We start from the raw sequence: 59,558 nt of genomic DNA on the forward strand, positions 1-59,558 counted from the left end.
CTTCTCTAATAGATTTATTCCCAGTGGCATACCAAAATCCAGACATGTTATGTTTATCAAACAATCACACAATTCAAAAAGAGAAATAAGGCCCACACTTTTCAGTTATGGGTTTCAAAAATTTGGTTTTTAGGCTTTAAAGGTAAAGCCTATTTGGGATTTTTGGTTAAAAAGAGGGAGAAAAATTTTGGTTTTTAAATGGGAGAAAACTTTTGGTTTTAAAATTAGGAGCAAGCCCACATTGATGGAGCAAGAATTTGGTTTTGAGTTGGGAGAAAAATTTGGTTTTGTTGGGTTTTGAAAAGAAAATTTGGTTTGAATGTGGGAGAAATTTTTTGGTTATTGGGAGCAAATTTGGTTTTAGATCGGAAACATTTGGTTTTTATGGGTTTTGAAAACTCCTTTTGGTTTTAATGGGATGAGGCCCAGCTAACTGGTTCAAATTTTCTGTGGAACATGCCCAGCGAACGGCCTAGAGATTTGAGTACACGGCCCAACTAACGAGTTCAGTGAACCAAGCCCAGAAATGCACGAGGCCCAGCTGGGTATTTGATTTTTGGGCTCTCAGTTAGCCAAAATACGAGGCCCACTTGGGCTTAAAAACGTTTTACAAATTCTGAGTTGGGTTCAATCCCAGAGTTCAGAAACAAAGTGCACTTGGGTTCAAGAGTTTCAGAATCAATTTACAAGGCCCAGAATTTCAGTTTTTAAAGCAAGCCCACACAGTTATTGGGTTTAGGCTTACTCTTTTTAGCACAGCCCAGCTGCTCTGTTGTTCTAGTTGCACAGCCCAGTTGGGCCTTGTTCTTTTCCTTAGCTTGTGTAGCACAGCTGTGTTTTGGTCTAGCCACAACAGCAGCAGACAACAATGCCACAACAACTCAGCAACAGTAACAGGCTCCATCAGCAACACCAGCAGCAGCACCACCACATCACAACAACAGCAACAGCAAAAACACAGCACAGCTCCAGCAACAGAATCAGCACTAGCAGCAGTTCAGTTCAGCAGCAGAGCAACAAGAACAGCTTCAGCAACAGCAGCCCAGCAGCTCCAGCAAGGCAACAACAACAACAGCAGGGGCGACAACTTCAGCAACAGCAGCTGCACCACAGGGAAAATAGAAGGTAAGACAGTAGCTCAGTGAACAGCTATGACAAGCCCAAAAAATAGCAAATATGCCGCTACCGAGTCCCCGGCAGCGGCGCCAAAAACTTGGTAGGCTAGGAAAGATGGCAGAAAATAAAAGCAAGATAAAGCCTACATGTTAAACCGCAAGTGCACGGTGTCGTGTTGTAGAATGTGCAAATACGGGTCGATCCAACATGGACTAGTGTGTGTGTTTGAAGCTAGAGAAGTTCCTCAACAATTTTCTAAGCTTAACAGAGAACAAAGGCAGTAACCAAAGGCAAGGCAGTAAACAAGTGGTGAAGTAAAATGCAAGACAGTAAAACTAAGAGCAACAACAACAAAAAGAGGCAGTAACATAGGCAGTAAGCAAGTTAAACAGAGAGATGAGTGAACTGAGGTTATCAAATCCACCACTAATCTTGTACTATGCCTTCCACTGACTGCACCATTCTTGTCTCTATAGCAGATAAGGGGTAAGATCCTAGTCTGCCCTATATCTGAGGGGTTTCCCCACTAGAAAGACCAAGCACAACTAAGGCTTTTCTCCAAAGTACTAATTGTCTAAGTCAAGTACAACTAGTCTAAGGATCAAATATGACCTGTTTGAGAATGAGTTGTAGTTCAATCATCATGGTGTAAACCTAACTACAAGGTATGCATGACATACAATGTGAGAGCAAGATGATGATGCACTAAGTTGAATATTTCATAAGAATTGTAAACATCCAAGAGCAATACTATCAAAATGAACACACATCAATATTAGGGTTTCATTGAAACCTTAGCAAGCAAATTAAAACATGCTAAACATAGTTAACAATTGCAGTGGAAATGTACAATGAACTTAAGATTGAACAAAAGTTATTAGTGGAGGGCACTGGATACTCCATGCCTCTAGGGTTGAGCTCTGGCTAACCCAGGCATCCCCACACACACACAATACCATCTTCTATTTATACCCAAAATTAGGGTTCTTAACAGTTTCCCCCAAAATTCCCAAATTAGGGTTTACATTGAAATTAAAATTAAAGCTCACCCGTCTCTGCTTTTGTTGTCTCCCCCTTGACCCATGTCTTGTATTCCTTCTCTGCTACTCCTCCTGCTCCAATTTTCGCCTATGATGCTCTAATTGTTCCCTAACTCGAGTTGTTTTATTCACCCCAAACCTAGGGTTCAGTGGTTGTGAGATGAGTAAAAGAACTAGGCTAGGGAGATGGTGGAGATGTCGGAAGTTGCAGGTTCTGCAATTTTTGGGAAGAAAGGGAAGAAGAGCTCGAGAGAATAATGGGTTAGGGGCTGTTTGTTTTGCGAGTATAGGTGTTAGGTGTTGTAGCGTTGAGCGGTTGTAGCAAATTCGATGTCCAGCGAAGATGATACGTTGGATGATCACATCTGGATTGAATCGAACGTCTAAGATGGAACAAGCTTGCAGCGACCATTGTATGCGTGATACAACAATTCTGACGGCTTAGATTGGAGTTAGGTACTATGATGTTTGACAGGAGCTTCAAGATTTGATGCTCGGTGATGAGGCGAACGTGGGATGATGTGGTGGATCCAATCTGACGGCTCTCATGGAAATGGGTATGGATATTGGAAATGGATTTGGGTAAGGGTTTTGGGCCTTGGGTATGCCAAGCCCATATCTTCTTTAAGGACAATTATTCCTCTTCAAGCCCACTTCTAGTTGATCCGGCTCTTGCAAACATCATTCTTCGCTGCCTTTCTGCGGGAGTCTTTGCCGTTTCTTTGCTCTTTTCGCTCCGTGAGTTAACCAGGCTTTATTTAGTACCTAAAAATGAAAAATTAATTAAGAAAAATATTTATTCTTGAAAACAACGAAAACACAGAATATGGGATAAAATGGAGCGTTAGTGCACAAATGATGAGTTAAATGCCAATAAAAAGGTGCAAATATATACAATATTTGACACTCATCACATGACGACTGAGTGTTGCTCTCAGCAGAGCTACACGATCTCCAAACGTTAATAATGAAGCGTATACGAAATACCGTACAGGCTGCCGCCCTCAGTGTGTTATACTAGCCCAATTGAGCATACATCTCTCGGTGTGTTAGACTAGCCCGATTGAGCATCTGGACTGCCCATAACCCTCAAGCAGGTATTGGAATGTTCAACACCGGGCCAATGCGGACCCTGCATGGTCGGCCTCCCAAAAAGGGTAGCATGGCTTGCCAATTCTTCCAGCCAAAGCAGCGTGGACGAGAAACCCTAAATTAGGGTTTGCAGCACATTACATGTGTCGCAAATCAGTCTCAACCATCCATCTTCGCAGGCATAAATGGAGGGTGTAGATGTAGATTCAAAGGGCCCAGAGCATTTCAACACAATCACCATGGGCCCGCCTACATACATGACCAATCGGTCAGGACCAACCATAGTTGGTCGTCCCAATTCGTGCGCCCAAATAAGGCATGACGCACGGCCGACAAAACCTTAATTAGGGTTTGTATCGATCACGAGCGTCCATTTTCACCTGATCGAATGAAGGGTCTAGGAGTCAATTAAGCAGGTCCAGTAAGTGTCAACACGATCACTGTGGGACCACCTATCTCCACACCCGATCAGGCAAGGCATACCATGCCCAGTCGCCTCGATTCGCACGCCCAAACTAGGCGTGGCCACACTTCCCAATCACAAACTGATCTCGACCACTCAACTTCACCGGAAAAATTGAGTGGCTTAGATCACGTTTCTATGGGACAGTAAGGTATAGGCGTGTATACCAGCCCGCCGTCTGCACGCCAGACTAATCGGCCAAGACCGACCAAGCTTGGTCATCTTGAAACGCGCGTCCTAAGTAGGCTTGTCGCGCGGCCTTTGTGGCACAAATCTTCTATCGCAAATCGATCCTAGCCGCTCCTCTTTACCAGATAGATTGAGCGGTCCAGATCACACATTCATGGGGCAGCAAGGTATAGGCGCCTACACTGGCATGCCGTCTACACGCATGCACAATCGACCATGCCAAAAAGTGTTCCCAAGCTTGGTTTCAACCAAGCTGAAGAGTGATGCTTGCGCACCTCTTCACAAACCCTAATTCCACTAACGGTCGTAGATGAGTGTCTCAGAGATCATCTTGTCCGTTCAACTTCACCTGCTTGGTTATACAACCATGGTCAGGAGTTAACTGGTCAATGAGGTGTTTTGGTGATTACCATTCGCCACTCTACCACACTAAGTGATCGGTCAAGTCATGACTTACCTGTACAGCCCCAAACGATCACTTGAAGATGGCTAAACACACATATATTTTAAGACGCTTAATCGTGACTTACTCCATTAAGCCTTAAAACAGCGATGCTTCGTACATGCTGAATATCGAATTCATGTGATATTTTACAAGTATCAAATTCCAAATAACTGAGTTATTTAACCTAGCACTACATGATACCTTCGGTGGGTCCCACGATCCACACACTCGAGACATCAATCATGTCACAAACTGGGGGATACATACTGGGGTATTGGTCTGGCGGTTTACAGCGTGTAGCACACAACACGCCATCACAAGAAAGTGTCAGGAAGTCATGGACGGTTAGTGATGATGGGAGAAGTGGGCAAGACTGACCGTGTAACACTAACACTCGCAACTCCACTACTCCATCACTCCACTTTCTCCACTTCCCACGAGATACGTGAGTAAGGCTCAATAACTTGTATAAATAGGTTCTCCTCCCAATTTCGACAAGACAAGACAAGACAACAGAAGCAAGTGTTGACACAACCGTATTCAAACACCGGAACTGATAGCTTACATTCTGCAAGCCAGTTCAGCTTTCTGATACAAGTCATACATAGCCAACACCTTCACAATCTCAACACCTTCTTCGCTTCCCTCCCTAAGACCAACCCCATCTCCTTCACTTTGTGACCGAAGCAAGTCTGGAACGGTCATTTCTTGGTTTAGGCTAGAATTGTACAGATTGATTTCTCGAATCACAAAGCACTCCCGTGCAGTGCATTTGTTTAGGGTTTATATTCATTCCTCATCCACATACCCCAAATTACCAAATTCTGCAGGAATAGTTTTCACTCATAAACAATTGGCGACCACAGTGGGAGATTAATCTCTCGATTGCAAAATCAATTTTCAAATCCAATTCAATCTTATCAATTTCGAAATGGTGGATCTTAGGTCTGGATCAGCAACCAATCCTGACGGGACTAGCGTTGACAACACTCTCGGTGTTGATATCTCAGGTGTCACCGTGCAGCCAGTCAATACCATTAATGTATCTCGTGGAATTGCTTCCTCTACTACCAGCACCAGCGGAGCAGGAGATGTTCCAGTAAGTGTAACACCTCCCATCACCAGAGACAGAGCAGCCGCAAATTCCGGCATCTCCTCAAAGTGTAACGCCTCCGGCGGTCACCAAAGCAACAACTTCCACCCCTTCATCAGAACGAGGAGCTGGAGGAGAAAGAGGAGGACCATATCCCAATACCATCGCATGGATAGGCAGGAAGTCCTTGCTAAGACTCAAACGGATATGGCTGCAACTCAGAAAGAGGTACTCACTTTTCTTAAGACATTAACTGATCGATTGCCACAAGAGCCGCGACATCCCCTGAAGCCAACAAGGAACGCATTCAACGCACCCGGAGAAGGTACTTCAGCGGTGCGGACCTACATGGACCTGATCAAAGAAGCGACATCAGATATGAACGGTCCTGTCATGGAGATTCCTACACTGGGGACTGATCCTCACAACGATCCTCCTCAAGTCAATAGTCTCACTATGAGCCGGAGGCCGGTGGATCAGGAAGCGGTTTCTCTAGTGGAAAGTTGATGCGAACTTTTACACCTCTCGAAGAATCAACAGGCAGAGACGTTTTGCTTCAATCAACCAGAAGAAGGTCACAACCGGGACTTACACGTTACTGCACGCATCAAGGATTCAGAGTTCAAGAGGGCCCTCATCGACACGGGAGCGTCTTCGAATGTGATTACTCTTAAGACCCTCAGGATGACCAAGGTTCGCTCAGGCAAGATCGTATGGCATCCTACCACAATGACAAAATTTGAAGGAAACCAGACCAGAACATACGGGATCGTCCCTTCAACGTATCACCAATGCCTGAAGACTATGCTGGATAAAGAAGTCGTTCGTATTCCTGCATCATTGTCTCCTTATGCACCAATATGCGGAGTAGAACTGTTTGAACTGAGGGAAGCTCCGCAGGAAGGATCAGACAAAGTTCATTGCATCCCACTCTCCACGTGGGCGTAAATACAGGAGGAGGACCGACTTGCATCATTCAGGGCTAATCCCCACGACGCACCTTTGTTGACAAGGCATTCCTCTTCATCCGCTGAAGCCACAACCCATGTTTCGTGGCAAGCCGTGACCAGAAATGGAAAACAGTATACCGACGCCTCTGTTAGCAATCAGCAGGGGAGACTATTACCCAGTCTCTCCGCCCAACGGAATGCTACAACAACAACGATCCACAGGAAGAGGTGTTGGATGCTCCACGACAGCTGCAAGATGGTACCAACTCCACAACTGATGAGCTCGACGATGAGGAATCTCCTAGGCCTATCTCCATCAGCTCGACCTTGTGTAAGCATTCATAAATCTCCGATCCAAGCCGGTCAAACAATCTCCGAGGCAATTTAGGCGCGAGATCAGGTGTTACATGGATTCCAGAGACTTGAACGAATGTTTCCCCAATGACGATTTCCTCTATCTAACATCGACATGTTGGTAGATTCTACCAGCGAACACGACATGTTCTCCTCCATGGATGGATGTAGCGGCTACAACCAGATAAGGATGTATGAGCATGGTGCAATTACGATAGCACCTGCTCTGCTGGAAACAGCAAGCCTTCCAGTAATGAAGAGCCTCACAATGTTCGTGGAAACATATATTTCACCAACGGGAAATACAATCTTCAGCCTTTGTAAGAAGTTCCGCTGAAGCAGTATGAGGAAAACCACCAAGATACAACATCCTGCGCGTCCAAGATCGCCAACTCCAACTCCAATAACACATGCACGACCGCCACAATGATGAAACAACGTCCAAGATATTCCATGTCTGGATGACGGCAAGAACATCAATGAGAGACGCTTTCAGAATTTCGTCTCCCGTATATGAAGTAGCTGCGTTACCAAAAGAGATTGCACCCGGGTCTTAAGAGGTACATACATATTCTCCATGTCAAGAGCTTCATCATTAGTTAAGTCATTCACATGAAGGAACTTCCCTACTCCTCAAAGACACTATCTGAAGTTGATAATGACAAAGGAGTATGACACTTAGCACTGCCCATCTCAAAGATGGTGAATTTAGAGAGATGCAAACACGCTATCGTTCCAACTTCACCAGCATGATTGGATGGCTTAGATCGAATCCATAACCCTCAAGCAAGTATTGGAATGTTCAACACCGGGCCAATGCGGACCCTGCATGGTCGGCCTCCCCAAAAGGGTAGCATGGTTTGCCAATTCGTCCAGCCAAAGCAGCGTGCACGAGAAACCCTAAATTAGGGTTTGCAGCACATTACATGTGTCGCAAATCAGTCTCAACCATCCATCTTCGCAGGCATAGATGGAGGGTGTAGATGTAGATTCAAAGGGCCCAAAGCATGTCAACACAATCACCGTGGCTCGCCTACATACATGACCAATCGGTTAGGACCAACCATAGTTGGTCGGCCCAATTCGTGCGCCTAAACAAGGCATGACGCACGGCTGGCAAAACCCTAATTAGGGTTTGTATCGATCACGAGCGTCCATTTTCACCTGATAGAATGGAGGGTCTAGGAGTCAATTAAGCAGGTCCAGTAAGTGTCAACACGATCATTGTGGGCCCACCTATCTCCACACCCGATCGGCCAAGGCATACCATCCCCAGTCGTCTCGATTCGCACGCCCAAACTAAGCGTGGTCACACTTCCCAATCGCAAACTGATCTCGACCACTCAACTTCACCGGAAAAATTGAGTGGATTAGATCACATTTCTATGGAACAGTAAGGTATAGGCGTGTATACCAGCCCGCCGTCTGCACGCCAGACTAATCGGCCAAGACCGACCAAGCTTAATCATCTTGAAACGTGCGCCCTAAGTAGGCTTGTCGCGCGGCCTTTGTTGCACAAAGCTTCCGTCTCAAATCGATCCTAGCCGCTCCTCTTTACCGGATAGATTGAGCGGTCCAGATCGCACATTCATGAGGCATCAAGGTATAGGCGCCTACACCGGCATGCCGTCTACACGCATGCACAATCGTTCCTGCCAAAAAGTGTTCCCAAGCTTGGTTTCGACCAAGCTGAAGAGTGATGCTTGCACACCTCTTCACAAACTCTAATTCCACTAACGGTCACAGATGAGTGTCTCAGAGATCATCTCGTCCGTTCAACTTCACCTGCTTGGTTATACAACCCTGGTCAGGAGTTAACTGGTCAATGAGGTGTTGTGGTGATTACCATCCGCCACTCTACCACACCAAGTGATCGGTCAAGTCAGGACTTACCTGTATATCCCCAAACGATCACTTGAAGATGGCTATACACGCATCTATTTTAAGATGCTTAGACATGACTTACTCCATTAATCCTTAAAATAGCGATGCTTCGTACATGCTGAATATATTCGATGCATTACATGCATAGAATTCACGTGATATTTTACAAGTATCAAATTCCAAATAACTTAGTTATTTAACCTAGCATTACATGCTACCTTCGGTGGGTCCCACGATCCACACACTCGATACATCAATCATGTCACAAACTTGGGGATATATACTAGGGTATTGGTCTGGCGGTTTACAGCGTACAGCGCACAACGCGCCATCTCATGAACTTGTCAAGAAGTCATGGACGGGTAGTGATGATGGGAGAAGTGGGCAAGACTGATCGTGTAACACTAACACTCGCAACTCCACTACTCCATCACTCCACTTTCTCCACTTCCCACGAGATACATGAGTAAGGCTCAATGACTTGTATAAATAGGTTCTCCTTCCTATTTCGACAAGACAAGACAACAGAAGCAAGTGTTGATACAACCGTATTTAAACACCGGAACTGATAGCTTACATTCTGCAAGCCAGTTCAGCTTTCTGATACAAGTTATACATAGCCAACACCTTCACAATCTCAACACCTTCTTCGCTTCCCTCCCTAAGATCAACCCCATCTCCTTCACTTTGTGACCGAAGCAAGTATGGAACGACCATTTCTTGGTTTAGGCTAGAATTGTACAGATTGATTTCTCGAATCACAAAGCACTCCCGTGCAGTGCATTTCTTTAGGGTTTAGATTCATTCCTCATCCACACACCCCAAATTACCAAATTCGGCAGGAATAGTTTTCACCCATAAACAAGTGAATAATGAATGCTTTGTACCTAAGGCAAAACCCTGATTTGAAGGCTATATAAAGGAGAAATCTAGCATTTTGCAAAACTAATCCCCACATGTCTGTGTGATACTAGTGCGCTCGCTAGAGTCGATTCTCCCTTAACCTTTGGTTTTCTTCTCTAAAACCAGGTTAACGACTTAAAGACTTCATTGGGATTGTGAAGCCAGATACTTTTATCGTAGTTGTGTGATCTGATCTTGCATCTTCTATCGTACGAGTACAATCGATTGATTGGATTGAGATCGTGAGAGTTCTCCGATAGGAAAGATAAAGAAGTCACAAACATCTTAGTCTCACTGTTTATGATTCCTCGACAAACCGCCTGTGTAGTCAGGAAGGATTGTAGAGAGGTGATTGATTAATCTAGGCTTTTCTTCAGGAATATAAGACCGGATTATCAATTGGTTCCTGTTCACCTTGATTTTATATCTTAAGACGGAACAAAACCTAGGGCTTATCTGTGGGAGACAGATTTATCCTTTGATAGACTTTTCTGTGTGAGACAGATCTATTTATTATCAAGTCTGTGATTTTGGGTTGCAGCAACTCTTGGTTGTGGGTGATATCAACTAAGGGAATCAAGTGTGTAGTATCCTGCTGGGATCAGAGGTGTAGGAGCACAACTGTACCTTGGATCGGTGGGAGACTGATTGGGGTTCAACTATAGTCCAGTCTGAAGTTAGGTTGGAGTAGGCTAGTGTCTGTAGCGGCTTAAAACAGTGTGTATTCAATCTGGACTAGGTCCCAGGGTTTTTCTGCATTTGCGGTTTCCTCGTTAACAAAATTTCTGGTGTCTGTGTTATTTCTTTTCCGCATTATATTTTATAAAATTGAAATAATACAGGTTGTGCGTTCGTGATCATCAATTGGAAATCCAACCTTTGGTTGTTGATTGATATTGATTGATCCTTGGACATTGGTCTTTGGTACCGTCCAAGTTATTCCTTGTATTTGATAAAGACTCACTATTGTTTTTAGCTTGAGTAAAAATCAAATCAAGAGAGAGATATTAACTCCTTGAGATACTTTTATCTAGATTGAGTCTGACTGTCTAGTTGATTCTCTAGCAAAGTATTTCGGAGTTAGTCCATACAGATTGTTAATCGAAATATTGGGTGGTGTTGTTAGATCCCGCTTTTTCACTAAGAGATATGAGATCAACAATACTCCGAAGCCCGGTAACATAAGTCGACTGATCAATATGAGATTGGCTTTGGACGCGATGAGTACCAAATATGTTGTGTTCGACCCTTACAAGGAGGTTAGAGGAAACCACCAAGTTTTGAGGTTTGGTAACGTTGCATTCTACCATGGGCCGTTGTTCCACCCAAAAGGATACGTTATGGCCAATCCTACACGTGTGATGCGCCAACTTGGATATAAGCAATTATCACATTTCGAGACGAACTCTTTTCAATGTTTTGTTCTTGACCTTTCTCGGTGCTTTTCAACTCCTAATCGGTTGCATGTAGAGTATGATCCAAAACCGGATCCAACAGATTAAAGGGATAGGGAACCACGTCGTTTGGTAGATATTAGTCAGTGGGATAAGTGGAAGCTTGCGGAAAACGATGATGAGGTTGATGCCGACTACATGGAAGATTACTTGCAATGGTCACATCCTTTTGTCGTCCCCCCGGATGACATCCAAGTTCCACCCCAGAAACACCCTCCCGTTCCAACTCCCGCACAGGCACCACCTACGATCGCCCAACTTAATAAGACCGTTGGATTTCTAGTAAGTATTGTTAATTACTTAGTTGTTTAATGTACACATAATTTTATATTAGCATATATATACTAATTATGTGTTGTATGTATGAAACTAGCGGCGTCGGTTTGGCAAGTTGAAGAAGATGTTAGGTTGCAAGTACGATGAAGGAGAGGTGCTATCCCTTGAAGAAATGAAGGAAGTCGTGGAAAATCTTGATAAAATTGAAGAAACCGACCCTAGTACAAGAGATTTGTTCGGGAAATTAAGAAGAAACCGGCACAAAAGAAGCAAAAGACCAAGTGATTTACTATTTAGTTGTGTTTCTTTTTCTGGATGGTGGTTGTTACGTCTTGAACAATTCCGAACTTGTTTTCGTTTGTACCTCACGGTTAACTCTTTAGTTGTTTGGTTTTCTTTTAGTTTATGTTACTTGGATTAAGAACATTGAAGTAGAATCCAGTTGTTTGGTTTATGTTGAACATGTTTAGATTTCTAGTGATTGGTTTATGTTGAACATGTTTAGATTTCTAGTAAAATGTTATTTTTGCAAGATTTATTTACGAATGCTGCCGGTATGGAAAAGCTTAGGTTCGACAACGCCGGTACTATCTCCGGCATGCACGAAAATTACATTTCATTGCCGGTTCCTGGTACCGGCAATGAAATGTTTATAAAACCATACTGGAACTAGAAGATTAAAAATTTCATGTTCCTGTATAGAAATTGGAAGGTACAAGCATAGTCGTTTTTTCTAAAATCTATGCCGGTTGTATGATTATTTTCAAATTTTCATAGTTGACAGAAAACCGGCACTGTAAGCTTGGTTGCTTCTATGCCGGCACTCTGCTAGTTTTGAGTATAAATCCATTTCGAATGCTCTTTTATTTGATTCCTAAGTAGTCTATTACATTGGATTTGAAACTTTAAATTAAAACATGCTAAAAAAACATAAAATGGATTACATTTTGGTTAACGATTATCTATTTCCATTTTTTTTCAACAATTGCGGAACCTTTGAGCGTTTCCCGAATCTGTTCGAAGACATCGTCTGGGATGGGGGTGTCAAAGATCATCTTCATTGGTTCTTCTTCTCTTTCAACATATTCCTTTCCCTTCATATAACACCCATCACACCCATCGATAGGCTTGCATTGGCCCTTGTGGTTTTCTCTTGACTCTGCTAGTTCAACAGCTTTGTCAAACCATTGAAACTCATCGCACTTTGGGTGATTCAAACACCTTAGAAACATTCTTCCATTTTCAGCATCATCAGTTTTTGCAATCCAAAACCGGCGTGTCCCATCACAACTTATACACTTTGAATAAATAAAAGGACAGTCCATGGCTAGATAAGAAGGTGACTTGCAAATTTGGAGAGTATATGGAACCAGGTGTGTGTTGTTTTGTAGGGTGAACATGTGTATTTATAGGATGGTGCCCAAATATGGCCGTTATTGTACTTGCAAAAATTTGGATTTTGAATTTGACGGCATAGTAATAAGGATAAACGAACCGCCGGAAACCGGAGCCGGCATTGCGTCATCTATAACATCAATGCCAGTACATGGTTTATTATACACAGAAACCATATAATTTTTGACATTATATACCGGCATGTAATAAATATATAAGACCTACACCGGTACAGGATACAGGCATGGAATTATGTAAACATATTATGCCGGAATTTAAGTTATTTCAAATGTAATCCTTGTCGACGGAACAACGAATGCACTTAGCACGTGCATCAAGCCTTTAAACCCCTAGGCGACCCTAGTGGATGAGTTATAGTCTCGTGAGGGTTTACATACAGATCTACCCACAAAACCTTACGGAATACCTAACCAAATGCCCTAAAAACCTAAGCAAACACTACTAAACTATCAATCTTCTTAAGAAGAATCCGTCTCTGATTCACCCAGCTGGTGGTACTCCGTGACTTTGGTTACAATATGGTTGACGTTGGCTTGAAACATGAATGCTTCCCCCTTTTCTTGTAAGTATCGCGTTTTCACGGCTTGATGCTACAAAAACAACACACAAACTTTGTTTGTTACCTAAAATTTGCAAACGAGTAGATTATGTCGAATTAATCATAAAGATACTTACGAGTTGTTGAGGGTACAATGTATTGCGGGTAGCGTGATTGAACCGGTGTTTCATTTTTATATACTCAACCACCGCATTTAGGATGATGTCGTGTCGTTCCTCGATTTGTTTGGCAGTTCTTCCTTTCGGGTTACCGTAATCGTGAATAAATTTGTTAAAAATCTTCAATCACATGGAATCCCGCGTGCTGTTATCTATAGTTGAAGGACGAGTTTTGGCGTACCATGCTTGGGTGATTGCTAAATCTTCCTCCGAGTCGAACGATGCCATTTGTTGTATATGGGATTAGGTACTATACTAAGCTATTTATAAATAATTATTCTAGGGTTTAGGGTTTCTAAGTTAAGAGGCTCAAGAAGATGTATAAGAACACATGAGTTTTGGACTTTTGGGTCCAAGTATTAGCTCAATTTATATAGAGAAAAACCTCAACGACTATTTTTTTTTTGAAAATCACCAAAACCGGCATTGAAGTAATTGTGACATAAGCTTCCGGCACCAAGTTCCGGTACAGTTTTGCCATAAGCTAATCATGCCGGTACAAGGGAATTTCTTCACAGAGATTGGGCCAAATATGCAACAATTACCGGCATGGTTTTACAATAATATTCAATGCCGTTACAGGGAACCGACATTGGATCTATAATAGCGACTATGCCGGTGTTTGTGAAATTAAAGAAAAAAACGGCTAGTTTTTTGAAAAATAAGACCGTTGGTGATTCATTTCTATATAATACCCCCCATTCCTTGGGAAAAATCTACACAAACCACCCACCAAATAACAAAAATCCTTCTCTCAAGAAAGCAAGCACGGTTAAAGCTTCACAAGGGATGGGAGATTCATCATCTAGCTCTATTTGCAAAGTAAGTAGATTAAACATTACTAACAATATAATATTCACTACTATGACGCATAACTAATATAATCTTCTATTACAAAGTCATCATTGCAAGTGTCAAAGCTGTTATCATTATATAATATTTTTAACTCTCCCAATACCTCAACATACAAAGCAATGGCATCCTTTGATTCAAATGAAGATTTGGTGATTACCAAAGCTTGGTACGCGGAAACTCGAGATAGGAGGCAGTTCTCCGTAAGGGTGGATTCCGCAACCTTTTGGGGTAAGGTATACAACAAATATATGCAAGAGTTTGGGAATCCAAATAGAAGAAGTGTTCAACAGATTCATGATAGGCACCAAGTCATTGAAAGTGAGATACTATATTATTATAAAACACAACTATGCCGGTATTTACAATTCAAACTTCCAAAAAAACAAAAGGTTGCGTATTAGTGAACCACATATATCGAAATTACTCATCATTGCTTCCACACGTATTAACTTGAATCTCCTCCTCTTGAAGAGGCTTCTTTGATAAGGCCAACACATCCCAAAATTGGTGATTCTCCTCATACAATGCCATCCATCCCTTCCAGATATTGGGATCTAGATCCTTGTTTTTTACCATCCCACAAACAGGTGGAAATGGACAATTGTCCTTGAGTTTTGGAATAGCGAAATGATTATCGTTCACAAACGCCAAAACAACTCTTCTCTTCTTAAGGGATCCTTCGCATTTTTGCCACTTTGGGGTAAATGTTACTTCTATGGTGGGGGTAAAATAATGAACAACACATCTAAATATATCCGCCATTAGATGCCCACAAAGCGGCATTCTCATCCAATATTGAGAAGGAAGAAAGTTCATCTCTTGCTCGGGCCCTAATACTTGGGCATGCATATCATCAAACCCCTCGCCTACACCAACCAATTGCTCATAAAAGCTCCTCTTGTTCACAAGTTGTTCGGCCATCCTCGTTCTTGCATATCGGCATGGTGTCATACCTCTACTAACCGCCGTTTCAAAGATTCCTAATTGTTCTGTCACAGCATGATAGCCACAATTTCCATCTTCATCGACATCATCCGTATATACAATATACTCGCGAATAACCTCAGGAAGTTGGTCTATGTAAGACTGTATCTTGGTATGATAACTTCTAGTTGTCCTACCTGTTCTGGGATCCTTATACATCTTCATATTACCCTTTTCTAACTTTATTATATCCAAACCATCCTCTGCAATCTCTACACTTGCACTGTCTTCGATATGTGATGGGAGTCCGTACTTCCTTGGCCTACCCCTTCGCCTTGGAACTAAAACTACATCAACTTTGCTATCACTTGGGTTTGTCACCACCTTTTCCTCGTCATCTTGTTGTTCTATGTCACTTGATGTTGATACCTTTGGAGGCCTACCCCTTTTCCTTGGAACCTCCGCTAGATCGACTATGGGTATGGCTTCGAAATATTCACCTTGTTGTTCTACGTCACTTGATGTTGATACCTTTGGAGGCCTACCCCTTTTTCTTGGAACCTCCGCTATATCGACTATGGGTATGGCTTCGGAATGCTCACCTTGTTGTTATTTTTCACTTGATGTTGATACCTTTGGCGGCCTACCCCTTTTCCTTGGAACCTCCGCTAGATCGACTATGGGTATGGCTTCAGAATGCTCACCTTATTGTTCTTTGTAACTTGATGTTGATACCTTTGGCGGCCTACCCCTCTTCATTGGAACCTCCGTTGAGTTGGCTTTTGGTGTGGATACGGAATCCTTCGTTTGTTTTTGACTTGATAGCGGTTCCTTCCTCGGCCTACCTTTTTTGTTTGGAACCTGCGCTTCCACAAACCTTTGTTCCGAAATCTCACATGCGGTTAGATCTCATTTCTTACTTGCTGCGAGTTCTTCTTCACGTTGAGTCATTTCTTTCAATTCTACCCTTTGTTTTCTCCTTGACGTTTTAGTTTGTGGTCTACCTATTGGATCTCCCTTTATTGGATCTTCACTTTGTGTTATCCATGGGCGTGTAATTAGCCTTAGTTGGCTCAACAATACTTGTCGTATAGCCGAGTTGCCACGTGAGTAAGCTTCATAGAATTCATTGGCCTCCTTTGTATCCCCATGGTGATTGTCCAAGAGCTTCCGAAGGGGGGGCGGGGGATCGAAAGATAGTTGCTTCCAAAACGGATCAATAACCTCAATAGGTATAACTTCTTCATACTTCACAAGCATATGACGACACGGAAGCCCCAATGAGGACATGTCGGGACAAATACACACATCACCCGGTTTTTCGTAATTTTGCTCATATTCCATTTGTCTCATCATATGTTTTATTGCCTAATGAGAGACGTTGAATTCTATTCCTTGGAGAAACTTACCATAACGAAGAAATTGAGTCATCCTTTCCATTGATATTTTCTCAAAAGCCTCCTTCATCCTATTGATATCAGCCTTAAAGTATTGCTCCTTTGCCTCGGTGAGCGTAACCACATTGCCTTGACCGGACTGGATGAGATCTTTAAATCTCCCATGAGAGGACTCCGCTGCACTAATTGCTTCACTCTTGAAGTGTCTATACCGGTTTGTCCATGCACGCACAAATTTTTCCTTGAACTTATCCAACCATTGAGTCCGACAATACTAGACGACAGTCGGATAAACTTCATTCCAATCTCAATAAACTTCTCCAATCTCTTTTCGTACATAACCTCGGTAAGAGACCAATAAACTTTCTCCCAATCTCTTAGAAATTCCAACCACTTTTTATGATTTTCCGCATGTTCTTTGTCCACTCGCTCCTTTATCTTGCCTCTCTCATCTTCTTCTTCTTCGGGGGATAGTTTGTTCTTTCGAACATCTTCCTCTAGTTGAACAATCATTCTCTTCTTAATATCCGCCTTAGTGGGTTCAAACAAGGCATGGCAAGTTTTTTTGACATTTTCACGTATATGATACGTACATAGGAAATTTTGTGCGTCCGGGAAGACGTCGGATATTGCTTTCATTAATGCGTCATCTTGATCGGTTACTATGACCCTCGGAAGTTGATTTTCCCGGAAGAATAATTTCAATTGTCGTAATGCCCAATGAAAATTATTGTACCTCTCGTTTTCCATTAAACACCAAGCCAATGTGAATGTTACCTTGTCCGAGGTTTGCCCCACGATGTTGAACAACGACATATTGTATTTGTTTGTCTTGTAGGTACAATCCATCAAAAGAACACCACAACATGTATTTTCCAATTGTGAAAGCAAAGGATGCGAAATGAATATTTGAAGGGGCGTCTCGTCCGGCCCTCTTTTAATGATACGCGTGTAGTTGTAATCCCAAGCTATCTTCTCAAATTCTTTCATAACGGACCTCCCTTCCCATTCCACCCTTCTAATAGTTGCTTTTGCGCTATAAATTGTACGTAGAGAAGACATGTAAGACTCATCCTTTTCCTTGAAGCCTGTGAGAATTTGTCGCGGTTTGATAAGTGCTTTGGTCAATCTCTTTACATCCTCGAACTCATGAGGTATTAGCTTCGCACCTAGGGAGTGACCAACAAAATCTTTCGGATCCGGGTGGTTATGACAGCCACACAAAACCTCACAATCCCAATTGTTCATGTCATTTAAACGGAATACAGGCTTAAACGGGCAATTATTCTTCCTCGTACGAGTCTTGTATACCCTATTAGTCTTCTTTGGATATACATAATCCTTTCTCTTGTGGCTATTCTTCTCCTTGTGTTTCCCACTTCTCTCGCAAGCCATCTCAAAACGCCTCTTTGAACGTTCGGTATTCCTCACCAACACACACATATTCTTAAGAGCCGTCTCTTTAGCCCAAGCGATTTCTTCATTTCGATCTATTATTCCCTACATAAGATCAATTTCACGTTCATTAGAAGGTTCATTACTAGCAATCCATTAGTAAAGTTCAAGATACTAGGTGAAAAGTATTTTTTGGTCATATACCGGAGGTATTTTGTCGTATTCCGACGTATCCCGATGAAGCGGCTTTGCATTTGTTGGATCAATATATGTCACCACCTAAAGATCGAATGAAAATTAGTTCCAAACGAAATTACAACACTATGCTGGAAAACCGTACCGGCATGCTCGACCAATGTTCCGGCGTAGTCGAACTTAACCAAAACTGAAGAACAAATTTGAAACATATTCCGGCATAAAAGATTCATTAGACAGCAACGCCGGAAGCAAAGGTGCCGGCGTTCTCGTAATTTGTTGTCCCAAGCCGGTACACGCTTCCGGCATTAAAAAAAATTCATATGTAATGTCGGTATTTAGCTTTGGAAAACATTTATTCCTGTATGTTTTTTAGTAGGTACCGGCATTGTAAATTCGAAACTTAACAACGCCGGTTGCGCTGCCAACATTCTCGGTATTGATGGTACCACGCCGGTACAGAGTTCAGGCGTTGATGTTTATTAATTTCCCATGTCGGTATTTGGTTTTAGATGGAAATGTTTCCTGTATGTTTTTCATGCAGTTCCGGCATGGTAACCTATCAATGAAACCATGTCAGTTTATTATTCCGTAGTATATTCCTTGGTAAAAAAGTTAACTGCATACCGGCATAGTCTTTTGGTAGAATACTATGCCGGATCAATATTCAAAATGGGGGATATCGCTCTACCAGTATGGTCGTAGTATGAATACTATGCCGGTAATGAGTCTGCCGGCATGGTATTCATACCATTTCTATGCCGGCACCGAGGTTTTACAGTTGAAAAAATGGCGGGTTTAAAGAAAAAAATCGATTTTTCGACCTCCTAGCAGCTTTACCTGTGTATTGGGGATGCTTGCATGTTGTGCAACTTTACTTTCTTGTGTGGCTTCTTCGAAAAACTCTCCATACTCGTCAAAATCATCATTCAAGGTTGTTGGCTCAACAAAGAGTTGCAATTGAGAGTTTTTGTCGTTAGCTGAAGATTCAAGATATGCTCCTTGTTGTAGTTGAGCTAAAGTTCAGCAGCTGCAATTCTCTCCTCACAATCATTTTCCATTTTCACAAAAAAAAAATTCACTCAAAAATATTTTCCCCTCCTTCTACTCTCACCTCACTCACCCAAATTCAAATAAAACACACACTAATCATTTATCAAAAATCTTATGATTTTACTAATTATTATTAATCACTAATCCTGATTAGTGAGGGGTAGATTAGGTAATACGTAAAATATTTAGATAAGGGATGATCCCGAATTGATATATGGATCCAGTTTTTGTCATTTTCTTATATCCCCAATTGCTTTTTTTATCCCCAATTTCGCATTCATTATTTAGTGCCTAAAAAAAAACTCAGTACACCTCGAAACAGGTTTAAAAGAAATGCAGTCAAATTGGGCTGGGATCCATATAACTAACTTATTTAAGCCCATTATCAAATAACGTATTGGAAAGAGACCAAATAAAGAACCATAATATTGGGCATACCAAAATCTTCCAAGGCATACTGAATGAAGACAAAAAAGGTTGTGAAATAGCAAAATCAGATAACCCCTTAACCCAAATTTTTTTTAATGGAAAATCCGCCCTTTACGTATTAGTGTTAATAATCTTGATTAGTGATTAAAATAATTTTCAGAATTATAAGAGTTGTTTAGATGAAAAATTTGAGGAAAAAAAATCAAAATTTTGGTTTGGTTAAGAAGGAGAGAAAGAGAAAGAGAAAGTGAGAAAATTCTAATTCTTGATTCAATGGAGGATGAGGAGGGTCATATATTATCTAAAAAACCTAGGAAAATGCACATCAACTACACCAATGATTCCCAAACCATTGGAGGATGAAAAGGTTCGACTTACATTTATGAGCCGAACCGATCCCTTTATGAACAGTTCGGCTAACTGAAACTGTTTAGGTATGCGCCGAACATTTGCTAGACACTAGTTCGGCTTGTATAAAATTTTCCTAGAAAGCCGAACCTATTCCTGAGAGTTCTGGAATAAAAAATGTTAATGGTTCGGCTTATATAATGAAAATCGTATCAGCCGAACTGTTCATATACACTTTCAGGCTGAAAATTTGAAGAACCGTTCGGCTTAAAAAACAACAACATTATGCGCCGTACTTAGGTTCGGCTCACAACGCAACTAAATTGTGCGCCGAACCTAGGTTCGGCTCACAACTCACCTAAATTATGCGCCGAACCTTGATCTGAAACCTGGATATTGACAACTAATGAACAGTTCGGCAAGCTGAAAGTGTTATTGTTATGAGCCGAACCAACTAGTTCGACTTGTTTAAAAATATCATAATGAGCCGAACCTAGTCCTGTGTGATCTGGAAGAAAAATTATGTGAGGTTCGGCTCATAGATGTAAGCCGAACTGTTCATCAATGGGTTGGTTCGGCTCATAGATGTAAGCCGAACCTATTCCTGAGAGTTCAGGAATAAAAAATGTTAATGGTTCAGCTTATATAATGAAAATCATAGATTTTAACCCATTAAAATCAAGTAGATTTTATCTTCATCTTCAAGAGAATGAAAATACGAAGATAACGCAAAAAGAATGAGGTCATTCCGACATTGGACGAAGAAGTTATGATCAAAACAAGATCGAAAGAATTCAGTCTACAGCGGGAAGTTCGGCTGATAACTCATCAACACGAGTCAGCCGAACCTAAAGCCTATAAATCAATATTTTCGAAGTGTTTAAGGGTGTATAGGTTATTGCATACCCATTAGACACCCCTTATCAATACACCCTGATTAGGAAAATGACTTTGTATGACTATAAAGTTTTTGGTATGCCCAATATTATGGTTCCAAATAAAACCTCGTCTCCAGTCAGCCATCGTCTCGACTCTCTTCTGACTGAGGGCCGATTGATAATCAAGGTTTTGGAGATCAAGAAAAGATCAATACGGAATGGGTTTAGAGAGTCTAAGGGTTTACAGAAACCTATTAAAAGCTGTGAAGAAACATATTGGTACTCAAGGTACTAAAAAACATTTTACTGATTACATCACTCAAGAATTCAGAAACACATCATCATTAACAGATCCAAAATTAATCAAACACAAGATTAACCTAGCTTCAAATTATACTTATATGCTCAATAGCATTCACCATCACCAGGTACATACTTGCTGAATTCAGTCTCTCTTTTTGTTTCTTTTTTTTTTTTTTTAAATGAAAGTGTATTGAATTTCAGGATTCATTTTTAGTTTCTGCCTTCATTTTATTGATGATTCGCGAAGTGCTCAGCTGCTGCTAGTTAAAGTTATACTTTTGTACTCTATCTGTTTGTTGAATTACCTCAGAGGAAAATAATATTCAGTTTGCAATTTTTGCTATAAGAGTGGAAATGCCTGTGAACGAAGTATGTTTAGGTGCTCGAGTAGGATTTGCTATGAATTAGGTACTTTGGCATATATATGTCTGTTGATAAAAGTGAGTTGTTCCAGTTGAATAAAAATATTGAGTCTTAGGTGGTGTAGTTCCCATGCCAAGCATAAAGTAAAAGGGGGTTGATTTCCAATCAATTGGTCATATTAGGTATTAGCAACCTGTCATATTGGTTACATAGAATGAGTTACATGAAAATTTATTGTTTAATTCGATACTGAAATGAAATCGATTGATTCTCAGAAAAAGAGTAAATATATGTAATGTAATATAGTTAGGGTTTTCTGCGATTTTGGGTCAGTATGATTAGGCTATATGCATTTTCCACCTTAGCCCACTCTTTTTGTCATCATGCCATGCACTCGTGAAACTTTGACGCGCCCACACAAATGGTTAAGAAGATAAAAAAAATTTCACTCAATATGCCTATTTAATGAGAAGGAATCACACAATCATAACTCTTTAAGCGTTGGCACACTAATCAGTACGGGAAACTTTTATACATTACTATTACTGTGGCATCCAACCTTTCCCCGACTAGAAGAGGTAGTATAGGTGTGTGGGAGTTAGAGGAGGGAGCAGAAAGGATACACCTTGGAAAGAGAGAGCCTGAGTAGAAACTTGAGGTAGTAGAATAATTGGAAGAGACAGAAAGAGTGAGACATAGGGATATCCCAATAGTGATACAATTTCTGGTAGCACAAGTCATATTGTATTCTTTTTCCCTGTATGTTTCGATACTTATCCATTTATAGGGGTTGCAAGAGAGAATTAATCTCCCATCCCGGTAGTCAAACTAGTGGTGTATTTAAAGGAAAAGTCATTCTCGTAAGCTTCAGAGCACCACTTTCACGCCTTTGTTCATATTGAATTCAAGGATTTCTCCTTACCTGCATTCACTTAACTTTGCACGCTCGTTCGCTTTTGGATACGGTAGTTGGTGATTGACAAAGCAGATTGCTGATAGGCTAATCTAGCTTGATGTTGTGCGTTTGTATTTTATTTCTGATGCCTTCAATTTAAGCTTGTAACTGTAAACTTTTGACCTAATTTAAAGTATCTTGTACAGAACCTGCTCTTCTCTTACAACATTGCTGTAGATAGATCCGAAGAAATGACGAGGACACTAAGAAAATCTGCGGGAAGTGTTGGTCTCCAGCTTCCCGAAGTCTATCGAGCTTGACCTGTAATGGGCCTCCAGTTCGTTTGCAGCCTGCACTGTTGGTTAGCTTATGCTTCTCAAAGAATGGGTAAGTTAGTTGTTTTGGTTTTCACTTGGAATTAATTATGGGGAATTTATTAGCATTTTTTCCCAAGAGCAAAAAAAAACACATTTACAGATCAATCTAAGCTTTCTGTATGTGACTGTTCTTTTTCCTAATATTGTTGTTCATGATTCAACGAATAGTACATACTATTCTTTGCAGAGTTATTTCTGTTTTGATCAGTATGTATAAATGCAGTCTGAAAGCAAATAGTATAGTAGAACCGAATCGGTTTAAATTCAGAATGAATAAAGAATATATGTCTGTGTTTCATTGTTTTACATTAGGGTTTGACAATAATGATATACAAATGTCATTAGGAAGGATTAGTAAACATCCATGTATCTTGTATATTGTGATGGTTGTGCGTTATTATGGAATCCTACTGTGACATAGAGGTGAAGTAGTGAGTTGCCGACCGTTCGTGTACCTAATCCAAAACTTAGATCATTAATCTGTATAAACTAGATGATGACTTATATGAGTCCAGATTAAGCATGTAGAAAGACGAACTGCAAAACTCTCCAGCAGGTTTGTTCATGTTTAAACTTCTCAGGTGCTAATAGATACTATCTTTCACCTAGTCCTCGAGAGTTTTGAGATGCTCGTCTTATCCACGCAGGAGGAATGTAAAGCTTTGGGTTAGGTGGTTTGGTTGGTGTTGCATTGAGGAATACAAAATGTGTATTAACTGTACTTATTAGAGAAAGAATCTCACCCTGCAAGGATGACCTATTGGCCATGATCACAACTAGTGCTTATATAAAACGGGAACTAGGGTTATTATTACTTATTAGGTTCTCTGGATTAAGCAGCAAAAAAGACTACCCACTCTCTTCCATGATGTCTGATTGATTAATAGAAAGCTAAATAAAAACAGAAGACTTTGTTGTTGGTGTATGTCCATCCGTCGGTAGTATGAGTGTGAGTTGTATCAAATCATTCTTTTCTCCTTTTCTCGTTTTTGTTGTGGAATGTGAACGGATATATTCATATTTTTTATAAGATCCTTATACTATATTGCTTTTTATATAGTGTTATATAGTGTAGATAACAGAAAAAAACAGACATTATTGTGCAATAGTAGATTTTGTTTTTACTATTTTTGTTTGTTGTTATAGAGTCAAGAACAGCTGCAAATATTGTGCAACATGTGATTGATGTCAGTGGCGGATGTCCCACTGCCGACTGAGTAGAAAATGCTTGTGCTATATGAATCGGTGTACATGTTTGCACTGTTGTTTTACGTAGCTGGTAAACAATAGGTGGAATCGCAGTGACAAGCCATCTCATTCATGGTGAACATCTAATGCTGTATTAACCATTTGTGGTCTTCTTGTTCTTCCTGAAAATCTTATTCAAAATTGAAAAACAACACTAGTCGCGTTGTTGATGATTTAGTGAATAATTCGACTTTTTGACTAATTAATCTTGTACATTCTGTACATTAATTTAAATTCTCAGTGTTTCGGATGGTAGAGTCGGTGTTAAAATGAAAATTTTGTAGTAGAAAGGATACTAATATGATGATTAGTTAATTAAACCTAAAAGGAACCTCATAATGGAAGATGTTAAAATGGAGTAAGTAGTGGAACCCATGAAACAAGAAAACCACTGGAAAAGTAGAGACTAGAGAATGACCCCCTCACCTCTATAGAAGACAGCGAGAGGAAAAAAGTAAATGGTTTCTAGAAGAAAAACAGATTTTTATTGAAACTAGTCACATCTAACTTTCTGGACGTCAGGACTTTTTAGTCTTCTAGAAGAAATGATGCTAAGCAAAGGGGTTTGTTCAAGTCTTCTAGAAGTTGTTTGGCTTTCTAATTGTTTGTACCATCCATACCTTCTCCATGGGAAATATATTTATAATCATCCCCTGAAACATTAAATAGCTGTTAGTAATGTTCGTTTGTTTTTGTGATCAATTTTGCTGGTGATGTTATTATTCCTTCTAGAAAGCCTATCACGTGTAAATTAAAGTTTTCCTTTTGATTCTTATCTTAGAATTAGATAGAAAGGTACATGTTAGAACTCGGTGGGAAACAAGGAAAACGGTTGTTCTTTTGGAGTTAATGGTATGTTTCTTTTTTCATCACTATTTTTTGGCTCACCCTTGCCCTGGTTAACATATTACTAAGATATTTTCACCATTATGCTGTGTTCAGCCTCTGCAAAGTTGTGGTGACACTGCATAATTGAAATCTGGGGAGGTTTGCAGAATACGTAAGTTAACTAGCTCCGTTCGGGTTTAGGCAGACCTTTTGTATATGTTTTATGTGGTGGGACGTCTTTTAATTTTATAGACCACCAAAGGCAGTTGCATTTGTTTAAAGTTGGAAAGGTTATCTACAACTAGAATCTTCCAACCTGTAAAACTACATCTCTTCCGGCTTCAGCTAACTCTGATTTTATGTGATTAACCACGTACAGCTTAATGTAAAGTTTATCATCTAGGTGCTCCATATGATTGACAAGGTGCCTAACAAAGGGAAGATTGATAAATAAACCTGTTAATAACATGTATACTCGCCTGGATATCCTCTTGAATCCAGTCAGGCAGATTTTGGCAAACAACTCTACAAAATTTAGAGCATCACAGGTTTCCCATTTGACATTGCTAATGGGGTATCAATTTTCTGGAAAGGGTATCAATCTCATATAAGGCGAACCAGAAATGCTTTGTTTTATATGGATTTGGTACACGTAAACCAGTAACCCCATCAGCAGTCATGTCCAAGTTCCCACGTCTTACTCAAACTGTTTCAGTGTTTCACTTGACCTTTCATCTAACTCGTCGACCACACAACAAATGAACAAACCGTGTTGCCCGTTGACTCTCTCTTACTTTTTCCTCCTCCCTTATAAATACTCTTTCTCTCCATCTTATTTCCAATTCGTCTTCTGCACTCCCCAACATCCGTCTCTCTTCCATTTCTTCTTCGTCCATCTAAAAATGTCTGGAATCCAAATGAAAACCTCATTTCAATTTTCTCCAGAGTGTTACTTATCAAACAAATCCCCTAATCACAACAAGTCCCAGAATTCAATGTCTTTTCCAACTAGAAACTCTTCAAAGAAATTCACAATTAAATCTTCTGTTTCCTCAGAAACTCTTCCAAGAACCAACAGAAGGCCATCGCCGGCGCCGTCGAGTCTGTATGAGATTCTTAGAGTGAAAGAAAACGCATCAGCACTTGAAATTAAGACAGCTTACCGAAACTTAGCAAAGAGAGTTCATCCAGATGTAGCTACTTCTGAATCTGATAGCCGTGATTTCATGGAAATTCACAAAGCTTATACAACTCTATATGATCCTACAGCGAGAGCTAATTATGATCTCTCCATTGCCCGCACCTCCGCTCGATATGGATCGTCCGGTTACAGTACCGGATTGGGAAGTCGATCGGATTTTGCAGTTGTTGGTCAGATGAGAAGGTGGGAAACAGATCAATGCTGGTAATCGTCTCTCATTGACTCTGAGGCGCCACCTACTTGCCAAATTGAGCAAACCTCGATTTTCCTAAAACTGATCCATGGAATTCAATCCCATTTTACCTCATTGGGTTTCAGTTCAGATTGAATTGAACTAAGGGGATGCATCTAAGAACATTCTTGTGACTACTTCAATTGAATTAAATGTCCTATTCATGCATCTCCTCTAAGGATGACTTTAAGATCAATTGGCTCGTGCGTAGAAAGCTGATTCCACGTTTGGCCACAGCTTACATGTAATGGAAGATTTTCCGATCACCATATTAGAGGTTCGGTGCAACTCACAAAGTCCGATTTCTAGTGCTCTATCCTGAATTTTAAGGCAAGTTGAACTCAATCATCATTTACAGAGCAACTTCAGGAGCTTAATAGCTATGTTGTTAGATAAACTGACATGTTGCTCAAATATTGAGAGGCTTGTCTGTCGCGATCAATAAAATGCCCAAAGTACCGTTCTGGCAAACTGTAGACCAGAAGTTAATCAATCAATAACTTTCCGTTCTACCTTATTCTTATTAAGCAAGTAGGCCTCAAGAATCGATAGGAAGGTTGATTGGTGAAACTAGTGTAACTTCCATTTGCTTTGTGCAAGAATATATGTAACTGTAAAATTGTATCCTCATTCAAATACATATGCTTTATGGGATTTTCTTACTACAATATTGATGTGGGTCTTCAGCTTCCTAAACTGTGTTGTTGCCGTCGCGTCTGGTATATTCTTGAAATCAAGTGTGTATAGTAGAACTGCATCAATCTGAAGTTCAGACCGCAAAACTCTTCAACAGACTCGCTCAAGCTTGAGTTTATATTTGAAACCAAAACCTTCTCAGGCAACAGGTGTATGGTATTGTTAGATAACTTCTTTTCACCTGGTCTTGGAATTTTGTGATATGCTCGTCTTCCCCATGAAGAGAAGACGTTAGGTGGTTTGTCTTGGAACCTAACGTCCTCCCGTTGGAGATGCTCTTAAGGATTATAGTAGTACCATCTATACACAGTTACTGGCGGAAAAAGAATCTCAACCTGCAAAGATGATTGATTACAACTAGTGCTAGGTCTAGGACTCTAGGACCAGCTTGTCTCAAAAATAATAAGATTCGAAGAAAACCCCAACAGCAAACAAGAATACCCCACTCTCCTCCATGATTTCTGAATGATTACAAGAAAACAAACTAAAAACAGAAAACTTTGTTGTTGGTGAATATACATCAGTACTACTACGAGTGTGATGTATGAGTTGTGTCTAATCATTATTTTCTCTTTTTCTTTGTTGTTGTTGTTGTGGGAATGTAAACGGATATATTCATATTTTTTTATTAGGAATTATTGGACATTGTTTTCTTTTAGTTGGTCTATCCAGATATCACTGCAGCCACTGCCTACCGGACAGAAATGCTTATTTTACGAGTCTATCCAAACATTGCAACGGCTAAAATAAAAATATTTGCCCTACAACCACATGCTTAGGATTTAATGTACATGTTTGCTCTATGTTTTATGTTTGGAATGGCAGTGACCAGCCGTCGTGGTCTCTTTAAAAATTTGTTTTGGAATAGCCATTTCTACTCTCCTGTTCTTCCAGAAAATCTGATTCAAATCTGAAATACGACATAACTTGCATTATTGATGATTTAGAGAAAATTAAATCTCTTTTCTATTGTCATATGATGTCCTTTTCTTAGAATGCCCAGGGGATAAAAAAGTAATTGGGGATATTGATTACTTCCCCCAACCAATGGTGTGTGCTAAGGGGTGATTTTTGGGTATGAAAATACTAAAATACCCTTTGATTAATTAAAAAATATTATGAAAAGACCATTATATCCTTTCCACTAAAACTTAAAATCAAAAACCAAACCATTATCCCCCATTCTCAAATCAGTTCCGGCACTGAGGGTTAGGTTTTTGAAAAAAAAATTTCTTCATCGTTCTTCGTCGATTCAAAAATTTCTTCGTCGATTAACCTACCCAAATCATAAACAATGCCTCCACGAAAGAAAACAAATGTCCAATCGTCAAAATCGATAGGTCAACAAAAACACGAACAAAGAATTGCTAAGATTGCTCAAGAGCAAGAAGAAGAAGAAGCAGCGGATTCGGACAATCAACCTCTCGCAACCATGGCTTCTGTGAGAAGGTAAGTGATTTTAAACTACTTTATGAGTGTTTAAATCGATTTATAGTAATGGGTTTAGGTTAGAATCGCGAACCCTAACTGAAACAGTTGAGTTTCAGTGAGTACCGGCACTGAAATATGTATGAATACAGTGCCGGTTTTGTGTTCCCGCATTCAATCTTGGATGAATGCAATGCCGTTTCCAACCCCAGATTCACCTGAAACTGAATATTCCCTACCGGTATAGAATTTGGGTGGAAGTGTATGCCGGGTTTTAGTACCGGCAGTCTTTAATAATAATTCGTGTATGCTGGTAGTGGACTTAAAACATACAGGAGAGTTTATGAATTTGTCACCAGTACCGGCATAGATTTTGGGTTGCATCATATGCCGGTTTTGGGTACCGGCATTCTTTGTAATAATTCGAGCATGCCGGTAGTGGACTTAAAACATACAGGAAAAATTAAGAATTTGTCACCTATACCGGCATAGCTTTTAGGTTGATTTGTTTGCCGGTACAAAGTTACGGCATGGAATTGATTTATTTCGAGAGTGCCGGTAGTAGTCTTTTGATATCCAGGAGAATTACATATGACTACCGGCATTCTCGATAGTCAATGTTCACTGCCGAAACATTTAACCGGCGTGGTTAGTTTAAGTAAGTCAATGCCGGTACAAAAACTGAAAGTGAGTTGTCTCACATTCATTTCGTGTGCTTATGATATAGGTCAAAAGCCAAGGAAGCTAACAAAAGAAAAATTAAAGATGCGGTCACTAAGAGAAGAAGGAAGGACGGTCTTGATACTCCTCAATCTCTCCTTCCTCGAGGGAAAGATGAAGGTCGCAAAAAGCGTTTGGGGGCTGAGACAAGAGGGATAATTTGGGAGAGTGGTGGTGAACGTAGTCGAGTTGTAATCCGTGAGCACGATGATCAAGATGAGCAAGATGAAGAGGAAAGTGAGGATGAAGATAATGTGGTTCCTCCAAGTCAATTAGCAAGCCAAAGCGAAGTTGGTGGGCCAAGTCAACAACCAACACAAGGAAATGACAATAAGGGCAAAGGCAAAGTGAAAGTTAAAGGTTCCCACCTTCCTCATATTAATCACATGATACCTGACCTTGAACGTGGTAGAATTTGAGGTGATGCTCCGGAACCGAAAACACTATTTGGATACAAGCACTCGTGGGCTCGTACTATCTATCAAACTCATGTAAGCATTTTTTATCTGGATGGTGGTTGTTACGTCTTGAACAACTAAATAGTTAATTACTTGGCTTTGGACGCGATGAGTACCAAAGATGTTGTGTTCGACCCTTAGAAGGAGGTTAGAGAAAACCACCAAGTTTTGAGGTTTGGTAACATTGCATTCTACCATAGGCCGTTGTTCCACCCAAAAGGATACGTTATGGCCAATCCTACACGTGTGATGTGCCAACTTGGATATAAGCAATAATCACATTTCGAGACGGAGTCTTTTCAATGTTTTGTTCTTGACCTTTCTCGGTGCTTTTCAACTCCTAATCGATTGCATGTAGAGTATGATCCAAAACCGGATCCAACAGATTGGAGGGATAGGGAACCACGTAGTTTGGTAGATATTAGTCAGTGGGATAAGTGGGAGCTTGCGGAAAACAGTGATGAGGTTGATACCGACTACATGGAAGATTACCTGCAATGGTCACATCCTTTTGTCGTCCGCCCGAATGACGTCCAAGTTCCACCCCAGAAACACCCTGCCGTTCCAACTCCCGCACAGGCACCACATACGATCGCCCAACTTAATAAGACCGTTGGATTGCTAGTAAGTATTATTAATTACTTAGTCGTTTAATGTATAGATAATCTTATATTAGCATATATATACTAATTATGTGTTGTATGTATGAAACTAGCGGCGTCGGCTTCGCAAGTTGAGGAAGAAGTTATGTTGCAAGTACGATGAAGGAGAAGGGCTATCCAATGAAGAAGTGAAGGAAGTCGTGGAGAAACTTGATAAAATTGAAGAAACCAACCCTAGTGCAAGAGATTTTTTCGGGGAAATTAAGAAGAAACCGGCACAAAAGAAGCAAAAGACCAAGTGATTAACTATTTAGTTGTGTTTCTTTTTCTGGATGGTGGTTGTTACGTCTTGAACAATTCCGAACTTGTTTTCGTTTGTACCTCACGGTTAACTCTTTAGTTGTTTGGTTTGCTTTTAGTTTATGTTACCTGGATTAAGAACATTTAAGCAGAATCCAGTTGTTTGGTTTATGTTGAACATGTTTAGATTTTTAGTGATTGCTTTATGTTGAACATGTTTAGATTTCTAGTGACATGCTATTTTTGCAAGATTTATTTACAACTGCTGCCGGCATGGAAAATCTTAGGTTCAACAACGCCGGTACTGGTTCCGGCATGCACGGAAATTACAGTTCATTGCCGGTTCCTGGTAACGGCAATGAAATGTTTTATAAAACCATACCAGAATTAGAAGATTAAAAATTTCATGTTCCTGTATAGAAATTGGAAGATACCGGCATAGTGGTTTTTCTAAAATCTATGTCGGTTTTATGGTTTTTTCCAAATTTTCATAGTTGACAGAAAACCGGCACTGTAAACTTGGTTGCTTCTATGCCTGCACTCTGCTAGTTTTGAGTATAAATCCATTTCGAATGCTCTTTTATTTCATTCCTAAGTAGTCTATTACATTAGATTTGAAACTTTAAATTAAAACATGCTAAAAAAACATAGAATGGATTACATTTGGTTAAAGATTATCTATTTCCATCCCTTTTCAACAATTGCGGAACCTTTGAGTGTTTCCCGAATCTGTTCGAAGACATCGTCCGGGATGGGAGTGTAAAGGATCATCTTCATTGGTTCTTATTCACTTTCAACATATTTCTTTCCCTTCATATAACACCCATCAGACCCATCGATAGGATTGCATTGGCCCTTGTGGTTTTCTCTTGACTCTACAAGATCAACAACTTTGTCAAACCATTGAAACTCATCGCACTTTGGGTGATTCAAACACCTTAGAAACATTTTTCCATTTTCAGCATCATCAGTTTTTGCAATCCAAAACCGGCGTGTCCCATCACAGCTTCTACACTTTGAATAAATAAAAGGACAGCCCATGGCTAGATGACAAGGTGACTTGCAAATTTGACACTTGCAATGATGACTCTGTAAGAGAAGATTATATTATTTATGCATCATAGTAGTGAAGATTATATTGTTAGTAATTTTTAATCTACTTACTTTGCAAATAGATCTAGATGATGAATCTCCCATCCCTTGTGAAGCTTTAACCGTGCTTGCTTTCTTGAGAGAAGGATTTTTTTTATTTGGTGGGTGGTTTGTGCAGATTTTTCCCAAGGAATGGGGGGTATTATATAGAAATGAATCACCAACGGTCTTATTTTTCAAAAACTAGCTGTTTTTTTTTTGAATTTCACAAACTCTGGCATAGTCGCTATTATAGATCCAATGCCGGTTCCCTGTAACGACATTGAATATTGTTGTAAAACCATGCCGGTAATGGTTGCATATTTGGCCCAATCTCTGTGAAGAAATTCCCTTGTACCGGCATGATTAGTTTATGGCAAAACTGTATCGGTACTTGGTGCCGGCATCTTATGTCACAATTACTTCAATGCCGGTTTTGGTGATTTTCAAAAAAAATAGTCGTTGAGGTTTTTCTCTATATAAAGTGAGCTAATACTTGGACCCAAAAGTCCAAAACTCGTGTGTTCTTATATATCTCCTTGAGCCTCTTAACTTAGAAACCCTAAACCCTAGAATAATTATCTAAAAATAGCTTAGTATAGTATCTAATCCCATATACAACAAATGGCTTTTTTCGACTCGGGGGAAGATTTAGCAATCACCCAAGCATGTACGCCAAAACTTGTCCTTAAACTATAGGTAACAGCACGCGGGATTCCATGTGGTTGAAGATTTTTAACAAATTTATTCACGATTACGGTAACTCGAAAGGAAGAACTTCCAAACAAATCGAGGAACGACACGACATCATCCTAAATGCGGTGGTTGAGTATCTAAAAATGAAACACCGGATCAATCACGCTACCCGCAATACATTGTCCCCTCAACGACTCGTAAGTATCTTTATGATTAATTCAACATAATCTACTCGTTTGCAAATTTTATGTAACAAACAAAGTATGTGTGTTGTTTTGTAGCATCAAGCCGTGAAAACGCGTTACTTACAAGAAATGGGGGAAGCATTCATGTTTCAAGCCAACGTCAACCATATTGTAACCAAAATCACAGAGTACCACCATCTGGGTGAATCGGAGACGGATTCTTCTTAAGAAGATTGATAGTTTAGTGGTGTTTGCTTAGGTTTTTAGGGCACTTGGTTACGTATTCTGTAAGGTTTTGTGGGTAGATCTCTATGTAAACCCTCACGAGATTATAACTCGTCCACTAGGGTCGCCTAAGGGTTTAAAGGCTTGATGCACGTGCTAAGTGCATTCGTTGTTCCGTCGACAAGGATTACATTTGAAATAAATTAAATTTCCGGCATACTATGTTTACATAATTCCATGCCGGTATCCTGTACCGTCGTAGATCTTATATATTTATTACATGCCGGTATATAGTGTCAAAAATTATATGGTTTCTGTGTATAATAAACCATGTACCGACATTGATGTTATAAATGACACAATGTCGGCTCCGTTTTCCGGCGGTTCATTTATCCTTATTACTATGCCGGCAAATTCAAAATTCAAATTTTTGCAAGTACAACTTCATTGATTGAGTACAATAACGGCCATATTTGGGCACCATCCTATAAATACACTTGTTCTCCCTACAAAACAACACACACCTGGTTCCATATACTCTCCAAAGATGATATCATTATATAATATTTCTAACTCTCCCAATACCTCAACATACAAAGCAATGGCATCCTTTGATTCAAATGAAGATTTGGCGATCACCAAAGCTTGGAACGCGAAAACTCGAGCTATGAGGCAGTCCTCCGTAAGGGTGGATTCCGTAACCTTTTGGGGTAAGGTATACAACAAATATATGCAAGAGTTTGGGAATCCGAATAGAAGAAGTGTTACAGGTTCATGATAGGCACCAAGTCATTGAAAGTGCGATACTTGCTTATTTATAAATCCAAAAACCAATTTTCAACGATCCCCACTTTAACTTGTCCATTGACCAATTTGTAAGTATTGTTGTGGTTTATTTTACGTGATCCATGTTGTTTGATCTTCCTACTAAACACCACTAACCAAGTAAGTTTTTGTTATGTTTTTGTAGCATGAAGTCGTCAAAGCGCGCTACTTGGAGGAAAAGGGGGAAGCATTCGCATTCGATGCAAGCTACCAATTCATGGAATCCAAAATCCCGGAGTATGCCCGGAGATGATGGAGAGTGTATCGTCCTCGGACGAAGATTAATGGATTTAGAAATTTTAGTGTAGGTTTTGTGGGTAGATATCTATGTAAACCCTCACGAGACTATAACTCGTCTACTAGGATCGCCTAGGGGTTCAAAGGCTTGATGCACATGCTAAGTGCATTCGTTTTTCCGTCGACGAGGATTACATTTGAAATAAATTACATTTCCGGCATTCTATGTTTACATACTTCCATGTCGGTTTCTGGTACCGGCGTAGATCTTATATATACTCTATATTATTGTATGCCGGAATTCAGTGTAAAAATTCTGAGTGCAATAAACAATGTTCCGCCTTTTTAGTTATATACATTAGTGTGCCGGAAATTGGTTCTGGCATTGTCGAAAATCTAACATACACTACCGGAATAGAGCATTCAATGCATAACGGCTATTTTTTTTTGAACCATAAACCAATAAAGACCATTTCCGGCGTGGGATCTAAGATACTGGCAATGCCTAAATGATAAAGTGGAAAAGAGCCGTTGTGTCCTCATCTATTTAAAGGAATGGATACACCTATTGCAGTTAATACCTCAAAAAAAAGGTGAGCTCCAACACATTTCTCTCATGGCAAAGAAATCACGAACTACCGATTTCAGAGAATTTTTATATGAAAAAAAAATCCACTCCGATAGGGAATCAATCATCATCCACCAACAACTCAATTCTCATGATACTAGAAAAACTTAAAAGGAAGGAGAAAACCACCAAGTCACTTGCCGCAATGGAAGAAGAGATACTTAAAAGGAAAAGAGTAGAAGAAGAGGAAGCAATACAAGAAAAATATCGCAAAGAAGCTAAAGAGATAATCGAACGTGTAAAACAAGCGAAAATAGAAGCGGATATTGAGGAAGAAACCGAATGGATTAAGAATTACTTCATAGTTTCGGATTTGCCGGAAGATCACCGCCCTTCGAACCTTTTTTGGGGTCTTGTTGCGGATGGTCCTTATATGTCGAGGTTATATGACGGTAAGTGCAAGAAATGCAAAATGGATTACGGGGATGAGTTTGTAGCGAATCGGACAATTTCCCTCATAAAATTGTGTCGCAAATACAACGAGTTTCTTGCAAGATACCGAGATAATAGGTATCAAGCTCAGGCCGCATATGCCAAATGGAGAAAAGAGCCTTTTAGGCATTTCGAAGCTGCGTTGTTTGTTGAATCTCGTACCAAGAAATGATGTTAGTTGCAATTATCTTGAGATCTTTCATTTTATGTGTTTAATATTTATGTGTAACGTTGTTTATGTGTTTAATGTTTTTTAGTTTATTTCCTTAGTATTAATATGAAGCCCGATTTGGGTAAGTTTGCTTGCTTAAACCTTTTGGAGATGCGTTAATAATGAATCAAGAATCACTACTGGCGTTGAATTGTGATCAACATACTATGACGGTTTTATGGTTACAATTGAAACTTATTATCAGAATGTCGGCATTCAATTGTGCCATCTTTCCATGCCGGCATCCTGACGGTTACAAACACAAGTTATGTGGTAGTTACAAACTCCTTCATTCCACTAATTTGACGGTTACAAACTATTTTATCCCACTTATTTGACGGTTATAAAATCCTTAATACCAGTTTATGCGTCGGTTACAAACTCCTTCATTCTATTTAAGTGACGGTTATAGAAAGGAAATTATTCAATCTCCCTTTGTATTCACTCTCCCTTTTTGTTTCATCTTCTATACCAAAGACAATGGGTCGTCGCAAACCTCGTGAAAAACTCATAACCAATCCTGAAGAATCTGCTGATGATGGTGGTAAATCGAAATCAAAAGCGCAAGAAATGCATGATCCTGAAGAGTCTGTTGGTGAGGCGAGAATAACACAATTGCTCAGGTAAGTGATGTGTATGTTGAATTGAAGTATTTTTAGGGTTTATCCAAAGTGAAACTTGGTTGTTTAGTCTTTCTACTACATTAAAAGTAAATTTTGAAATCGAAATTTGAAGTTCAGTTACATGTTTGATTCCCCGTAGAATTCAATTTGAAAATCATGCTAGATTATGTGTCTTGAATCCCTATTTTATTGCATGAGCCTTCCAGCATGAATATTTAATTGAATACCATGCCGGTTGTAGTTGTCGGCGTTGTATATTTGATCAATACTATGCCGTTTTCATTAGCCTATTTTGTTAAAAAATTTGTACTAAAATTACATAGTTCCGGCATACACAGTATCTATCTTACAATGCCGGCACCTGTTCCGGCAGTGTCTATATGTGAACTTACTATGCCGGTTTTATTTACCAAAAATTGTTAATTTTATGTCTAAAATTCAAGACAACCGGCATGGATTTTTAATTATTTACAATACCGGCTCAGTTCCCGGCGCTGATGTTATGTTCAATATATATGCAGGCTGTGATTATTTAACTCAGTTTACATACTGGAACATAGGTCTACAGCAGAACAAAAGAACAAAGGAAAAGGAAAAGCTGTTGTAGAAGCAAAACTTAAGTCTTCTCGACGTAGTCGTCCTGATCCGGCTACTGCTAAGGTCAAAATTCGGGATCAACCTATAAGCGACTCAACCAGCAGTGATGATGATGATGAGTGGGAATAATTACCTGTACCGGAACGAGCAGGTGGCTCATCCTCACAAGCAGGTGGCTTAGGACAAACTGGTGTCGTAGTTGAAGCCCCTAAAGATAATGAAAAGGCACCCCCAGCCCACCTTCCTGATAAATATGACATGATTCCAGACCGCGATGATGGCAAATATTGGGGTGAACCGATAAACCCGCAGCTTTTATTTGCTTACAAACACTCTTAGGCTCGTTGGATCTATCAAACTTATGTAAGACGTTTGCATCTTCTTATTATATTATTTATCTGTGATCGAGTGAATTTAATTAAGTTTGGTGTGTTTTTATAGGACCACAAGAAAGCCTTCCATGTTAGCCTCCATCAACAATCAGATGTATGGCCTTTGAAGCTTGAGTGTGACGCTGTTAAAGCCGTAGTCAAAGCATCTGGGTTGTATCCCGCGATAAAAAATTATGTGGCCACTGATACCGTCACGGCGAACTGTTTTTTGGAGAGGTTTTTTGGTGAAACTGATACCATGCATTTTCCTTTTGGCGAGACGACCATTATCCCTGAAGATGTCCAAAGGATAATAAGTCTTGAGGTTCTTGGGGAAGTCGTTAAGGTAGGAGATGACTCTAAGGACCTAGGATGGGACAAGATCTATGAGCTGACTAAAAAGTTGTTTGGATGGGACAAGGAAACCACTTTGGAAAATATGTACAAGACAAACCGTTCCCAAACAAAGACTATCACATTCGTCAAATTTATTGAATTGCTTGGGAATACGAAGAACAGGGAATTGAATCCCGAACAAGTTCAGCAAACTGCCGTTGTTTATATGTTGTTCATCTTGGGAACCGCTATATTACCTGACGCTAATGGTAACATGGTGCATATGAACAACCTATAATACTTGGATTCGTTGGAAAAGGTTCATGAGCATTCATGGGGCACTTCTTTCTTGGCACATTTTTTGGCAGAAATGTGTCGAGCTTCTAAGGCGAACACCCGTCAATTTAATGGGAATTTCACTGTAATTCAGGTATACTGAACTACTTATTTTGTGATCGTTTTCATTAAATTTGTTAGTTTCCAATTATTTATTTTCTTATACATTTCATTGGCATAGGTGTGGGATTATGAACACTTCCAAAAATTGTTCATACGGTATAAAGGATTGAGTGCTTTCACTGAATATCAACAGAATAGGCCTCTAGGTCAGAAATACTTCTTCAACAATACCCCGAGGCCCAATAACAAGAAACGGTTATGTGCAATGAGATTGGCTTTGGACTCGGTGGCTGTCCAAGATGTTGTGTTTGACCCATATAGGAATGCCAGAGGAGTTTACTTCCAAAGGCGTGACAATGTTTCATTTTACAACGGACCGTTATTTCATCCAAAAGGATTTGTTATGCACAACCCTCGTCGTGTAATGCGTCAACTTGGATACAATCAGAAAGGTCTCACGGATACATCTTATCAGAAATTCTCTCATGACTTTCCTCAATGCCAATCAAATGAGAACTATACGCTCATAGTTTACGACCCTAAACCTATTCTTGCACATTGGAGTGAAAGGGAGGAACAATGACTTGTGTTGGATAGGGATGATTTGGAATTGGATGAGAACGGTTATGAGAGTGAACCAACCTTCCTAAGAGGCCATCAGAAGTTCTCGCATCCTTATGTTGTACGCCCGGATATCGTAGATGTTCCTCCACCACCAGCACGTCCCTCCACAACTCCGGAAACTGTACCCGCACTTCTACAGCTCGTTACGTTGTTGGTACATACGTCTTTTCATTACTATTCTTTTAATATATATCTATGAACTTATACAATTGTACATACTAAGTACATGTTTAAAATTTCCTTAACAGCGTCGGCGGATTGGAAATCTGTCAAAGTTCTTTAAGAAAAAGAACAAGAAAGGAGAGGTGCTGACACAGAAAGAAATGGAGAACGTCGAGCAAAAGATAGAAAAAATTGAAGATCCAGAGGCAAAATCCTTGTGGGGATAAAGGAAGAAGAGGGTACACAAGAAGCCAAGAACCGAGTGATCGTGTGTTTCTTCTATAGTATTAGTTTGGTTTGAACAATCTAGTGTTGGTTTATGTTTGTTTGTGAGTCTTGAACAATGTGTTTGTTTATGTGTTTTGCTAAACTCTTTGCTTGACTTGGTTTATGTTTGATTTGTTTTAGGTTTGGAACCACATAACTTTGGAGTTTGTTCTTATATACAATCTAGTATTATTATTATATTTATTATGTTGATAAACTTGTGTCAAATTACCTCTTTTACAGAGTTTGAATGTGGAAAGATCACATAAATTTCTAAGTTTTCTCCAGTACCGGCATGCTCGAAAAGAGTAAAATCAATGTCGGTTTCCTGAATGAAAGAGTTTCGGCATTCAACTGTGTTTGTATACTATGCCGGTGGTTTGCAATCTCCTTGGAAAATATGTTTTCACAGAAAAACAGCACTGTTATGATGTTAACTTCTATGCGGGCGAATTTACTGATTTCTCTGGATGTTTTTTATGTATTTCCGGCATGATTTCAAATAATATACGCCGGCACCAAAGTTCCGGCGTCATAATTATAAAACACAACTATGCCGGTATTTACAATTCAAACTTCCAAAAAAACAAAAGGGTGTGTAATAGTGAACCACATATATCGAAATTACTCATCATCGCTTCCACACGTATTAACTTGAATCTCCTCCTCTTGAAGAGGTTTCTTTGATAAGGCCAACACATCCCAAAATTGGTGATTCTCCTCATACAATGCAATCCATCCCTTCCAGATATTGGGATCTAGATCCTTGTTTTTTACCATCCCACAAACAGGTGGCAATGGACAATTGTCCTTGAGTTTTGGAATAACGAAATGATTACCGTTCACGAACGCCAAAACAACTCTTCTCTTCTTAAGGGATCCTTTGCATTTTTGCCACTTTGGGGTAAATGTTACTTCTACGATGGGGGTAAAATAATGAACAACACATCTAAATGTATCCGCCACTAGATGCCCATAAAGGGGCATTCTCATCCAATATTGAGAAGGAATAAAGTTCATCTCTTGCTCGGGCCCTAATACTTGAGCATGCATATCATTAAACCCCTCGCCTACACCAAGCAATTGCTCATAAAATCTCCTCTTGTTCACAAGTTGTTCGGCCATCCTCGTTCTAGCATATCGGCATGGTGTCATACCTCTACTAACCGCCGTGTCAAAGATCCTAATTGTTCTGTCACAGCATGAAAGCCACAATTTCCATCTCTATCGACATCATTCGTATATACAATATACTCTCGAATAACCTCAGGAAGTTGGTCTATGTAAGACTGTATCTTGGTATGATAATTTCTAATTGTCCTACATATTCTGGGATCCTTATACATCTTCATATTAGCCTTTTCTAACTTGATTTTATCCAAACCATCCTCTGCAATATATACACTTGCACTGTCTTCGATATGTGATGGGAGTCCGTACTTCCTTGGCCTACCCCTTCACCTTGGAACTAAAACTACATCAACTTTGCTATCACTTGGGGTTGTTACCACTTTTGCCTCGTCACCTTGTTGTTCTATGTTACTTGATGTTGATACCTTTGGAGGCCTACCCCTTTTCCTTGGAACCTCCACTAGATCGATTATGGGTATGACTTCGGAAAGCTCACCTTGTTGTTCTATGCCACTTGATGTTGATACCTTTGGAGGCCTACCCCTTTTCCTTAGAACCTCCGCTAGATCGACTATGGGTATGGCTTCAGAATGTTCACCTTGTTGTTCTTTGTCACTTGATGTTGATACCTTTGGCGGCCCACCCCTTTTCCTTGGAACCTCCGCTAGATCGACTATGGGTATGGCTTCGGAATGCTCACCTTGTTGTTCTTTGTAACTTGATGTTGATACCTTTGGCGGCCTACCCCTCTTCATTGGAACCTCCTATGAGTTTGCTTTTGGTGTGGATACGGAATCCTTCGTTTGTTGTTGACTTGATGGAGGTTACTTCCTCGGCCTACCTCCTTTGTTTGGAACCTGCGCTTCCACGAACCTTTGTTCTGAAATCTCACATGCGGTTAGATCTCCTTTCTTACTTGCCGCGAGTTCTTCTTCACGTTGAGTCACTTCTTTCAATTCTACCCTTTGTTTTCTCCTTGACGTTTTAGTTTGTGGTATACCTATTGGATCTCCCTTTCTTGGCTCTTCGCTTTGTGTGATCCATGGACGAGTAATTAGCCTTATTTGGATCAACAAGACTTGCCGGCTTACCAAGTTTCCACGTGAGTAAGCTTCGAAGAATTCCTTTGCTTCGTTCGTATCCCATGGAGATTTCCCGGGATCTCCCGAAGGGGGAGGGTCGAAAGATAGTTGCTTCCAAAACGAATCAATAACCTCAATAGGTATCACTTCTTCATACTTCACAAACATATGACGATACGGAAGCCCCAATGAGGACATGTCGGGACAAATACACACATCACCTGGTTTTCCATAATTTTTCTCATATTTCATTTGTATCATCATATGTTTTATTGCCCAATGAGAGACGTTGAATTCTATTCCTTGGATCAACTTACCATAACGAAGAAATTGAGTCATCATTTCCACTGAACTTTTCTCAAAAGCCTCCTTGATCTTATTGATATCAGCCTTAAAGTATTGCTCCATTGCCTCGGTGACCGTAACCACATTGCCTTGACCGGATTGGATGAGATCTTTAAATCTCCCAAGAGCGGACTCCGCTGCACTAGTTGCTTCACTCTTGAAGTGTCTATACCGGTTTGTCCATGCACGCACAAATTTTTCCTTAAACTTATCCAACCATTGAGTCCGACAATACCAGATGGTAGTCGGATAAACTTCGTTCCAATCGCAATAAACTTCTCCAATCTCTTTTCGTACATAACCTCGGTAAGAGACCAATAAACTTTCTCCCAATCTCTTAGAAATTCCAACCACTTTTTATGATTTTCCACATATTCTTTGTCCACTCGCTCCTTTATCTTGCCTCTCTCATCTTCTTCTTCTTCGGGGGATAGTTTGTTCTTTCGAACATCTTCCTCTAGTTGAACAATCATTCTCTTCTTAATATCCGCCTTGGTGGGTTCAAACAAGGCATGGCAAGTTTTTTTGACATTTTCACGTATATGATACGTACATAGGAAATTTTGTGCGTCCGGGAAGACGTCGGATATTGCTTTCATTAATGCGTCATCTTGATCGGTTACGATGACCCTCGGAAGTTGATTTTCCCGGAAGAATAATTTCAATTGTCGTAATTCCCAATGATAATTATAGTCCCTCTCGTTTTCCATTAAACACCAAGCCAATGTGAATGTTACCTTGTCCGAGGTTTGCCCCACGATGTTGAACAACAACATATTGTATTTGTTTGTCTTGTAGGTACAATCCATCAAAAGAACACCACAACATGTATTTGCCAATTGTGAAAGCAAAGGATGTGCAATGAATATTTGAAGGGGTTTTTCGTCCGGCCCTCTTTTAATGATACGCGTGTAGTTGTAATCCCAAGCTATCTTCTCAAATTCTTGCTTAACGTACCTCCCTTCCCATTCCACCCTTCTAATAGTTGCTTGTGCGCTATAAAATTGTACGTAGAGAAGACACGTTAGACTCATCCTTTTCCTTGAAGCCTCTGAGAATTTGTCTCGGTTTGATAAGTGCTTTGGTCAATCTATTTACATCCTCGAACTCATGAGGTTTTAGCTTCTCAATTAGGGAGTGACCAACAAAATCTTTCGGATCCCGGTGGTTATGACAGCCACACAAAACCTACAATCCCAATTGTGCATGTCATTGAAACGGAATACAAGCTTAAACGGGCAATTATTCTTCCTCATACGAGTCTTGAATACCCTATTAGTCTTTGGATATACATAATCCTTTCTCTTGTGGCTATTCTTCTCCTTGTATTTCCCACTTCTCTCGCAAGCCATCTCAAAACGCCTCTTTGAACCTTCGGTATTCCTCACCAACACACACATGTTCTTAAGAGTCGTTTCTTTAGCCCAAGCGATTGCTTCATTTCGATCTATTATTCCCTACATAAGATCAATTTCACGTTCATTAGAAGATTCATTACTAGCAATCCATTAGTAAAGTTCAAGATACTAGGTCAAAAGTATTCTTTGGTCACATACCGGAGGTATTTTATAGTATTCCGACGTATCCCGATGAAGCGGCTTTGCATTTGTTGGATCAATATATGTCACCACCTAAAGATCGAATGAAAATTAGTTCCAAACGAAATTAAAACACTATGCCGGAAACCCGTACCGGCATGCTCGACCAATGTTCCGGCATAGTCGAACTTAACCAAAACTGAAGACCAAATTTGAAACATATTCCGGCATAAAAGATTTATTAGACAGCAACGCCGGAAGCAAAGGTGCCGGCATTCTCATAATTTATTGTCCCAAGCCAGTACACGCTTCCGGCATTAAAAATAATTCATATGTAATGCCGGTATTTAGCTTTGGAAAACATTTATTCCTGTATGTTTTTTAGTAGGTACCGGCATTGTAAATTTGAAACTTAACAACACTGCCGACATTCTCGATATTGATGGTACCACGCCGGTACGGAGTTCCGGCGTTGATGTTTATTAATTTCTCATGTCGGTATTTGGTTTTAGGTGGAAATGTTTCCTGTATGTTTTTCATGCAGTTCCGGCATGGTAACCTATCAATGAAACATGCCTGTTGATTATTCCTTAGTATATTCCTTGGTAGGTAAAAAAGTTAACTGCGTACCGGCATAGTTTTTTGGTAGAATACTATGCCGGCTCAATATTCAAAATGGGGGATATCGCTCTACCGACATGGTCGTAGTATGAATACTACGCCGGTAATGAGTCTGCCGGCATGGCACTCATACCATTTCCATGCCGGCACCGAGGTTTTACAGTTGAAAAAATGGCGGGTTTAAATAAAAAAATCGATTTTTCAACCTCCTAGCAGCTTTACTTGTGTATTGGGGATGCTTGCATGTTGTGCAAGTTTACTTTCTTGTGTAGCTTCTTCGAAAAACTCTTCATACTCGTCAAAATCATCATTCAAGGTTGTTGGCTCAACAAAGAGTTGCAATTGAGAGTTGTTGTGGTTAGTTGAAGATTCAAGATATGCTTCTTGTTGTAGTTGAGTTAAAGATTCAGCAGCTGCAATTCTCTCCTCACAATCATCTTCCATTTTCACAAAAAAAAATCCACTCAAAAATATTTTTCCCTCCTTCTACTCTCACCTCACTCACCCAAATTCAAATAAAACACACACTAATCATTTATCAAAAATCTTATAATTTTACTAATTATTATTAATCACTAATCCTGATTAGTGAGGGGTATATTAGGTAATAAGTAAAATATTTAGATAAGGGGTGACCCCGAATTGATATCTGAATTCAGTTTTTGTCCTTTTCTTATATCCCCAATTGTTTTTTTTATCCCAATTTCGCATTCTTTTCTTATCTCCTGTATATATCATTTTCTCAACAAGTGTTTGGCTTCGTGGGTCGGTGATTTATTGATTCTAACTTGGAGATTTTTTTAGATTGCAGGCCTGCTACTGATTTGTCATCTTAACAATATAATCGACGGTGCCTCCTGTTCCTGCATCCTAGTTACAATTGTTTTGTGGGTTTGTTTATAATTTTATTACGAGTCAATTGAGTATAATCCAACAAAAAATTAGTGGTGATGTATATGTTAAATTGGAGTACGAGTAGTGGGCACCCATGAAACAAGAGAGTCGCCGAAGAAGAAGAGAAATTAAGAAGAAGAGAGTAGAAAAAAGAGCAAAACGCTTGTTCAAAAAAACAAAAACAAAAAAAGAGCAAAACGTTTCTAGAAGCAGTTAATCAGATTGAAACAGTCACATCTAACTCCACTTAGTTATTATCCTTCTCTCCACGTCAGGTCTTTTTAGCTCAATACATGGTAAACGGCCCCGCTTCTCTTCATAAGAAATGAATTCTAGTGTCAGGGAAAAGTGGGGCTAGCTTGTACTAGACAGTCTTCTAGAAGTTCGGCTTTCTAATTGTTCCATACCTTCCAAGCTGGGTTGTGCGGACGCATAGACGCGGACACGACACGACGCGGACGATACAAAATTCTCAGAAAATTAGGACGCGGACACGTATATACATATTTTATTTATATATACAATCATGTATTTATAAAACAAAGTTAAGTGTTTCGATCCTAAAAATTAGAAAATGACGCTACATGTGTATAAATTTCAAAGGAAAAGAAGATATCGTTTGCTAATACACGCCGAAGGTCAAGCAATTAATCACTATTAAACACATGGCACAATCAAAATACATTCTTAGATCAACACATACGCAACTAAAGATATACATGATGTCATTTCCAATAACAAAACCCTAATAAAAACCTAAATAATTGATCTAAATGATTGTCTTTCTTCATTTAGTTAATAATAGTAAAAATAAAGGAAGAAGTTTAACTGAAAATGAAAGGAAAAAACGCATCAAATCCGAGTTATTGGTGCGTCCAAACCAGATGCGCGCAGGACGCATAAATTGATGCATCGGACACGCGTCCCATGTCCGGCGCGAGTCGAACGCGGACACGGCTCGAAAAATGGAGCGTCCGTGCAACCCAGCTTCATAATCATCTCCAAACTTACAAGACTGCTAATGGGGTACCGTTTTACTTAGGGATGTACCAATATTATGTATATAGGACAAAAAAGCATTTGCTTTGGGTTGGTACACCCCCGAACAAAATGGTACCTCCATTAGCCGCCTTGCAAACTTAGGACTGTTGTTAGAAATGTCTGTTGTCTTTTGCAATCAATTTTGCTAGTGATGTGTTATTCCTTCTAGAAGGTCTATCACGTGTAAATTACTTCTGATTCTAATTAGACAGAAAATAATTTTGAACTCGGTGGGATACGAGGAAAATGATTGTTGTTTTGGAGTCAATGCAAAGAGATGTTTCATTTTTCATCGCTCCTTGAGCAAAATAGAACTAGATAGAGAATGGTGTGAGGACTATCGTAGACAATAATAAAAATAAGTTAGACTCAATCTAGTTAATATCGGATATCGGTTTGTCTCAGCCGAAATCGATACATCGGTACAACTTTGTATCGGACAGATTATCATTGAAATACCGACACAATATCGGTTCCAAATTTGGTACCTATAATATTTATATCAAATATTATTCGCACATAAGCAATAATGATACAATATCAGTTCTAAATCGGTAATATCGGCGATATATAGGTCGCATCGGTGTATACCGTCCGAGATTATCGGTCATATTTCGTATTGCCGATATAGTGGTTTTCGTCTCGTTTAAGTGCCGAAACCAGTAATATCAAAGATATGTCGGCCGTAGTGGCCGAGATTGACTACACTGGTTGGACCGTATTTATTTGTAGATTTTATAGCCTAAGTCGTTACTTATTATAAGCATATCATTGTACACATTTTGGCATACATATTGATCTAAAAGCCGTGATTTGATAGTTTTTTTTATTTTTTGAGTTTTTCATGTCATTATTTAGGTGCGTGTTGGAGAGAGAAGCAGTCGTATAATCTCAAAAAAAAAGCATTCAAAGACTTTGATAATTCAACAGAAACAAAAGAATGGATCAAAAAACAGAAGCATAATCTTAAAGATCAACCATAACATTTCCAATTTCTTCCGTATAATCTTAAAGAACAACTACACAATCAAACAACAAATCAAAGAAAACTAAGCGATTACTGTACAAAAGGATAAGAAAAAAAAGAGAGTAACACAACAGTCAATCTACTCAGAAACTTTGATCACCCTCCCCTCCAAATCTTAAATTTCCACACCAGCCCAGAATTTTTAAAAAGACTTTGGAAAGACAGTATTATGTATATTCCATCATGGATGGTCCTCCGAACTCTCCTTCTGTTTTGTCTGGTAGTGCTCTCTTTTCTTTCTCTCCACAATCTTCTTTTAACCTCAACCTTACCCGCATTCTGATTTTGAAAAACTCTCCTAGCAATAATATAACTCCCTCCTCATCACTAAAAATATCTATGTCTTGAGCAATAGGGAAAACATTCTCCTGAATCTCCTTTACATACATCTCCTCACTGGGGTTAGCGATCATCAAAAAGCTTACCATATTTTAACCTCTCCTTCGAGCATAAATAAGAAAACTTCCCCTGTTGATTTTATATACTCCTCCATCTTGCAACACCCTTTCAAATACCCCTCAAAATCATATCCAGATGTTTCATATAATTTCCTTATATTTACTTATTATTTCACATACATTTTTATTAACCTCTATTGTTTCCCTATCGTGCATGTATATCTTGGTTTTTTTATTTTCAAGTGAGCCTCCGGATACAAATTCAGGAACTCAGTGGCAACGCTGGTCACCAGTTCACCTTCAGGTTACCGATCTGAGTTCAAAACCCGATTTAATCTCGCAACCAACAAAACAACTCTTTGTACGAAAAAAAGAATCTCTTTTCTTGAACCAAAAGTATACCTTGGTCACCTCTTCTCTGACTGCTCTAGTTGGTTCTGTTTAATGTCAGCCAAACACAGACACTTTTCAGTCCATTGTCCTACTATATTGCTATATCACTTTCCAATCCACCCGTTAACTCATATTTAAAGCCAACATGTGAAAAACCACATTTGTTTCTGAGAAAAGGGTTGGTTTGTTGGAAGAAAGCTACAAGCCAATTTTTTTTTTTTGAGGATGTGCTTCTTGTACGGTTTCAAGACTTGCAAATACCCCGTAATTATGAAGTCTTTGTCTATACACCTTATTACCCTAAACCTTGGTGGATCTGTCTTTTTCTATCGACAAGACTAAGAAGAAGCCCTTTAAAAATTATAAGTCTTGAACTCTATTTGTTTCTCATCAGATACAACATATTTTAACTCACTTTTTATCCCCCTCAGTTCATTATGACTGATCATAATAACTCTGTTAAAACTCTAATAAACAAGATGAAAACAAACTTAATAATACATGATCCTCTCAAACCTATAATTTTTCTAAACAAAAAGCTTCTTAAACCAAAAAAAAAAAAAAAAAAGAAGAAGAGAGATAACAAGTGATGTGTAATTGTCAAACTTCATAGTTACATATCATACCCTCTTCAAGATATTTACCCATGTTATTAACACTGCCTGGCAGAGAAAGAAAGAAATCCATGTTTTTATATATCAGAAAAGAAGAAATTTTTATTTCTTAATGTTTCAATGTTTCGAAGATTTCAATACTTGCACTCAGCCTACCCTAGACAGTTATTGGTTCAATAATCACTATGATTAGTGTTCTATTTAATGGTGCCCACACTATAAAGGATGAAGAGTTTAATAATGTATTGGTGAATGTTTTAATGAAGATAGTCCCAGTTGATTATATCACTGAAGATGCTTTTTTTCCTATGGCTAAAGAATATGGAGTTTTCTTAAGTAGTAAAGCTCCATATGGCAAAGATGCAGCGGTAAAAAAGAAGAAGGTGGAAACAGTTATAGATATACACATCTAGAAGCAACTTCCATATGGAGGGGAAATTTTTGTTGAAGGTGTTAACACTTGGGTGAAATTCTCTTATGCTCTCCAACCTTTCCAACTATGTCAAATATATCGTACTCTAGATCACTTTAAGTCTCATCTCAAAGTTAAAAGAAAGGGTAATATTTCTCCTATTGCTCCTAGTAGCAACTTAAGTCAAATGGCCTCAACCTCTACTTTGGAAAAAATCATACCATCTGTGGAAATAAATGTCATTTTCAACAGATCTAATCCTCATCAAAACTCTGATCAGCGTCAAATAAATCTCTTAAACAACTCTGGAGGTGTCCAACCCATTACTAATTTTCAACAAACTATCTCTAACGTCTAGGTTAATCCAAACCTTCAAAAATCAATTATAGGCATGTGGCCTTCTTTTCAGTCAAACAAATCACATTCCCTATTGAGACAAATAAATTAAGTAACACTTTCAATCGACAAGGTACCTCTTCGCTTTCTAAAAACCCTTTATTACCCCTTGCCACTAATGATGGAGATATCCCAATTCCTCTAGGATTTGGTCTGATTCCCCTCTTCAAGCCAGTTTCTCACTCAAACCCATTGAAGAATATGAAAAAACCTAATTCCTGGGTTCGTAAACCTTTGACTGCTGAAACCCAAAAACCTAAATTAATTTTGTTAGAGAAGATCACCAAGTGTTGGTATGTCAAGTTTGGTTATCATATTTAGTATTAAAACTCATCTAGAGTCGCTTGATTAAATACTAGAGTCAACTTCGTTTATGTTAGACTAGATAGTCTAGGAATGTTGAGACATACAAGTATTACTCCAAAGACCTGAAGAATGTGAAAAATTAACGAACTAAAACGACGACATCATCCTTCCACTTGAGGTTAGTAATATTGACCTGAACTGTTTCATTCCTAACGTATCTTTCAAGTCGTGCTATATTGAAAACCTACCTACGAAGTTGTATACAATGTACATAGTGTATGATACTCTAGTGATATGACATTATCATAATAATATGATCATAGATTTAAGGAATTAGACTACGAAGTATAACGCTTATCTTTTGAACTTCGTAGATATGACATCGACATAATCTTGTGTATAGTGTTATGATTATTTGAATGGGTTACAGTGAATATTTTATCCTATGAAACAATATTTTAAATTTGTTTAAAGGAAGTACATTCATGAACTTTTTTCGTGAATCGAAAGGAAAATCACTAGGGTTATTGGTCCGGCTATTCATTGCAAATCTTTGGATGACCAATATGTGTGAGTTAATGGAACCGATATTAACTCAGGTTATGTATCTTGGTATAACTAATCACAATGCCTGGACTTATGATTTGGTATGACCGATTTTGATAATTAGTGTAACCGATCCTTAGTAATCACCATGGGATGGTATGATCGATCCTTGTAATTGGTGTGACCGATCTTAGTAATTGGTGTGACCGATCATAAGTGTTGTGTGATCGATACTTGTAATTTGTGTAACCGGTCCTGGTAACTGGTGTGATCGATCACAAGTAATACCATGTAATGATATTCATTTGTGTATAACAATCTAAGTTTGATCTAACGGTTGAAAGATATTAGCTTGAATCTAATCAAGTTTTCATCTATCAGTGAATATTGAATGCTTTGTTACCAAGGTAACTTAGATTGCAAACCCTGATTTGAAATCTATATAAAGGAGAACTCTAGCAACTAAGAAACCTAATCCCCACACCTCCTGTGTGACATTAGTTGCATAAGCTAGAGTCGATTCTCCTTTAACCTTAGGTTTTTCATGAAACCCTATAGGTTAACGACTTAAAGACTTCATTGGGATTGTGAAGCCAGACCCAACTATTTTTTCTGTAGTTGTGTGTTCTGATCTTGTTGTTTTCAATTGTGATTGAATACTATCTTCTTTAAGATTTGCTCGAGATTTTGTCTCTGATATGCAAGATTGAAAAGTAGTCACAAACACCTTCGTCTCATCGTTTTTTATTCCACAATATCTTGTTTCGTTAATCGATTAAGATTATTGTGACGTGATTGATAATACTAGGCTGTTCTTCGGGAATATAAGTCTGGTTTATCAATTGGTTCCTGTTCACCTTGATTTACCAAAAGACTGAACAAAACTCGTAGGTATTTCTGTGGGAGACAGATTTATCTATTCAGTAGACTTTTCTGTGTGATACAAATTTGTTTATCAAGTCTTCGACTTTGGGTCGTAGCAACTCTTAGTTGTGGGTGAGATTAGCTAAGGGAATCAAGTGCGCAGAATCCGGCGTGGTTTTTGAGGCGTAAGGAACGCAACCGTACCTTGATCAGTGTGATATTGATTAGGGCTTAACTAAATTCCAGTCTGAAGTTAACTTGGAGTAGGCTAGTGTCTATAGCGTCTTAATACAGTGTGGTGTTCAAATCTGGACTAAGTCCCGGGGTTTTTCTGCATTTGCGGTTTCCTCGTTAACAAAACTTCTGGTGTCTGTGTTATTTCTTTTCGCATTATATTTTGTTAATTAAATATCACAGGTTGTGCGTTGAATCGATCCATTGGTAGATACAACCTTTGGTTGTTGATTGAAATTGATTGATCCTTGAACATTGGTCTTTGGTACCGTTCAAGTTATTTCTATTGTATTCAATCAGGCTCGTAAATTCCTATCTGTTTGATTGCGGATTTAATCGTGAAATTGAGATATAACTCTTTGATATACTTTTTCTTAAAATTGAGTCTGACTGTCTAGTTGATTCTCTTGAAAGTATATTGGAGTTAGTCCATATAGATTGCTAAGCGAAATATTGGGTGAGGTTGTTAGACCCTCGTTTTTCAATATATAACTTAAGATATAGGTGGTTTAGTCTTCACTTACCTTTTTTTGATGAAGTTCTCCAAAAGATTCATTTGATCTTCGCCTTCAAACGGTAGAACGCAATGATGACTATCGCGATCCTCTGTTTCTCAACTACATTTTTATCCTAGTCCGACACTTAACTAACTGTAGACTAGAAATCAAGATATAGTTATATTTTACAACAAGCTTGAGATATCAACACTTGTGAGTTCGACTGAGCAATGCTCTAACACCAGAAGCCTCTACAAGTTCTCATATGGCCGTGAGACCCGTTTGGAGCAAGCCCCCACACTGGAAGATAAGCTTTCACTAGGAGAGATTATTGATATCATCAGGTTTGTGAGGAGAATGAGGGATGCGATTGTAGTTGGGAGGGATCACGACGGATATTTAGAAGGTCTATTTGAAGAATTGGCTACACCTCAAGCCTTTGCTGAAGCAGAAGATTTTGTTGTTATTGCTCCTGATGTTGTTGTTGCTCCTGGTGCTCCATGATGTTGATGCTCTTTTTTAGATATTTTAAGTCATTAACACTTTTTTGGATGATTAAGGTTTGTTTTTTTGGATGATTATGATTTGAATTTAAACGCACTTAAAGTTTTAGTTATAATTATGTGTATAATGGGTTTATCGTAAAACAAGTTTATGCATGCTCCAAACTTTTTTTTGCAAATACAGGCACACAATCGGACTATACGACTGCACCTACGTGGGTGTCTGTATAATCTGATTCTTAATGGCTCAGAAATGTCAGTTTTTCTGTATCTTTTTCCAGGTAGAATCAGATTACATGTGAAAATATATAAACCGATTATGGTCGGTGGAAAGTTCTATTTTTTTTTGTTGAATTTCAGGCACAATCGGTTTATGTTTCATATACAAAGACCGATTCTTTTGGGCATGAAAACATAATCGGTTTATATGGACATTAGAGAAGACCGACTGTGCCAAATTATTTCACTTTTTTTTTCGAAAAACTATTCATTGGGGTTTTCTATATATAAACATGCCTCATCTATGGACCTAATTTGACCCAAACTTGCTCATTCTATTCTCTCCTACTCCATATACTCCACAACTACTCATTTCATACCTCCATATACAAGAAATGACATCGTTTGACTCCGCAGAAGATTTGGTATCACTAAAACATGGTACGCCGAAAGTCGAGTTGATCACTCCTCGTCCGAGATCTTTTTCGCAAAGATATATAACAAATTTAGGCAAGATTATGGGAACCGAATATAAGAAGTCTTCAACAAATCCATGATAGGCACCAAGTCATCTTATATGCGACAGTTGCTTTTATATCTATCCAACAATGGATTTTGAACGCTAGACACTTTAGCATGTCCCTTCAACAATTTGTAAGTATTTTTATGGTTTATTCTACATAATATACTTTTATAAATTTGTAACTAACAAAGTAAGCTTGTGTTTGTGTTTTTGTAGCATTAAGCCGTGAAAGCGCGCTACTTGGAGGAAAGGGGGGAAGCATTCACATTTGATGAAAGCTATCACTTCATGGTATCCAAAATTTCGGAGTACGGCTCAGACTTTATGGTGGGTGAATCGGACTCGGATTCCTCGGACGAAGATTGATGTTGAAGTCATTTTTGTGTAGGTTTGTGGGTAGATCTCTATGTAACTCTCATGAGACTATAACTCGTCCACTAGGATCGGCCAGGGGTTCAAAGGATTGATGCACGTGCTAAGTGCATCCGTGATTCCTACGAAAAGGAGTAGATTTGAAATGAATGAAATCTTTTTCTTACGAATATGAAACAATCGGTTTATATATGACGCCAACAAAGACCGATTATGAAAATCGGATTTTATCTATGCAAACGTTAACCGATTCGTGGTGCCCTTCTCGAATACGAACACTACTCAGAATCGTTTTACGAGTGCATGAACGTAAACTGATTCTGCGTAATGTTTTTCGGAAAAAAAAATCAAAAATTTCCAGTTGTTCGATGTTTTGAAGATCGATTTACATTAGTTGATCTCACATCTAACGCGGTTAATCAACACCTAATACAATTAACCAACACTAATTAATCAAGGATTAAATGGATAGTAAGAGAACAGTTGGATAAATGAGGGTTGTGTGAAATTTATTTCTAATGACAACATGCCCCAAATAATTGCCTTAGGTCCAAACTAGGAAGGTATTTAAACAGTATATATTTTTACATGTCTTTTACACCCAGATATTTTTTTTGAGGTTTATTAAACCAATTTTGTGAAAATAAAATGTGAAAACAAAAGGTAAAATACCAAAATCCAAATTGACCAATATCATGGAATGGAACGTGCACTCCGATTTTAGAGGGCTGTACAAATTTGGACTCAGTCGTGACTCGTGACGACCCTGTTTCAATGTCCTGAAACGAACGGTAAAACGATAATCAAACTTTAAAAAATGGTTTTACCTAATTATGGTAATATAATTTGGTTCGATCCACATTATAAAGTTAGCTCCCAATTCGTGGCTCCACATCTTAAGCAGCAGGTATGTTTCAAGAGGCAAATGAGGGGAAAATGTTCTAGAAGGCTGCCTCAGCCTAATTGTTATTGTTGTCTTTTTGGTTTACGCTGTTGTTTGTTTCGCAATACAATTATAAACTTGTCCTACATGTTAGATAAGGCCTACTAATTTGGAAAAATATTTGATGGGGGCGTTTTCTGATGGGGCATGGGGGACAAATCATGTCTTGACAAGTGTTTTTCCTGTTAATTGATTCCATCAATTATTGTTTCCAAATATATAAAATAAGTGTATTTTTGGTGAAAATATTGGTTATCTTAATTGGTGATATTTTATCCTTTATATTTTTTATAACATAATTGGTTAAAACAATTAATTGGAGAGACGCGTGTCAATACATGATTTGTCCCCATGCCCCCATCATAAAACGCCTCCATCAAAAATTTACTCAACTAATTTAAGCAAAAAGGTAAAGTAATCATACCAATTTAAATTTTACTCGTGGTCGTGGACGATGCCTAACCATTGACTAACCAGTAAGGCAGTAACTAACATCAACCGAATAAGCAGGTCCGGCAGAATGCAACCTCCACACGCTAAGCAGAGTAGCGATGGCTAGATGACTTCGCATGCTTGTTTCTATGGACACAGTTTTTTTACGTTCCTTAGCATAATAATCTTCGTAAAAGGCTCCGCAATGTAAATGGCATGACGTCTATATTAGAAAGCTTTTATACGGGGTTATTAAATTCCCTTGCATATAGCATCAAGAACCACGATTTATATAAATCTTACAAGTAATCCGGAAATAAGACAAAATATTTACAAGTAATCTGACCGTTGGATCATTAAAATGGTATCAACCCCACTAATACTAGTATCCGCTTTTAGAACATCTCCAATGAAAAGTGTCAAGGTTTTAACATAGAGTGACACATAATATTTAAGACTTTTTCCATCCAATTTCCATCTCTAATGCAAAGGTCAATGTCATGGAAGAAGATGACATGGCTAAGTGGAGATAAAAAGGAAAGTGTCGATAAGACTTTCTTCATGACCTTGGGACTTAAGTCCACGTCATTTTTTAACTCTAAATTCAAATAAAAAGTGTTAAATGACACCTTGGGATTGGAGATGGGAAAAAAAAAACAGAAAGAGAAAGAAAAAGAGAGATATTTTAATAAGAATCAAATATGAACATGAGTAGCATCACAATACAGTTGAGACATGATCTCATTTGGAGGAGAATCAAACCAGGTGTCAGACAGAATATTCACTCTAGCTAGTTTAGAGAGAATATCATCTACTTTATTACCCTCTTTAGGATTATAAGTGCATTTCCAAGAGGTAAAAGACTCAAAAAAATATTCTAATATCTTTAATAGCATTGTGTAATCTCCAATCTATGGAAGCATTACTGTTGTTAACTGCATCTACCATTAACTTTGCATCGAGCTCAAAATGCACCTTCTCCAGCCGTAGACTCTTAGCCATTTGACTGCTTCCCACAACCCCATGCATTCATCTTGCTCAACACTTCTAATATCTTTCAAGTGGATGCACTTTGTTGCTTGTTGGGTGCCTGCAAAATTACGAATTATTAGACCAATACCACCAGTTTTATTAGAGTCTCGATAAGAACCATAACAATTAATGGTTAGAGCATCAAAAGGGGAGGTATCCAATGGACATTATTACGAGAGACTTTATTGTTACAATGAAGTTTTTACATCTCTTAATGATTTTTTCTGACATTGGGTTACTATCCTAAAAAAAAAAATATCACATCTCTCTGACCAAATGCACCACGCAACAATAGCTCTTCTACAAACTTCAAACTCAGTTATCTCCCTACTATGAAGGCTATCAAACCAACTGCAGATCCATTCAGCTAGAATGTTAGGGCCATTAGATGTCCAACCAAATGATAAAAAACCAGGAAACTCTTTCCAAATTGAGTTTATAATAACATGAGCCGGTGTTTCTTGAGTTTTCTCAAAGAAAGGACAATCATCAGATAAATCAGGAATGACATATCTAAGAATGTCTCTTGTTGGGAGTAAGTTGGAAATGGCTTTCTATAGGAACTGATGAATCCTTGGAAGAATAGGGAGTTCCACATAGTTGAGTAGTTCTTCTTCATTCTTACACCAACTGACACGGTAATATTTTTTTCTTCATACATCTTACGATAACATGATTTAACAAAGAAATTTCCATTCTTTTACAACAACCAGATGAGTCTATTTTCATGGTAAGCGTGAATAGAAATAGCAGTATATGCTCAAACAACTCCTGCAAAAGAGTAAGATTCCAGGTAGTAGAGTCTTGATTGAAAAGCTGGTTAACATGAAAGAAGTTTTGTTGAGTTGAACACCCTTGTTTTGGTTGTGGTGTATTTTTCAGATCAGGTATCCATCTGTGTCTCCTGATGAGAATTTTGTTTCCATTACCTAAGCTCCAACAGCTGTGGTTCTGAACAAATTCAATCTCTGAACTTATACTTCTCCAAGACCAAGTATAATTGGTTTTCTTCTTCAGCTCAAAGATATTACCATCCGAAAAATATTTCGCTTGTAGAGATCTGGCTATGACAAAATTTGGGTCTGAACAAAGCTTCCATGCAGACTTGGCATGATCGAAAATTTTATCTTTATTTTCTTTTGTCATGTAGCAAATGACCCACAACCAAAATGAGTAAATATGACCTCCACATAGGATAACCTTGACCCCTATTATTGGAGATGCTCTTAGCAATCATGTAAAAATCCATCTTTTAATCATATGGTGTTTGGTAATTTTTATTGAAATTTAATAATCCCTATAGGCTTGTAGCAGCTTACTGATTTTATATATCTTCTTTTTGTATTTTCAGATTACTTCTTTCACCATTATTAACTTGGTTATAAATCGGTCATCATTTTGACAAAATGGGGGGCTAAAAGAAAAACCTCAAGTTACGTGAACCCACGATACTAGCCTCCAATTGTACGTCATTGAATTCTGATTTGGACCGGTGCACGAGTATACCATTCATGGACGAAATTTAAGAATTTATTTGTTTTTATTTTGTATGTAAATCAAAATGACCAAGTTTTAGCTCATGAAAAGACGACAATGGATAAAGTATTTTTTTGGCGAATAGTATTTTTATGGCAAGTTATATATAAGGACTCAAATGATCTATGTACATTATATAACGACTCAGATGACATTGTTTTAGGTCTAAATTATTTTTCGAGATTTTTTTTCCGAGCAAAGAACACTAAGAACATTATAAAGAAGAAGATGAAGTGTGCCAAGTGAACCCCCGACGTACGTACATTATACGTACATGAACTCCTACTTGCAAAATTAATATTTTGAACACCAACAACCCACATGAACTACATATCCGTATACCACATGTACGTGTGCCTCTTCTTAATCAAGTTCAAGATTTTACCATATAGATACGTGCATCTCTACGTTCTCATTTTAAAAAAAAATGGAGTCTTTTGGTCATATCCTAGTAAGTTCAGTGGTATGCTTGCCACTTGTAAAAATAAATAGCTTGTGATGACCCAATTTATTCTTGGTTTTCTTGCTTCCCACTATCTTGTTGTTTTTCCTATGCCAAAAAAAAAAACTAAATAGAATAGATATTATCCTGAAAGAATTCTAGTGAAACAAACAAACAAAAAAAAATGTTATAAAGGCATTCATTTCAAGAAATCGAAGTCTGCATGTAGGCTAAGCACAAATCATATTGACGTAGCTCTCCTTGATAAACTAGCACGGAAGATTATCACTGAACTCATTGCTTTATGGTTTCAAATACTGATACACAAATACTTCCCCGTGGAAATCCCCTTCATATTGATCTCAATAAGCAAGGATCTTAGGTTTCAAGGACTTTCAATTGTTAAAGATAATACATGTCGAGAAGTTTGAGATAGTAAGAGCATTTATATTTGGAAGGACACTTAGATTCTTCACTGGGATCATACTCCTTCTTCATCCTTTGTGTCTACTAATATGAATAATGTTGATCAACTTATCAGGCCTGATACATAAGCAACATTAGGATCTGTATGGAAAATATTGATAAACTTAGGTGAGATCCGACTTCAAATGGGATATTTACTGTTAATCTTTTTATAAAGTTTTGAGCTTAATTTACATGTTATAAACTCATATGTTGTTTCCTTTCCTGGATAAAATTTGGATAACTCATTTGCCTCCTAAAATTCTCAAATTCCTTGAAAAATGTGTGTATAATAGTTTGATTGTTAGAGACAGAATTGCTAGACATGTTAATGTTATTGATAACACATATCCCCTTTGATGATTTGAGAGTAAAATTGTGCAACATGTTCTCCTAGATTGCAGTTTATCTAAAAGAATTTGGTTTTCTATTGAAAGTAACCTTGCTTCTGTAATTGCTCATGTGAACTTTAAACATTGGATCTCTTCATGATTTTTAAAATGTGGAAGTCAGAACCCTCTCACTATATATACAGGCTTCACATTATGGCATATATGGGAGTTTAGATATCCCCTGGTATTTGATAATAAACAATTACAGAATAACTCCTAAATGAGAGACTTTACATCATTCCCCCGTTTGGGATAATGTGACGAGTGTGTTAAGAACCATGTATCTTTGAAGCTTATTCCTAGATCCTAGTTTACTAAAATCAATCTCGATTCCTCTTTTACTAAGCATAACAAGTTTATGTGCCTTGGTTAATAATGTCCAATAACGTAGGAAGTATCCGAAGATGGGGGAAAGGATGAAGCAAGTGATGTGTTGGAGGCTACCGATCTAGCACAACAAATGGAAATAAACAACTTGCAAATTGAAAGTAACTGCCTATATGTTTTTGGAGTAATTAATGGAAGTTTAAGGACGATTCAACGGACAAATAATAGTCTTATCACTGACTGTAGGAACTTCTTAAATCTTTCAATTCTTGGTTATGTTCTTATATTCGTAGGGCAACTAATGAAGTGGTTGACACTTTAGCTAAGAAGCTAGAGTTAGTCAACACTCAATCCATTCCGATCAGAATATGCTTTTATAAACTCATCTGTGAGGTTCCCTTTGTAATTTGATTTATTATTAATATATTCCTCAATTCCTATAAAACAAACTACTTTAAGCATAGAACGTAAATGATAAGTAAGTACATTGATAAAATAATTTAGATATTAGGATTTTATTAAATAGCATATTTTGTAAATGCCTCAATAAAAAAACCTCAAACCAAATCACTGTTCATATTTACACCATTACCAACCTATCCAGAAAACTGCAATACACCAACTTGTGCATTGGATCTACTATTCATCTTAACGCGCGTAGAAGGTAATTTCTGTATTTTCCATGTACCAAATAGTTCATCGTCTACACTGTCCAGTATGGAATCAGTTTGGACTGGAAAATCTAACTCAACCCAATTTTGGACTAAATTGTGTTTTCCCGTTTATGATGTTAACAGGTAATCAAATTATAGTTCACAAGTAAAGTGCATGTGCTTTGTACGTCGACCAACTACACAATGCTCCTATGGAGGGAGAGATGTTTATGGATCAAGATTTGAGACCGGTATTTTGTTGTCTAAACTTTTCGGCAACGGTTCACTTTCACCACATTAATACTTTTATAGTGTTGCAAACCCGAGCAGATCTAACGACTCACAAAAACACGGAAGTCAGACTATCCAGCAGATCTTATGAATTGTACAGATGAATTTTTGTGTGTGTGGCGGGAATCTATTTGTGACAGAAATCTTTTCGGAATATTCGGTTCAATTTTAAAGATGTAAGATCTAACGGCTGATTCCACTTAATTTTTGATTGGTGCTGCTGTCATTAAAAGGGGGAGATGTTCAATGTCCACAAAAAGAAAGATTATAGGCGCAAATGCAAAGTCAGATCCTAATCCTATGGTTATCCGCCAAGTCACCTCCAACACATCCCATAGTTATTATCTAATAAGACTAATTGCACATACACGGAGAAATAACCCAAATTTTTTGGTCTTACAGTTGATAAAAAGAGTCTTAGTCAAAATCATGGTCTTATTGTATATCAAAAGCTTCTGGTCAAAAATCTTGGTCGCATATCGCAAAACTAATCTTGGTCTAGAGATCAGCTCTTTTCAGTTCACTTACTACTATGGGTGGTCAGTCACTTTGTTATGCCCACAAAACAATTGGTTTCTGAGCAAACCACCGTGGCGTTAGTTAGGAGTTCACTTTAGCTATCA

The 59,558-nt window shown here is 38.7% G+C and overlaps 1 protein-coding gene and 1 long non-coding RNA gene across 2 annotated transcripts; both read left to right on the top strand.

The window, feature by feature from the left end:
- Nucleotides 1–21,000: 21,000 nt before the first annotated feature.
- On the top strand, nt 21,001–23,110 carry LOC113332882. The gene is made up of 2 exons (XM_026579384.1): nt 21,001–21,294; nt 22,634–23,110. The coding sequence occupies exons 1-2, from the start codon at nt 21,085–21,087 to the stop codon at nt 22,745–22,747; spliced, it is 324 nt and encodes a 107-aa protein (XP_026435169.1). The 5' UTR covers nt 21,001–21,084; the 3' UTR covers nt 22,748–23,110.
- Nucleotides 23,111–24,687: 1,577 nt separating this feature from the next.
- Nucleotides 24,688–26,981, top strand: LOC113301488. The gene is made up of 2 exons (XR_003336350.1): nt 24,688–24,904; nt 24,995–26,981. It is a non-coding gene; the product is annotated as an uncharacterized LOC113301488 (long non-coding RNA).
- Nucleotides 26,982–59,558: the final 32,577 nt, after the last annotated feature.

The sequence above is a fragment of the Papaver somniferum genome, chromosome 1, assembly GCF_003573695.1.
Source record: "Papaver somniferum cultivar HN1 chromosome 1, ASM357369v1, whole genome shotgun sequence".
In the NCBI taxonomy this organism is placed as follows: Eukaryota; Viridiplantae; Streptophyta; class Magnoliopsida; order Ranunculales; family Papaveraceae; genus Papaver; species Papaver somniferum.

Bases quoted from the DNA above. Each gene is read 5' to 3' on its own strand.
- LOC113332882 (XM_026579384.1), top strand. From the start codon at position 21,085: ATGGGTTTAGAGAGTCTAAGGGTTTACAGAAACCTATTAAAAGCTGTG. The intron at 21,295-22,633 runs GTACATACTTGC...TATCTTGTACAG, and splicing joins ATAGCATTCACCATCACCAG to AACCTGCTCTTCTCTTACAA.